Source organism: Zootoca vivipara, chromosome 1 (genome assembly GCF_965207765.1).
Source record: "Zootoca vivipara chromosome 1, rZooViv2.hap1.1, whole genome shotgun sequence".
In the NCBI taxonomy this organism is placed as follows: Eukaryota; Metazoa; Chordata; class Lepidosauria; order Squamata; family Lacertidae; genus Zootoca; species Zootoca vivipara.
Window position 1 is genome coordinate 114823843 of NC_142582.1, and position 51272 is coordinate 114875114.

General features: G+C 43.4%; 2 protein-coding genes across 10 annotated transcripts; both read left to right on the forward strand.

Annotated features, from left to right (window-relative positions):
• The first annotated feature begins 737 nt into the window (after positions 1-737).
• Positions 738-9482, forward strand: LOC118075216 (alpha-1-antitrypsin-like). Of its 2 annotated transcripts, none has more exons than XM_060272068.2 (5): positions 738-849; positions 4665-5318; positions 5696-5966; positions 6270-6417; positions 9208-9482. In XM_060272068.2, the coding sequence occupies exons 2-5, from the start codon at positions 4685-4687 to the stop codon at positions 9397-9399; spliced, it is 1245 nt and encodes a 414-aa protein (XP_060128051.2). In that variant the 5' UTR covers positions 738-849; positions 4665-4684; the 3' UTR covers positions 9400-9482. The 2 variants fall into 2 exon arrangements, with proteins under 2 accessions (XP_060128051.2, XP_060128052.2); XM_060272069.2 differs by having other exon boundaries at positions 738-766.
• A 12779-nt stretch (positions 9483-22261) lies between these two features.
• Positions 22262-51049, forward strand: LOC118078409 (alpha-1-antitrypsin-like). Of its 8 annotated transcripts, none has more exons than XM_088672954.1 (6): positions 27395-27486; positions 28978-29030; positions 30128-30781; positions 31164-31434; positions 48190-48337; positions 50715-51049. In XM_088672954.1, the coding sequence occupies exons 3-6, from the start codon at positions 30148-30150 to the stop codon at positions 50904-50906; spliced, it is 1245 nt and encodes a 414-aa protein (XP_088529080.1). In that variant the 5' UTR covers positions 27395-27486; positions 28978-29030; positions 30128-30147; the 3' UTR covers positions 50907-51049. The 8 variants fall into 8 exon arrangements, with proteins under 8 accessions (XP_060128079.2, XP_060128081.2, XP_088529090.1 ...); XM_088672951.1 differs by having other exon boundaries at positions 27413-27508; XM_060272096.2 differs by lacking the exons at positions 27395-27486; positions 28978-29030 and adding an exon at positions 22262-22285.
• Positions 51050-51272: the final 223 nt, after the last annotated feature.

Consider the following 51272-nt stretch of genomic DNA (forward strand, 5'->3'; position numbering starts at 1 on the left):
GCACCCTAGATTACTTTTCACCTGCCTCAAGCCTCTTTCATAAGAAAGTGAACAACCTGAGCAAGAAGCCCAGGCTGTTGTTACCCATCTCCACTGCCCTGTCATGTGCATTCACAGCTCCAACCGCTCCCTAGTGCCTTAAAAGTGGAAGTGCATGTAGAAGGAAGCTTTGCTGATTCCAATGTGCGGGGCATGTTTCAAGCAGCTGTGAAGAGATTAGGCTGGGTACCACTTGTGAAGAATGAACCCAAATCTGCCACCTGAGCAGCCTGGCTCATCCTGGCTTACAGCTCACCCTGCAAAATAGTGTTATACAACATTACAGTGGTGTAAATAGGGAACAAACCATATTTCTTAAAGCTGCAACAGCCTCTGCCATGTCTCCAATTCTCCAAAGGCGTACACATCCTGGGTGAGTGCCTGGAACCCCCCTTGGAATCTTGCTACTGCATGGAATCTATTTTGCAACAATAGATACAGAAGCAAAGATACTTCCAGGAGAGAGGGATGCAGGGGCCCAAATCCCCATATTCGGTACAGGATCCAGGAAACCCATTTGAACCCTCACTCTAGTGGAGAGTACTCTGTGGACTTGGGACTACAGGTGTCCAGCAATGATCAATATTTGTTCTTCTTGTTTAGTGTTTACTGTTCTTCTTGTTTAATGAAGGAGAACATACCATTTCTCAACAGTGCCCCAAACACAGATAAATAGTAGCTCACTGCAAGGAGCTTTCACTGCTTCTTCCAAGAGACACCTCTGAACGTAAGTATCAAACGTGCCTTTCCCGATGCTGCTATGACAGAGGTTGGCTTGGAGGGTGTTTGAAAAGGAGGGGAGCAGAGCAGGTATGAAAAAGGAGGTGATGGTGGAAAGGGGAGTGGGTTCAAAGGACGCTGCGGAATACAAGCAGCTTTAGAAATGAGGAGTTGAAAAGGGTGGTTAGAATTAGCACTGGGTGGGAAGATCGAAGGAGCTAAATGGGGGTCTGTGTGCAAGGGAGAGTTGCAAAAAAGGAGGGAGGTGAAGGCATGGGCATGGGAGTGGTGCTTAAAATGGGGGGGGGGGTACAAAGGGGCTGCAAAAATAGGAAGGATGGCTTTAGAATTGAGAGGAAGGGGAAAAGACAGCTTAATAGTTGCAATGTATTGGAGGAAGGAAGATCTAGGAGGTTGCCATGAGGGTGGTGTGTGTGCAAGTGGAAATGACAGTAAAGGAAAATTGAGGAGGGGGCATGAAAATGGGGGCAAAGGTGGAAATGGAGGTGCAAATGGGGAATAGAAGAGAGAAGCAGCTTCAGAAATGGGGTTAGAAAATTATGACATAGAATCATAGAACTGGAAGGGACCAACGGGTCATCCAGCCCAACCCCCTGCAATGCAGGAATCACAGCTGAACAAGCCCTGACAGATGGCCATCCAACCTCTGTTTAAAAAGCTCCAGTGAAGCATATTTCTCCTACTTCGAAGGGAGTCCATTCCTCTGTTGAACAGCTCTTATGGTCATAAAGCTATTCCTTACATTTAGTCAGAATATCCTTTTTTTGTCATTTGAATCCATTGGCTTTGGAGGAGTAGAAAACAAGCTTCCTCCACTTTCCATGTGGCAGCCCTTCATATATTTGAAGAGGGCCATCCTATTACCTCCCAGCCTTCTGTTCTCCAGACTAAATATATCCAACTCCCTCAACTCTTCATCATAAGTCTTGGTAGCAAATTAATGATCCAAAACAAGAGTGCAATGTACCATTTAAAACTATATGGTAACAGGCATTTTTAAAAGTGGGTTGTTGGCAGTAAATAAAACAAAGATAAAGTAAAAGCTGCAACAGTGAGCTTTTTCAGTAGCTTTTCTTCAGGAAGGGAGCCGGTTGATTAATCAACTATTTAAATGTAATTTACTAGAAACCCATTGTTCACTCCCCATCCCCAGTAGCTGGGAGGAACTACTCAGGAGAATATATATATTTAGAACCAGAATCAGTTCCAGCTGTGCCTTAGTGCCTTAGACATGTGAGTTCAGCAGCAGGGCAAGGAGACCAGGGCACCCCACTCTGCCCAATGTAATCCCTAACTCTTAATTGGATAACAAAAACAACAATGACAACAGCATAATGCATGTAAAAAGTCATTAGGGACATGGGGGGATTTCCAGTGTTTTGCACCCTCAGTTTTATGTATGATTATCTCCCTATGGGGCAGAAGTCATGGGCATGTCAGAGGTGCAATGAGCTCCTGCTCCCCTGGGATCAAGTTCATTCCTTTGAGGCCTAGTGGGCAGAATTAGAAAGTATATGAGAAGCCAAGACAGCGGTGGAAAAGGCCTTCGGGGAGGTGGTAGCTAGGTCCCGCTCCCACAACGACAAACCCATTGCTGTCAGGGAGAATGAAGTTCTCAAGGATGGAGAACATCACTTTGAGGAAGAGGAAGGCATTCCCTTAGAAGGGACCCATTCTTTGGGGGGGTGCTCATGTCAAGGTTACCTCTCCAGTGGGTTGGTGGGGGATTGTGGTAGTTAGGAATATATGTATGTGATGGGCATACAGATTTCAGGAGGAATTGCCTGCCTGGTGCGAGAATTGCAGGTGTTGCTTGTCGCCTAGATAGCCTGCTGCCTAGCTGGGATTAAGCACCAGTTCATTCATTTATACATGGATAGGATTGTGTTCTGAGTCCTTAAGCTGCCACAAAACTCTATACTGCATTTTACTCCAATGGACAGGTAAACAGCTGCTTGCTAGGTGAAAGAGGTTTGTGTTGCGTATTTAGCAGATTAATTGCACTGCAGAAAGCATGCTGGGGAGACCACACGTTCAGGAAACAATGAAGAAACACAGAAATATCTTTTGTTTGGCTTTAATTACAAAAACAAAAACTCATCCTACATTAAATTATATTACATCTACTAGCTGGCCCGGCCACATGTTGCTGTGGTTCATCCCTGTGATTCCCCCCACCCTGTCCCGATCCATGACGTATCCCACCTTTCCTCCCTCCACCCCCCTGGCTCATCCCTGTGTTTCGGTAGGACACCCTTCCCTCTGTTTTCCCCGGGGAGTTTTGCCCCCTCCACCCTATATCGCCATACATTGGCCCCTGTGTAAGCATTGTGAACATTTTTATATATTTAGATTTAAAAAATTCGAAATAAGAAAATGAGAAGCAGAAGTTATAATTGTTTAATTTTATTTTAGGGGTTGTCATTTATTTTGGTGAGTATTGTATGATTTGGGCGTTGTTGTGTGTTTCGGTCTGTGTGTGTGTGTGTGTGTGTGTGTGTGTGTGTGTTTTGTTATTTGGATTTTATAATTTTGGAGTAGAGAACTACTTTAATAATCCCAAGCAGCGGGGGGGGGGGGGATCAAATAGTGAAGACCTACAGCCCCGTAGCAACAGAAGGCGAGTTCCGAAGCACCCGAGCTGTTTGGTTCCATAAAAAACCCAGGAAGTGGCAAGGGGAAGGTAGGAGATTGTAAATGGGGGGGGGGGCTGGGTTTGGCCACTGCAAATATCCGAGGACTTAAACTGGGGAAAGAAAGTGCATGGTTGTTGTTTTTTTAAGACACAGAGGCTTGCAATCAGTCATAGTATAAAGCGTAGGTTAAAAGGGGAACGAGTGCCCTTATTTAAAATGGCCACCGGAGCCTTGCATTTGACACAATGCCCACTAAATTTTAAAGTAAAAACCCCTTGCTGTGCCCCCAAGTACGTTGCTGTGGGTTATCCCCCCCCCGGGCCTAGTGGGGGCCTGGGGGCCTGGCAGGGGCCTACATAAAACAAAGGCCGTGCTGCGGCCTGTGATCCATGCGCTTGCCCTCTCTTCCCCCCCCGGGCGTAGTGGGGGCCTGGCGGCCTGGCAGGGGCCTACATAAAACAAAGGCCGTGCTGTGCCCTGCAATCCGGGCACTCCCCCTCTCCCCCCCGGGCCTAGTGGGTGCCTAGCAGCCTGGCAGGGGCCTAGGGGTCTGGTAATGACCACCTTGGTGGTTTCAAGTTGCTTGGTTGATGATGTCATTATTTGGTTTGTGGGTGTGGTGTAGATTTCACAGGAAGGGAGGGGATGTACTGTGGGAGGAATTCCACTTGAGGGCACTGTTTTACTTGGTGGAAAAGCAGGTTTCTACCTGCACAGGTGTGAGATTTGAGGTATTTTTCTTCTGCAAACACTCGGGGAGTGGCATGGATCGTTGTGTCCAAATTTCAGGACGATTGGTCAAGCGGTTACAGAGAAAAGTGGAGCCCACACTTTCACCATTTTTACATTTATGTATATATATATAATATTTTATGACCCATATATATATATGACCCATTCACCAGGGTACTGAGAGAGGCACATGCTGCTCCTCATATACTATACCCAATTGCTGACACAGCTTAATTAACACAACAGCACCTGCTATACTGCTTCACAGCTGTAAAACTAGGTCATGATATTTACTCTGTCCTTTAAACAGATACACATCTTGTGAAACAATAATGAACCTTAATATTTAAAGAAACCATAATAAAGGCTTTAACAATGATTACTATGCTTCTAACATTCTTCCAAAAGAAAAGAAAGTTAGATTGTTAAAATCCTGCCAGAAAGGCATATAAGAGTCGAATGACTCAAAGGCAAGCCATTGCAATGATGAATTTTGAATGCGATTTGTCTTCACAGACTACTTCCAGAGGAACACAATGTCTCGCCTCTACCTGTGTTTGCTTCTTGCTGGGCTCTGTGCTTTTGCCCAATGTCACCATACCCCTGACCACAAAGAGAACCATGGCCATGGCCATTCTCCTCCTGCTGAAGGTGAAAGAGGTTTGCCCTCTTCGAAGATAGCCCCAGGAAATGCTGACTTCGCCTTTCGATTCTACCAGCAGGTTGCTTCGGAGACTGCTGAGAAGAACATTATCTTTTCCCCTCTGAGCATTTCCACTGCCTTGGCCATGGTGTCACTGGGAGCTAGAACAACCACGTTGAGTCAGCTTTTGTCAGGACTTGGCTTCTCAGATATTACCGAACAGGAAATACATGAGGGTTTCCATGATCTCTTCCGTATACTGAACCGCCCCAATCCTGAACTCCACCTGAGCATTGGGAACACCCTATTCACAGATGACCAAGTGAAACTCCTGAAGAAGTTCCTGGATGATGCCAAACATTTTTATGAGACGGACGTTCTTCCAACTAACTTCAAGAATCCTGCAGTAGCTGAAAGTCAAATCAATAGCTATATAGAAAACAAAACCAATGGGAAAGTAGTTGATACTGTCAAGGGTCTTAACCCAGATGCTCTAATGGTTATGGTGAACTATATTTACATGAGAGGTAAGTCAGATAGACTTGTTTTATACATGTTTTGCTTCTTAGATGTTCTCAGTTTAAGGTTTAAACTTTAAGCTGTGGTTCAGATTTGTTGGTGCCTTAGGCTGGAGTGTGCCCACTGTGTGAGAAGAATATTATCAGGCTTCTCATCATAGAGAAGTTCTTTTAATCAATCAAAAAATTGACCTCCACCATTATCGAAACAAATCAAATATATTGTGAGACCCCTTTTCCTGGAAATGAGATTATGTAATTGGTAACTAGATTAAGAACAGTAAGATGCCACTAAAACAGGCACTTTTTATTAAAAGCTCTGAGTATGACAATTAATATATTAAAGAATTAAATGACATGTATGCTGTTATTGTTCTTTCCATAAGCCAATTGGGAAAAACCTTTCAATTCTCTGAGTACAAGAGAAGGAGACTTCCATGTGGATGAACAAACAATGGTGAAAATCCCTATGATGAACAAAGACAGCTGGTTCGAGACTTACCATGATAATATCCTGTCCTGCGAGGTTGTGAAGCTCCCTTACAAGGGCAACGTTTCAGCATTATTTATTCTTCCTGACCAAGGAAAAATGAAGCAGCTGGAAAATGCTCTTAGCAAAGATGTTTTGTTCAAATGGATGAATTCAACAAAATCACAGTAAGTGCGCATGCCATTGTGGAAAGAGTGTAGTACATATTTGTAGGTGTAAATATATTGTTGTTAGTTTGAGGGGTAGTGATCGGCTGTATAGTGACCAAGTCCCTTGTAATTCCAGAACAGGATCAATTGAGCATAGGCATCGTTGAGACAGGAGTGCAAACGTGCTAGGAATGTGGGCTTGGGAGAGCACATCTTTGATTGGAATTCTGTCCTGCCATATGACACCCAAAATCCTCCCGGCACATCCCTCCCCCCCAAAAAAATCAATACCCCACTAGCCTCCGTTTCCTCTTTCAACAGGAGAATACATCTATCCCTTCCAAAGTTTACAATCTCTGGCAACTATGTTATGAAAGGAATGTTAAGAAGAATGAATATTATGGAGGTATTCACAGATCAAGCAGACCTCTCTGGAATAACTGGGAAGCCAGAGCTGACGATTTCCAAGGTAGGCTTCTCAAAATTCAACAGGTTGATCTATATTTTCTTTCATCCTCCGTTTTTCACCAGAGGTACACTGTTGTGTGAAGGTTCAAATGAACATAATTTGGGGTACTTGAACCACAATCCCATGTCTCATGGAGAGCAGGAACCAAAAATATTTGCTATTCCAGCTATGATGATTAAGAGGCACCAAAATCCCATCTCTCCCTCTGCTATAGCCTAGTGACATGAGTGGTGCTTGATGACAGTTGAGGGGGTGGAGCCCCATTGGAGCTGGTCTCCCAACAGAACTGATGGAGAGACCCTTAAGGTCCAGCTCTCCCTCTTCCCTTGGTCATGCTATCTGGGGCTGATGGGAGTTGGGCTCCATAAACATGAGGAGGGCCACAGCTTCCCCACCTCTGACACAGAATTTTCAAGAGCAGATGATTAGGTGCTAGTTGCTTTGCAAAGACTGCAGTTAGCATTGGAGAAGGAGGAGAAATCAGATATATTTGCAAGACAGTATCGTTTATCACATACCTGCTATAGTCTGACCAGCTCATACATTGTAGGTTGTTTTTTTTTATAAAAAAATACTCCTGATTAACCATATGCTGTGTGTATTACTGCAGCATAATTTTAAAGTATATTACTAAATATGTATTGTATCCAGTTATATAAACTTTTGTATTGATCTGTTTATGTGCTGGCTACTTTTGGAAACCTAGTGTTTATAATATTATAGGAGTAATAGGGTAATATTATATATGATGTATATATGAAAGAAGCATATGTATTTTTAGCATAATCAGCCAGGGACGGGGATCTTGCTTCTCATCAACATTAAGGGAGAGACTTCTGCTTGAGGCGCGACGGAAGATGGCTGAACATTCCATCGCTCTAACTTGTTAGAATATAGGGATGGTAAGCCCTAGATTCTTTCTTCTGCCACTGGCTTTGGTAAAGAAGACAGCAAACAATCGTAGCCTTTAACTACGTTTATTAGAGAGCGATGGAACAGTGTGTATGCCATCTCTCTCAGTTAGAAGTGAAAGTAAGAGAACAAAAACATCACATGACAGGAGATCAGGTTACATCCGTTCTCCTGTGTGGGAAAGTTACAGCAGCCATACATCAAAACAATCAGCCTGTCTCACATGCAGCTGGGCAGTGGACAGAATTAAATATGCTAACACAATGATCAAGGGCTAATTAGAGGCTGTTATGGGAGTAAGCAGCCTCCCAAAATCTTCCCAGAGCAGGGAAGATGCAGTCTCATCTGCAGATGCCCATTCAACCCGGTCCCAAATTCGGAAGGAAGGAGGGGCTGGGGGGCACTGGATGGAAAGCACCTGAGATAGCCAGCTCTCCTGGATGCCATCCCTGCAGGGTGTCAAGTTCCATTACTTAAGAGGAAAAATTGGATTTAAGTTTTGGACATGCTTCGGATGAGGAGGGAGGAATTAACCTGCTAAACAGCCCAGCCACTGAGGAAATAAAAGACAATTGAGGAAAGATTACATCAGTGTCAGAGTGGTATGGGAACGGAACAGAAAGGGGGGTGAGACTTTCTTTATTATTGTGCCTTACTATTTAGCTAACAAACCCCGCCTAGAAGAACCGTTTTTAACATTTATAGCAAGCAAGAATGGATAGCTTGGAATTTTTGGTAACCATTGATATAATATGGCTTTAAAAGCATAAACTGTGTGGAAATGAAAATACAGTATAATTAAGACCTTGATTTGTGGTTTGCTTGTAAGAGGATAAAAGGTTTCCCTATTATGCTGACATCAGACAGAAACAGATCTCATTATTTTGCTGGAATTTTGATACAAACGTTGGATGGATTCCCGAAACCTTTATCAACAGTGATGCAGTAGAAAATTGGAAATCCACCATGTTGGAACCCATTCGAGTTGCAGAAATTAAAATTGTTATAGGGGAGCGGTGACCCCTTAATATGCTTTAATATTTGTACTTCCAGTTTAATTTGGTAACTCCCCCTGGAAAAAGTATGAATGAGGCAACAGGTTTGGAAAAATTGTAAGTGGATGCTTAGATGTGAATTCATTGGAACTGTGTGAAGATGGCATCAGCCGGCAATAGCATCTGCTTGTTATGAGAAGACTTTTGGAAGGAATTGGCAGAATACCAGTGTGTGATGAGATACTGCGAACTAATTGAAGGGAACCAAGGACATAAAATCCACACAGAAATATATTATTGTTTGTTCTGACTTGCTTGTGGGAATAACTCAGAGGCTTTGCAAACTCAGAGGCTGTGAACGAAGGAAGGATAACAACAGAAAGAGAAATAAGAATCACCAGAAGATTTGAAATGCAGTAGGATTATGATGTTGATTAGAGCCCTCCAAAGTTTTGAAGCATGGAGAGTCCACCCAAAATTATAAATTTGGCAGAATACTTGGATTATTTGATTTGTATATGTATAATGTGGAATATTTGATGTGATTTGATTTGATTGTTAAAATGGAAAATTTAATTTAAATGATTTTTTAATAATAAAAAAGCACTAGGGGAGAGAGATAAGAACTAGGAAAAAATACTGTAATTATGTAGAAGATTGACATCAAGATTTTCAGAAAATTCCATCAGTTCCTTGAGGCTGACTGATAAAAAAATATGATGCTTATAACTGGTTAGAGGAACCAGATCAATAGGTAATCAGAGTGAGAAATGACCACATGATGTTGTTTCTTAAGACATTCAATAGATGCCTAGAGCTTTCTCATGATAAAACCCTGAGTCAGACACAATCTTGCACTAATTTTTGTTGTATTTCTTTGCAGGCTATTCACAAAGCTTATTTAAATGTCCACGAGAATGGCACTGAAGCTGCAGCTACTACTGCCATTGAAATGGTTCCTACCTCCCTTCCTCCTGAAATTAAATTCAACCGCCCCTTTCTGCTGCTGGCTGTTGAAGAGGAAACTGACACCATCATTTTCATGGCAAAAGCCATGAATCCTACTGAGGCATGATTGCTCAACTTGGTCAAATGCTCAGAATGAGCTGAGACATTCAGGAGAGGTTACAAATAATAAAAAAGGTTTCTTTGACACCATTTTCATTGCAATTCTATCATTGTAATTTTGTGGGGTATCTTAATTTGGTTCCCGACACGATCGTCTGTTTGATTGCGTTCTTCCCTGCTGCGTGTTGCTGTTATCCGATTTAAATTTCTGTTTGCCAACGTCGCAGAGCATTGTTGTTGTTGTTTAGTCGTTTAGTCGTGTCCGACTCTTCGTGACCCCATGGACCATAGCACGCCAGGCACTCCTGTCTTGCACTGCCTCCCGCAATTTGGTCAAACTCATGTTCGTAGCTTCGAGAACACTGTCCAACCATCTTGTCCTCTGTCGTCCCCTTCTCCTAGTGCCCTCAATCTTTCCCAACATCAGGGTCTTTTCCAAGGATTCTTCTCTTCTCATGAGGTGGCCAAAGTATTGGAGCCTCAGCTTCACGATCTGTCCTTCCAGGGAGCACTCAGGGCTGATTTCCTTAAGAATGGATAGGTTTGATCTTCTTGCAGTCCATGGGACTCTCAAGAGTCTCCTCCAGCACCATAATTCAAAAGCATCAATTCTTCGGCGATCAGCCTTCTTTATGGTCCAGCTCTCACTTCCATACATCACTACTGGGAAAACCATAGCTTTAACTATACGGACCTTTGTCGGCAAGGTGATGTCTCTGCTTTTTAAGATGCTGTCTAGGTTTGTCATTGCTTTTCTCCCAAGAAGCAGGCGTCTTTTAATTTCGTGACTGCTGTCACCATCTGCAGTGATCAAGGAGCCCAAGAAGGTAAAATCTCTCACTGCCTCCATTTCTTCCCCTTCTATTTGCCAGGAGGTGATGGGACCAGTGGCCATGATCTTGGTTTTTTTGATGTTGAGCTTCAGACCATATTTTGTGCTCTCCTCTTTCACCCTCATTAAAAGGTTCTTTAATTCCTCCTCGCTTTCTGCCATCAAGGTTGTGTCATCTGCATATCTGAGGTTGTTGATATTTCTTCCGGCAATCTTAATTCCGGCTTGGGATTCATCTAGTCCAGCCTTTCGCATGATGAATTCTGCATATAAGTTAAATAAGCAGGGAGACAATATACAACCTTGTCGCAGAGCATTACAGGGAATTATTTCTAGCCTCAAAGGTCCTCAAGCGCATGGGCTATTTTCCCGAGTTTTGTTCTGCACGTAATCATTTATCTGCCTTTTAGCCACTCTGGGAATGGTGAAGTTGGTGAACGACTGTTCAATGAACAAGGCATTTCCCACCTTCACCTGTGCTTTGTTATCCGGGCGGTGAAGGGCATGGATGAGGTGGTGGAATCCTTTGTGTATCTCATTCTCCCCAGTCACAGATAGGTTAAACGCGAGTCCTTTGTGAATCTGACTTTGAGTTTCCGACTTGGCACCCAGGGTCAGCAGTGCAAAAGCTGCAGAGATGCTGATGGGGGAGAAGAAAATGTTCCTCGAACCTGCGCCTGAAGCTATGTTCCTGTAGAATCTGAATGCAAAGTCAGAATTACTGGGCTAGCCTGGTCATCGTTGTGTCCTGGGTGGTGATGGCATTGGACTTCAAGACTAATCAGTAACAAGGAGAGGATGATGACCAGCTTCATTTGGGATTTGCAATTCTTCTGCTAATAATTCCCATACAAGATGTTAAAGGATCGATCCAAAAATGCATGCGTGCTCTGCAACAAAGGCGAATTCTGCCCTAGACCTTTACATTTATACAATAGAAATAATTCACCTTTCCTGTGAGTGGCGTAAGAAAGAATGTTGTTAGTTTCACTAAATCACATACAGTTTTGATAGAAAATTGTTTCCACATTTGTGTTTTTCAGTGTTTCAATGGGTTTGGTGTTTTTTTAAAAAATAAATTCATTATTTAAAAATAAACCTGGCACATTCTAACCATGGAATATTTCTTTGTGAAATATTTCACACTTTTGGGAATTTAACATAGTAATATTAATTTTGACAACTATGTATCTATACCTATATATGCCTGTATCTATGTATATAGTTATTTTCACATATCATTTTGAAATCAACTTTTGAATAGCAAAGACTATTTCATTTTCATTCTGATGCTTACCTGAGAATCCTGACAACCTTTAAACAACTTTGGTTTATCCCTGCTCTGTCACAAAATCAATGAAATTCTGCCATTAACTTGAATGGGAATAGAACTGTGTCAGTAGTTCCAGTTATTTATGCACCCAGCCACACACAGAACCAAAGAAATAATTCATATTCTTAGATGCTGGCCTGAACATGCAGGCATTTGTTTAAGAAGTCTGCAGTGGTGCCCTTTCCTTTTACATAGCAGAGGAAGATTCTGACATCTGCCATGTCCATGTGGTTTATGGTGCAGCAGTTGACTCTACTGGAGTCCATGGCTATGGCAGGGAGGGGAAGACCTTTCTCAGCTCATGGGTCACATTTCCTTATGGGCAACCTTACAGAGATCACATGCCAGCAGCGGATTGGACAAAAGTGGGTGGAGTAACTGACATGCCTCTGACATTTCTACAATAGGTTACATTCGGGCAAGAGGTTTCTCTATGTGCATGTCTGCATCTCTCCATCCTCCACCTAGGGAAGAAAGAGAAGCAAATGAGAATTCCTAGATGTCTAGAATTTATAACTTTAGGTCTAGAATTTATATCTTCAGATTGAAAGAAAAAGAGAGGCATTGTAATATATGTTAACTCAAAATTTGAAGTAAAAGAAATTTGTAAGGACAATGAAGGTAGAATTCTGGGTATACAACTGGGGAAAGGTAACAAAATAATTGTGATAACAGGAATTTATGCTCCAAGTGGAAATAAGACAGAGTTCTTCAAGGTTGTTGTTGTTGTTTAGTCGTTTAGTCGTGTCCGACTCTTCGTGACCCCATGGACCATAGCACGCCAGGCACTCCTGTCTTGCACTGCCTCCCGCAGTTTGGTCAAACTCATGTTCGTAGCTTCGAGAACACTGTCCAACCATCTTGTCCTCTGACGCCCCTTCTCCTAGTGCCCTCAATCTTTCCCAACATCAGGGTCTTTTCCAAGGATTCTTCTCTTCTCATGAGGTGGCCAAAGTATTGGAGCCTCAGCTTCACGATCTGTCCTTCCAGGGAGCACTCAGGGCTGATTTCCTTAAGAATGGATAGGTTTGATCTTCTTGCAGTCCATGGGACTCTCAAGAGTCTCCTCCAGCACCATAATTCAAAAGCATCAATTCTTCGGCGATCAGCCTTCTTTATGGTCCAGCTCTCACTTCCATACATCACTATCAAGGTAGTGGGTGATAAGCTATTAGAATTTATAAATGAGGAGATTATATGGCTAGTGTGAGAGCCAGTGTGGTGTAGTGGTTAAGAGCGGTAGACTCGTAATCTGGGGAACCGGGTTCGCGTCTCCGCTCCTCCACATGCAGCTGCTGGGTGACCTTGGGCTAGTCACACTTCTTTGAAGTCTCTCAGCCCCACCCACCTCACAGGGTGTCTGTTGTGGGGGAGGAGAGGAAAGTAGATTGTTAGCCGTTTTGAGACTCCTTCGGGTAGTGATAAAGAGGGATATCAAATCCAAACTCTTCTAGGAGACTTAAATGGAGTTACCTCATTGGAATTTGATCATACAGACTCAGGAGGTAGACCAAGAGGAAGACTCCCCCCCCCACTTTCTTTAGTATGGTGGAGAGTTTGAATCTGAAAGATGTGTGGCATTACAAGCACCCTATAGAGAATTTTTTTACCCATCATTCCCAAGCAAAAAAGACAGCGGGCAGGATTGATGGAATACGGATAACTAACAATCTACTGCCGAAGGTAAACCACCCCCACCCCCGATATTCTACCTAGATTGATAACTGATCACAACCTGGTTACAGTATAACTAAGAAATAGGAGAAGGGTAAACAAAAGATGGAGAATGGATGAAAAAATCCTAAAAGATTGTCAGGGGACCACCAGAGGTCAGCAGAGAGCTCAGCAAGAAGGCACAAGGGGTCTGTGATGCTGAGATCCCTGAGCGATGCCAGAGATGTCATGCAGCAGCGACAAGCAGGTACAGTGCCCTGCAAGGGAGGGTCTCTCTGACACTAGAGAGGCTGGGCAGCATCTGAGCAGCTTGAGAACAGAGGCGGAGCTGGTGCCTCCATCACCCCAACTGCACAGAGGTCTTAAAAAGGAAATTGAATAAAATGAAAAAGTACTAGCCAAACATCCTAAAAATGAGAAAGCAATGAAAAATGGTAAGCTATTACAAAATCAATTGTCAGCATTGGTTAATCAGGAGATAGAAAATAACTTCAGGTGGATGAAACAGAGGTATTTTGAGTCAGCAAATAAAACCAGGGAATTACTGGCATGGCAACTGAAGAAGAGGCAGAAAGATCTACTAATAGATAGAGTAATGGATGGAGGGAAGATCATAGATAAAATGGAAGAAATCACCAAGAGGTCTGTTAAATATTTCAAAAAATTATACAAAAAGGGCAATGAAAAGGAGGAGGAGATAGAAGAGTACTTACAAAGCAGATCTCTACCCAGAATATCGGATGAAACTCCCCGGTTACTATGATGGAACATGCTATTTCAAGGAGTAAACTTGGTAAAGCCCCAGGTACCGATGGTCTCCCCGCAATCCAGTATAAAAGACTTAAGGAGGTGCTTTTGACTCCTCTAAAACTACTTTTAAATAAGATAATGGAAGAAGGAAATTTATCAGATTCCAGGAGGGAAGCCCATATAATTCTAATGGCAAAAGAAGGTACAAAGCGAGAAATGATCCAAAATTATAGACCTATTTCATTGTTAAATTCAGATTATAAAATTCATGCTGACATTCATGCTGGAAAATAGACTAAAAAATGTGTTGAAGGAAATAATAAGTCAGGAACAGGCGGGGTTCCTCCCAGGGAGGAAAATGAGTACAAACATGAGAATAGTTACAGAATAGTGGTTGACTTAATAGAATATTTGGATATGCACCCAGGAAAGAAAGCTGCCTTCGTGTTTATCGATGCTGAAAAAGCGTTTGATAATGAATCATGGGAATTCTTGAAGAAAAATCTAGAGAAGAATGAGCTGGGGAAAAGGTTTACAAGAGGGATAACAACTATCTATGAATCTCAAAAGGCAAATTTGATAACTCCGAAATGTCAGAGACTTTTAGAATTGAAAGGAGAACAAGGCAAGTGCGCCCACTCTCCCCGCTCCTGTTTATTTTTACTTTAAGGACTCTCATTCAAGACATAAGATTAGAGGAGACTATTAAAGGTATTGCCTTGGGATATAAATCATATTTGCTGATGAATTTCTCCTGACGTTGGAGGACCCAATAGATAGTGTTAAGAAAACCTTAGATTTAATGGTGAGTTATGGGAAAGTCTCCGGTTTTAAACTAAATATGACAAAGACGAAATGATTACAAATGGTTAACAAGATTAGATATTTAGGTATACAAATTACAATGAAAAATTTAAATCTATTGAAGATAAGTATATTAAACTATAGAGCCAAATTAGAAATGATCTTGAAATTTGGCATAGTTTAAAACTATCTATTTTTGGGGGGAGGGGGAATAGCGGCAATCAAAATGAATATACAGTGGTGCCTCACTTAACGAATGCCCTGCTTAACGAAATTTCCGCTTAACGAAAGGTTTTTTCAAGCGGAGGTTGCATTGCTTAACGAATGGTTTTTCCCCCGGCCGCAACTCGCTAGATGTTTTTTGTCCCTTATTTTCTCCGGCACGGAGCGCAACTTTGGAGACCTCCGAAGTTGCGTTCCGTGTCGGGGGAGGCGGGCGAGAGCCAAAGCGCTGATACGGGGGCCGGAGCCGACGTGCGCCGATTTGGAGACGTTTTTGCTGGCTGCCTTCCCCAAGCCAAGGGGAAGGCAGCTGGAAAAACACCCCCGCACTGGCGCGCTTTGGCCCAGTCACCGGGAGCCGAAGCATGCTGATTTGGGGACGTTTTCGCTGGCTGCCTTCCCCTCCTGCCTCTGTTGGATTAAGGAGTGGATTCGGTATGAGAATACCAATATATTAGACCTTGAGGGGCATGACAAAAGAATGGATGGCAGGCTTACTTACTGTTCTGTATTTTAATATTTTGTTGGAAGCTGCCCAGAGTGGCTGGGGGAACCCGGCCAGATGAGCGGGGTATAAATAATAAATTATTATTATTATTATTATTATTATTATTATTATTATTGGAAGACAAGACAAAAGTGCATCAGGATTTTATTAACCATATTATCAGGAATCCATTTATTAAGGTCTGGAGGAAATATCATAGGCTTCTGGAACCCAAAACCCCATGGTGGGTGACCCCATTTGATACACTTTCAATCAAATAGAAAAATATGGGTAAAATTGGAGCAACATATAGACAATTGGTAATAGAGGAAGGAGGAGGACAGTTAAAACTTTAATTGTATGAAGAATTAAAAGTATACTGCACTAGCTGGCTTCAGTACTACCAATTGTAGCCTTATTTGCTGATAAGGGCCCAGGCAGGACAGAGACAGTCAATAATGACACCGGCGGTTGAATTCAGAGAAAGAATTTAATCCTTAAATTTAAGGGACTCTCGGTGATCCATGTTTCACGAACAGAGTAAAGAAACACCAATTTGCAAAGCTGCTTATACACTTCTTGGGCTCCTTTCCCCCTCTTCTGTAAATGTGCGCACGCAAGGGGGTCACAGGTTACAAATCCATATTAGGAAAATCTGTATCCTGTCCTTCTCATAAACACAAAGGGGGTCACAAGTACATATAAGGAATATCCATGTCCGGTCCTGTGCTTATACTGTGTTTATACACTCAGTAGCACTCAGCACTCAGCCTTGACCAACTAAGGTGCTGCTGGAAGGAATTTTTTAAATTTTGTTTCGACTACGTCAGACCAACACGGCTACCTACCTGTTTTCAGTTGGTTTGGTCTTCAACACCTCTGCCAGATGTATGTATGTGAGTGGTAGATCTTGTGGTGGAGGCGGGTTTTGTGGGTTGCTGTGCGTCAGTCTGTCAAATGGAGGGTAATAGGCCCCCTTCAGATCCCCCTGAGCCTCAGAGTCCCCCTGTTTTTCAGGATCTCGTGGCGGAGGCAGGGTTTGTGAGTGTGGCGCATTGTTGTGGCTAATCCCTGTGACTGCCCCCATGTGTCCCAATCCATGATCTATTCTGTTTGCCCCCCCGCTCTCCGTGACCGGCGTATCTCATGACGTTTTGAAGGATGGTATTTATTTTTTTCTTGTGGTTATTTGGTGGGGGATTTTTTTGGGGTAGTGGTGCTAAATTGTAAAGTAAAACCCCCCTTGCCGTGCCCCCAAGTGCGTTGCTGTGGGTTATCCCCCCCCCCAGGCCTAGTGACCTGGGCGCTCGCCCTCTTTACCCCCCCGGGCCTAGTGGTGGCCTAGCGGTCTGATAATGGCCGCCTTGGTGGTTTCAGTTGCCTGGTTGATGCTGTCATTTGGTTTGTGGGTGTGGCTTAGATTTCACAGGAAGGGAGGGGTGGAGGAGGGTATAACGCCACTTGAGGGCGCTGTTTGACTTGGTGGAAAACCAGGTTTCTACCTGCCCAGATGTGAGATGTCAGGGATTTTTGTCCCCAACAACGCTCAGGGAGTGGCCTGGATCGTTGTGTCAAAATTTCAGGACGATCGGTCAAGCGGTTAGGGAGAAAAGTGCAGCCGACACTTTCAAGATTTTTACATTTTTTTATATATAGATGGGGACAAGATCTGGGCTATGCAATTTGGTTTGAGAGGTGGGAAAAGTTATGGCGAAATTATAAAATTTTTACTATTATTAAAGAAAACATCATGAAGATGTGTTATAGGTGGTACATGACCCCGGTTCAATTGGCAAAAATTTATAAATAACCTTGAAATCTGTTCTGGAGATGTAAAAAGGCCCAAGGCTCGTTATACCACATTTGGTGGAATTGTGTGAAGTCCTTTTGGAACAATATTTACAATGAATTGGAAAAGAATCTTTAAAATAACCTTCCATAAAAGACCTGAGGTGTTTCTGGTCTCAGAAGACATTCCCAAGGATAAGGTTAGAGCTTTTTTGTATGCTACAGCGGCCACTAGAATACTGGTGGCCAAAAATTGGAAGAGTGAGAGGACTCCTTCAATCTTAGAGTGGCAAATTAAATTTTGCGAATATATTGAACTAGCCAAGATGACAGCATCAAACAGATTGCAATGAAAACAAAAATTAAGAAAGGAATGGAAATGTGTTGAAGAATTTTTTGTGCAAAATCATTCTATTAGAAATCCCTGGATAAGAATAGACTGAACCCATTAAGTTAAGAAGTTATGTTTTCCTCTTTTCTTTTTAATAGATGAATGACTATTGTAATGAATAAAAATGAACACAATGTTAGAGGTTTTTATTAAGTAATAAGTTGGATATAACGCATATGGGTGAAGGAAGTCACACGGGCTGTCACGTTAGAGCCCTGTGACACCTTCAATCTCTTTCCCCACCGGCACGCCCGCTCTCCCTCCGGAGTCCGCTTGGCTGCCCCACGCTACCTGGGGAAGGATCTAGCTATGCTCAGGGGCTCTAACGGGGTTACAAAACAGTTCCTTCAAATGGCAAAGCTGCCACCACCCGGGGTCTCCTTAAAGCCACCGGGATCAATAATGCACTCAGCCTGGTAGAGGGCAAAGCAGCCTAGGACTAGATTTAGCAGTGTAACCAGGAAGGACCAAAATCCACAAAGAAATCTCTTTTAACTATTTATTATAAAACAGTTAAACAAAGTAAAATGCAACAGTTCTCAAGAAAAGGGGAATACAAAGATAAAACAAGAAAAGCATAACTAAACATACAAATACAAACTTAAGGCAAAGTTGAAATGAAGACTGCATCTCTCCATCTCGGGCAAATCGCAGTCAAGAGCCATTGGCAAACCTCAGTCTCTCTTAGGCTCCTTGAAGAGGAACAGGACAGCAGTACCCTGCTGGGCCATTTTGCAAGACAAAAGGACACTAGAGCCCACTTCTTACAGACTTAAATCTTCAAAACCCTCGAGGTGTTCCACGTGGGCTTACAGGTCATTATCCAATCTACGTGGGTTTTGGCGTTTGAATAATCCAATCAAAAGTTCCACAACAGTTTGTCCTGTCAATCAATTAGAGGCTACAAAGATGCCTTGTGTTTACCCATTAATCAACCTGCAGGGCAATTAACACTCTCAGTTCCCAGCACACACCGGACGACCCTTCCTCCCTAATTCCTTATCACATCGGAATGTAAGATTTCACAGCTGCAGAGTTGGGGAAATTATACACGGGATCAAAGAACAGGATAGGAGTCAAAAATCCTCTTTCTCAGAGTTCAAGAGTTTAGATTCCCAGGCCATTCTCTCTCTCGATGGCCAGGATCCCATGAAGCTTTGCAACTCCCATGGTGCTCTGCACAAACCAAGGGTAGGAATACACATAGACTCATGACACGGGCATTTGGGTGTGAGGGGAGGTGGTTGGAGGGTTAGATGTGGGGAATTTAAAGGAATAATATATTCATGTTATGTACAGTGATACCTCGGTTTAAGTACACAATTGGTTCTGGAAGTCCGTACTTAACCTGAAGCGTACTTAACCTGAAGCGAACTTTCCCATTGAAAGTAATGGAAAGTGGATCAAGCCATTCCAGACGGGTCCGCAGAGTACTCAGCCTGAAGCGTACTTAACCCAAAGCGTACTTAAACTGACTGTACAATGATGAAGATGTATGGCAATTATGTAATGTGAATTAATTGAAAATAAATAATATAAAAAAATAAATGTAAGGGGGAGAGAGTATAGGGAACCTCCCCCTATCATCAGGAGCAGCTCCTCCCCAAGCAGCCATGGAAGCTCAGGGTCTGAAGGAGCGAGTCAGGAAGCAGAGAGGGAGAGCCAGGGCTCCGGCAGCAGGGAAGACCCCCTGCTCCACAGGCGGGAAGAGAGGGAGACGGAAAGGGGGGAGGGAAAAGACAGAGCGTAGACCCTTTCCCCCGGCAGCGGAATTAAGGAGGAGGAGAAAAGGGAGGAGATTCGCTGTCCCTAGGCTCTTATGTTGGTCCAAGGAGAGAAAAGGGGCAGTGCCAGATTCTGACATGGAATAGCGCGGACATGAAACCGACAGCTCATCACACTGTAAATAATGTGCACCAATAAAGACTCTGAAAGACAAGTTTGTGGAGAGTCATTACACAGGAGTAGCCATAATAACCTCTGGCAATGAATGAATGAATGAATGAATGAATAAATGAATAAATAAATAAATAAAAATAGATTTCCTAGATGCCAAGATCCAAGTTTGGGGCAAATGCTCTGTGGTGAGAAAACCCCAGCAGAGATTTAAAATCACAAAACATGCAGCAAAGTAAAGCATAGAAGCATAGGCTGTTATACCTTTAAACTATGCCATTCCAAGTTCCTTACAAAATTTCCCACTTCCCCCAGCATAGGAAAATAACATATGTTTGGTAAGTTACAAATTAGTTTCCATACAAACTCTTCAAAAGTCTATTCATGTGCTTTCCCATCCACTTGCACAGGTAGTAAAACTTAGCTTAGTTACAAATTGGCAAAATTTATAATAATAATAGTAATAGTAATTATTATTATTAATATTATTATTTATGCCCCGCCCATTTGGCCGGGCATAAATTATTAGTATAGGAATTCAAGAGTGGCTTATGAGAGCCGTGTGGAGCAACTAGCTCAAACCTCTTCACATGCTGAGCTACACAGATAGACTGGGGAGAACAATAGACTTGATTGTCCATTTCCTCTCAATATAAGGGAAGTGGACATAGGTAAGCCTGGCAAGACAGCTTAACCCTTTCAGGCATTAAGTAGACTTAAGCATATTGTGGTTATATGAAGCTGGTTATGGTGTGGTATGGAAGCTGTACTTCTCAGGATAGAGCAGGGCTGTGCAGAATTATTAAAACAGCAGAGAGCATTATTGGCTGCTCACTCTCCACCTTAGAACAAATCTACACCACCAGGTGCCATAGAAAAGCACTAGACATATCAAGAGATCCATCGCACCCTGGTCACCATTTCTTTGAGCTCCTGCCATCGGGGCGGAGATATAGAACAATGCAGGCAAGAACGAGCCGTCTCAGGAACAGTTTCTTCTCTAGAGTGATTTTGGCCTTAAATGGAAAGCCTGGACTTTGAAGTCATCTTGTTTTATTTGTCATTTGTATTATATTTACTGTTTTTGATTAGGTTTTGTAATTTTGGATTATGCGGAATGCTTTATCTGAGTGGATGTAGCAACCGAGTAATTTCGTTGTTCCCGCAAGGGGACAATGAAAATAAAGATATATTATCTTATCTTATTCCGCATTTATCACCTTTCAAGGACACATTCTAGAGAAGCAAATGCACTTGATGGTGTAGCACCAGTGAGAGGTCTGTCCTAGGGAGAGCCTGATAGGTAAAAAGGTAAAGGGAGAGAGACCTGAAGGGTGCCATTTGGCCTGGGGTCCCCTACCCTTGGACTATGTCTAAGCCTTGCTTCTTAGCACAAGGACATGGGTGGCACTGTGGTAACAGCCACTGAGCCTCTTGGGCTTGCCAATCAAAAGGTCGGTGGTTCGAATCTGTCCCAGCTCCTACCAACCTAGCAGTTCGAAAGCACACCAGTGCAAGTAGATAAATAGGTACTGCTGCGGCGGGAAGGTAATACTGCTTCTGTGCACTCTGGTTCCTGTCGCGGTGTTCCATTGCACCAGAAGCAGTTTAGTCATGCTGGCCACATGACTCAGAAAGCTGTCTGCAGGCAAATGCCAGCTCCCTCAGCTTGAAAGCAAGATGAGCACCGCAACCCCATAGTCATTTTTTACTGGACTTAACTACCCAGGGGTCCTTTACCTTTTACTTAAGCCTCACTTCTTAGCATGCTTATTCTGGTCACAGAAGGAGGAATGCAATTAAAAAAGCAAGAGTAGCAGGAGAAGAGAAAGGAGGAAACAAGGCACAGGGAGAGATCATGGAGCTGCCTAATGCCTGCTAGCAATGTCTTCTCTAGGAAGGTGTTGGAAGCTATCAGCTCTTGAGGATGATCCCACCTTCCTGCAATCAGGCAGCCTAATATGACCAAGAGGCTCAGTGGGCACCCTAGATTACTTTTCACCTGCCTCAAGCCTCTTTCATAAGAAAGCAAACAACCTGAGCAAGAAGCCCAGGCTGTTGATGACCATCTCTGCTGCCCTGTCATGTGCATTCACAGCTCCAACCGCTCCCTAGTGCCTTAAAAGTGGAAGTGCATGTAGAAGGAAGCTTTGCTGATTCCAATGTGCAGGGCATGAGGCTGGAGACCACTTGTGAAGAATGAACCCAAATCTGCCACCTGAGCAGCCTGGCTCATCCTGGCTTACAGCTCACCCTGCAAAATGCTGTTATACAAGATTACAGTGGTGTAAATAGGGAACAAACCATATTTCTTAAAGCTGCAACAGCCTCTGCCATGTCTCCAATTCTCCAAAGGAGTACACATCCTGGGTGAGTGCCTGGAACCCCCCTTGGAATCTTGCTACTGCATGGAATCTATTTTGCAACAATAGATACAGAAGCAAAGATACTTCCAGGAGAGAGGGATACAGGGCCCCCAATCCCTATATTCTGTACAGGATTCAGGAAAACCCATTTGAACCTTCACTCTAGGGGAGAGTACTCTGTGGACTTGGGACTACAGGTGTCCAGCAATGGTCAATATTTGTTCTTCTTGGGTTAGCCTGCTCTGTTTAGTGAAGGACAACATGACATTTCTCAACAGTGCCCCAACACAGATAAATAGTAGCTCACTGCAAGGAGCTTTCACTGCTTCTTCCAAGAGACATCTCTGAACGTAAGTATCAAACGTGCCTTTCCCGATGCTGCTATGACAGAGGTTGGCTTGGAGGGTACCACAGGGATGGTCTGTGTGCAAGTGGAGGTGTCTGAAAAGGAGGGGAGCAGAGCAGGTATGAAAAAGGAGGTGATGATGGAAAGGGGAGTGGGTTCAAAGGAGGCTGCGGAATAGAAGCAGATTTAGAAATGGGGAGTTGAAAAGGGTGGTTAGAATTAGCACTGGGTGGGAAGATCGAAGGAGCTAAATGTGGGTCTGTGTGCATGGGAGTGATGCTGAAAATTGGGGGGGGGGTGCAAAGGGGCTGCAAAATAGGAGGGGTGACTTTAGAACATCCAACCTCTGTTTAAAAATCTCCAGTGAAGCAGATTTCTCCTACTTCTAAGGGAGTCCATTCCACTGTTGAACAGCTCTTTTAAAAGTGGGTTGTTGGCAGTAAATAAAACAAAGATAAAGTAAAAGCTGCAGCAGTGAGCTTTTTCAGTAGCTTTTCTTCAGGAAGGGAGCCAGTTGATTATTCAACTATTTAATCGTCATTTACTAGCCACCCATTGTTCACTCCCCATCCCCAGGAGGCTAACGGAAGTTGAGCCACAAATCCTGATCTTGCCTACTACAGTAGCTGGGAGGAGCTACTCAGGAGAATATATATTTAGAACCGGAATCAGTTCCAGCTGATGAAGTGCCTTAGACATGTCAGTTCAGCAGCTGGGCAAGGAGACCAGGGCACCCCACTCTACACAATGCAATCCCTAACTCTTAATTGGAGAACAAAAACAACGACAACAGCATAATGCATGTAAGAAGTCATTAGGGATATGGGGGGGGGATTTCCAGTGTTTTGCACCCTTGGCCGTATGTATGATTATCTCCCTATGGGGCAGAAGTCATGGGCATGTCAGAGGTGCAATGAGTTCCTGGTCCCCTGGGATCAAGTTCATTCCTTTGAGGCCAATGTGACAGAATTAGAAAGTGTACGAGAAGCCAAGGAGAGCAGTGGAAAAGGCCTTCGGGGAGGTGGTAGCTAGGTCCCGCTCCCACAACGACAACCCCACTGCTGTCAGGGAGAATGAAGTTACAGGTAGGTAGCCGTGTTGGTCTGAGTCGAAGCAAAATAAAAAAAATCCTTCAGTAGCACCTTAAAGACCAACTAAGTTTATATTTTGGTATGAGCTTTCGTGTGCATGCACACTTCTTCAGATACACTAGAAACAGAAGTGTCAGACCCTATATATATACAGAGGGTGGTGGGGGTGGGTGGGAATGGGTGATGGGCTGATGGGAGTGGTAAACCTGTAGATGGCTGTTAATGGCTGCAGATGGCTGCAATTAGTCCTGGGCTGAGACGGCTGTTAATAGCTGCTGATGGCTGCAATTAGTCCTGGGCTGAGGTGCTAAAGAAAGCTTGATCATGCATAATGAGATAAGAATCCGATGTCTCTATTCATCCCAGGTGCTTCCATGGTTTTAAGCTTGGTAATGATTTCCAATTCAGCAACTTCTCTTTCCAGTCTGTTCCTGAAATTTCTCTGTAATAAAACAGCTGCTTTGAGATCTTGTATAGAATGTCCTGGGAGATTGAAGTGTTCTCCTACTGGTTTTTCAGTCTTATGGTTCCTGATGTCAGATTTATGTCCATTTATCCTTTGGCGTAGGGTTTGGCCTGTTTGTCCAATATAGAGAGCTGAAGGGCACCGTTGGCATTTGATGGCATACACAATGTTAGAAGATGAGCAATAAAATAGTCCTGAGATGGTATGTTGGATGTTGTTGGGGCCAGTAATGATGTTGTCCGGGTGTATGTGGCAGCAAAGTTGGCATCTGGGTTTATTGCAGGCTCTGGTACCAGTGTCCATGTTAAGTCTGGTGGTTGTATTATTGTGGGTGAGGAGTTGTTTAAGATTGGGTGGCTGTCTGTAGGCAATGAAAGGTCTTCCTCCCAGAGCTTGAGAAAGGGAGCTGTCATTGTCCAGGAGAGGCTGTAGATCTTTGATAATGCGTTGTACTGTTTTAACTTGGGAGCTGTATGTGATGACTAGTGGTGTTCTGTTATTTTCTTTTTTGGGTCTGTCTTGCAGCAGGTTCTCCATAGGTATCAGTCTGGCTCTGTTGATCTGTTGTTTAACTTCATCAGGTGGATATTTTAGTCCTAAAAAGGTTTGCTGTAGATCTCTTAGGTGAGATTCTCTGTCTGTAGAGTTGGAACAGATACGGTTGTAACGTAGGGAGAATGAAGTTCTCAAGGATGGAGAACTTTGAGGAAGAGGTAGGCATTCCCTTAGAAGGGACCCATTATTTTTTGGGGGGTGCTCACGTCAAGGTTACCTCTCCAGTGGGTTGGTGGGGGATTGTGGTAGTTAGGAATATATGTATGCGATGGGCATACAGATTGCAGGAGGAATTGCCTGCCTGGTGCGAGAATTGCAGATGTTGCTTGTCGCCAGGGCCGGTGCTAGGGTTTTTTTGCGCCCTAGGCGAGATCACCTTCTGACGCCCCCCACCCCCCAGCCAATGATATTTTGAACACAGGAAGAATGAAAAGCACAGAATTTGAAATTGTTAATTTATTTATTTTTAATTGTGAAAACAAGTCATAAAACAATTTCTGATTTATTTTCTCAAACAGAAGACAGTTTTAGCACAGAAATCACTTGTTAAATGTTAAATGTGATGCTGAAATTTAAGTCTATTTAATGTTTCAATTTCAAGCACATCAACGCTGATTTGCAAGACACCAAGCTGACACAACACTTACACTCTTAATCTCAGAGTTGTGGTTCCAAGCCCCATGTTGGTCAAAAGATTCCTGCATTGGAGGGGGTTGGACTAGATGACCCTGGTGGTTCCCTTCCAACTCTGTGAATGGTTCTGTTATTCTGTTGTATCTGAAGGGCTGTTCACAGGGAAGATGGGGCAAACTTGTTTTGTGAGAGATGCTTGTGGTGTGATTCCTGCACTGGAGGGGGTTGGTCTAGAGGACCCTTGGGGGTCCCTTCCAACCATCCAGTTCTGTGATACTATGATTAAAATACTCAGCAAAGGTGTGCAGAAGAGAGACAGATACATATTATTTCCATCTGAGAAGTTGGTATTGAGGGTTGTCTTCATGCATACAAAGAACAAGGAAAGGCAAATGTGAAGAATAGCCAACAGAAACAAAGCCACGGTGTGTGCATTTTTATAACAAAATAAATCTACATTAGAGTTGTTGTTTTAGTTGCAGGATACATTTCCCCCTTTTGTGGTATTGGGTGATCTATGTTGGCTAATGGGCATCTGGTTGGGTAGCCCTGCTCTTAACTACTAAGAGAGGCTGCCTCTTTCCGTGTTGGTTGATAAACACACACACACACACACACACAATATTTATTGAAAAGTTTTCCCACAGGGGACAACATTTCCAGCCTCACATTGTGAGAAATACTGACAGCAACTCAGCTGCAAAACAAAATGTACATAAAGTGGCCCCAACCGGAAAACAAAGGCCTCTTCTTGATGACTGGAAGAAAGGTGAGGGCAAGACATGTGTCCACCTGCTTCAAAGCCCTTTCTCTTTCTGAGTACTTTAAGTGTCTCAGGGCTGGCATGGGGCGGGGGAGGCATCCTAAGGCTGAGCTCTGTTCATCAGAGATGGGGTAGCCACCAGCCTCGGAACACTTCAAGGGGGCAGGGGCTGGGTACAGTTAGGTAACCTGGAGAAAACTAGGTATCTCCACCCCACAGCTCCCCTCTGCCCCTGTCAAAAGCAAGTGAAATCAAGCTGGTGTCTGTCTTTGGGTGATTGGAACCCTTGTGTTTGACGGATGGCTGGAAGGGGCGAGAGAGCCTTTCCCCTTGGGGATGTGAATGTTGCACCCCAGAAGAGCAGATCACACTAACGTGTGCTTTCTGTGTATGTGTGTGAGAGAGAGAGAGAGAAAAAAAAAAAGAGAGCCACGCTGCGCTGAAACATCTGCCACTGGCTTTGCAAGGCGCATCCACCCCTCTGCAAAGCACGTGCACACACACAACGCTCAGGAGCGGTGGCCACCAGCCACCCCATCACATGTGAGCAAAGGGGAGATTACGGTGGGGCTGGAGGAGCGATTCCTTGGCTCCCTCCTCCTGCAATCCTTCAGCGCTCGCAGCATGGATGAACACCGAGTGAAAGAGCAAGGATGGCTTCCCCCTAGCTTTGCCTTCTCCAGCATAGGCATAGGCAGGGGGGCAGGAGGGGCAGCTGCCCCCCCCCCCTAGAAGCAGGGCCGGCGAAGGGGTTGTTGAGAGCCTGCAGCACCTCATTGTTGCACCCGCGCAGGTCGCCGTTCAGCGACGACTCCAGGCTCTCAGTCGACGAGGCAGGGGCGGAGCAAGCAGGGGGCAGGGGGGGTGTAGCTATGGGCCGCAGCCCCGCCCCTCGCCTCTGCACGGCAGCCTCGGAAAAAATACAAAAGAAAGCTACAGGCGAGCTCGCCGGCCGAGCGATATTTTGGGTGCCGCGCGGGTGCCTGCTGGAGTGGGGGGGCACTCGGGGCCGCACCCCCCGCGATCGGTGCCTCAAAAGCCGAGCCAGAAATCTCACTCGCCGGGCCGGTGCGCCTGTGGCTTCCTTTTGTATTTTTCTCTCTGAGGCTGCCAGGCTGGGTCCCTGGGAGGAGGTGAGGGGTGGCCTAGGCAAGCGAGGCGCCACGTTAGTGGCTAGCTGGCGTGACGCCCATAGCTGCCAAGTTATCCCTTTTTTAAAGGGATTTTCCCTTATGCTGAATAGGCTTCCTCGCGAGAAAAGGGAAAACTTGGCAGCTATGGTGACGCCCCTCCCTCCTAACTGGCCCGGGCCCGCGGATCAGCCCAGCAGCCTTGGAACAGTAGCATACCAGTAGTGATATGGGGGCGGGGGGGGGGAGTGCAGCAGGCTGGATGGGGCGGGGTGACCACCACCTCCGATGGCCGCCGCCACAACCGGCATCCTGGAGGCTGGAGCCCCGATGTTGCAGCCACCATTACCTTCCCTAAGTTCCCTTTACTTTTCACAGACGGAGCTCCTCATACTCTTCACACGCCACTCAAGAGTAGGGGGCGGGGCCGCACGGAGCTTGCTGGTCCTCTTCCTCGCCCTCCCCATTTCCTCTGTCTCCCACACGTGCTGGGAGAGCGCCTGCAGTTTCGAGAAGTCTAGCTGGTGGCGGGGGAGGCTTTGCTTTTGTCCCAGCAGCGCTATTCTGGTCTGAGGAAAATACTTTTGCTGTACTGTATTTTATTATTCTGAAGGAGTGGGGGGGGGCTGGAGAGGCAAAAGGCAAGGAATGTGGGGGTGTTTTCTGATGGGGGAGAGGAGGCATTGTTTTTGCCCAGCGCTATTCTTGTTTGAGGAAGCTTACTTACACCTTACTCTTTTGTGTTGAATTTGCAACAAAATCTGCTGGCCGAATGGCTCTCTAGATAATGATTAAACTCTGCTGGCTAAATTGCTCTTTACATTGTTCCCCCTAATTGCCTTCCTATGTTGTTTTACTGCTCCTTTAAGGAGTCAGCATTGATAACTCCCCCCCCCTCTTATTGTGTGGGTGTGTGAAATCGGGAGAATCCCCGCCCTCTGGGAAAAGTTTGCAGCTCAAAACTTCCCCCTCCAAAGCAGATTTCGTTAAGAGTTCCTCCTGCTTGGCGCCATGTTTGGGGATCCCTGCTTCTCCCGCCTTTTTCTTTTCCAACCGTTAGTACAAGCCTCTCTGTTGTTATTTATTTAAACGTATTTTTAATTAAAGATTGCTGGATGCTCAAGTTCCTAGTCCCTGGGGTTTGCTTGTCTCATGAGTCTCATGGTGGGAAAGGAAGTATGTAGGATAGTCCCAAAACATTTGCAGGTGCAAATAATATTGATGCATGCATGTCCAATGAAAAGGACATTCAGAAGCACCTAATGTTCCCTGGACATTCAGGGCAATGAATGGTGCTTTTGTTTGACACATACAAATCTGGTTGCTCCCAAAGAATTGTCTTTCTGTCTCTGCACCACAACACTGCTTTGGAGCGTCTTCTTTCTTATTCTTATTCTTTCTTATAATACATCTAACGTGAGATATATTATTTTTTGGGGTGGGGCGGTATTGTTTAAGAGGTTCCAGAGCTTATGTCTTTCCTCACCTGGGCTCCGTAGCCCCACCCACGTTCCCACTTTGTGACCCCTCCCCTCCTGTGCCTTGCCCCCGCCCCTTGCCCCCCCCTAGTTTTGATCCTGGCTACGCCCCTCTTCTCCAGCCTCCTCCTCCTCCACCACCAGCTCCTTTCCCTCCTCCTCCTCCTCCTTCTCCATCCCAGAGGAGATGGTGATTCGGAGTCAGGAATACAGAGCAAGGGGAGGGAGGAATACAGCCAGCTGGGGTGGGAGGGAGCCGGCAAGGAAGGCGCTGCTCACGCTCGCTCTCTGGAGCCGGCCAGCCAGCCAGCCAGCCAGCCAAGCCCAGCACTGGGATGAGGGATGACCCTGGCGCTGTAGAGCGAACAGGGTCCTAGCGCCCACCTGTCCTCTCCCTGGATTGCCACCCTGGTTCACTGCTGCGCCACGGAGCCCAAGGGTAAAGACGCCCCTGGGTTGAAATCACCTCATAAATGTGATATGGAAAAACCGCGCAAAGCTAAGCTGAGCCCTGCGAAGCAAGCGCGGATAGGGCGCAAAGAAACCTGTCGGTCAGTCACCCACTCTCTTGTTTTCACAGCTTTCCCTGCTGTCCTGTCGGCTTCAAGCATCCCTCCAGCTTGCGCTTCGAAGGTGAAATTTTCAGTGCACCACCAGCCCCGCTTCGCTCCACAGCATACCCGGCCCGCTTCTTCCCGCTCGGCCACCTGAGCGGGAAGGAAGGGGCGGTGCCCAGAGGCACAGTCAGCCTCCAGGAAGACACGCAGAGCAGCAGCGGCCTCAGAGGAGGATCGCCTCCCACGTCCTCCTCCCCACAGTGCACCTGGTAGCCAGACGCCCTGCTGCCCCACAGCCCGGGCCTAGGGACGGCCGCCAGCATCCATCTTTGCAGGCAGGAGGGAGGGAAGGAGGAAGGAAGGAAGGAGGCAGCAGCCAGCCTTTCCAGCCTGAGGACTCCCTGCGACCCCAGTGGCAGCTTCGGGAACTGCAGGGCTCTTTCCGAGCTCTGTTCAGCTCGGCTCTCCCGGACGATTACAAGTCAGCCTGGACTCCAACCAGGTGCACTTCGGGGCGGCGGGGGGCAGGCTGGCCAGCGCCCCCTCCATCTTGGCGCCCTAGGCGACTGCCTAGTTTGCCTAAATGGACGCTCCGGCCCTGCTTGTCGCCAAGATAGCCTGCTGCCTAGTTGGGAGTAAGCACCCGTTGATTCAATTATACGTGGATAGGATTGTGCTCTAAGTCCTTAAGCTTTAATTACAAAAAATAAAAACTACTCTTACATTAAATTACATTACATCTATAAGTATGACCCATCTATCGATCCATTCACCAGGGTACATGCTGCTCTTTATATACTATACCCAATTGCTGACACAGCTTAATTAACACAACAGCACCTGCTATACTGCTTCACAGCTGTAAAACTAGGTCATGATATTTACTCTGTCCTTTAAAGAGAAACACAAAGAGATACAATGAACCTAAATATTTAAAGAAACCACTCAACAGTTTGGTATACTGCTTTCCACAAAGAAACACAAACTTGCGTACAAAAAAAATCTTGCTTTATTTTAATAAAGGCTTTAACAATGATCACTATGCTTCTAACATTCTGCCAAAAGAAAAGAAAGTGAGATTGTTAAAATCCTGCCAGAAAGGCATATAAGAGTCGAATGACTCAAAGGCAAGCCATTGCAATGATGAATTTTGAATGTGATTTGTCTTCACAGACTACTTCCAGAGGAACACAATGTCTCGCCTCTACCTGTGTTTGCTTCTTGCTGGGCTCTGTGCTTTTGCCCAATGTCACCATACCCCTGACCACAAAGAGAACCATGGCCATGGCCATTCTCCTCCTGCTGAAGGTGAAAGAGGTCTGCCCTCTTTGAAGATAGCCCCCGGAAATGCTGACTTCGCCTTTCGATTCTACCACCATGTTGCTTCGGAGACCGCTGAGAAGAACATTATCTTTTCCCCTCTGAGCATTTCCACTGCCTTGGCCATGGTGTCACTGGGAGCTAGAACAACCACGTTGAGCCAGCTTTTGTCAGGACTTGGCTTCTCAGATATTACTGAACAGGAAATACATGAGGGTTTCCATGATCTCTTCCGTATACTGAACCGCCCCAATGCTGAACTCCACCTGAACATTGGGAACGCCCTATTCACAGATGACCAAGTGAAACTCCTGAAGAAGTTCTTGGATGATGCCAAACATTTTTATGAGACGGACGTTCTTCCAACTAACTTCAAGAATCCTGCAGTAGCTGAAAGTCAAATCAATAGCTATATAGAAAACAAAACCAATGGGAAAATCGTTGATGCTGTCAAGGGTCTTAACCCAGATGCTCTAATGGTTATGGTGAACTATATTTACATGAGAGGTAAGTCAGAGGGACTTGTTTTATACATGTTTTGCATCTTGGATGTTCTCAGTTTAAGGTTTAAACTTTAAGCTGTGGTTCAGATTTGTTGGTGCTTTAGTCTGGAGTCATCATCTGCCCACTGTGTGAGACGAATCTTATCAGACTTCTCATCACAGAGAAGTTCCTTTAATCAATCAAAAAATTGACCTCCACCATTATCGAAACAAATCAAATATACTGTGAGTACCCTTTTCCTGGAAATGAGATGAAGTAATTGGGAACTAGATTGAGAACTGTAAGATGCCACTAAAACAGGAACTTTTATTAAAAGCTCTGAGTATGACAATTAATATATTGAAGAATTAAATGACATGTATGTTGTTATTGTTCTTTCCATAAGCCAATTGGGAAAAACCTTTCAATTCTCTGAGTACAAGAGAAGGAGACTTCCATGTGGATGAGCAAACCACGGTGAAAGTCCCTATGATGAACAAAGACAGCTGGTTTGAGTTTCACCATGATAAGATCCTATCCTGCAAGGTTGTGAAGCTCCCTTACAAGGGCGATGTTTCAGCATTATTTATTCTTCCTGACCAAGGAAAAATGAAGCAGTTGGAAAATGCTCTTAGCAAAGATGTTTTGTTAAAATGGATGAATTCAATGAAATCACGGTAAGTGTGCGTGCCATAGTGTAAAGAGTGTAGTACATGTTTGTAGGTGTAAATATATTGTTGTGAGTTTGAGGGGTAGTGATAAGCTGTATAGTGACCAAGTCCCTTGTAATTCCAGAACAGGATCAATTGAGCATAGACGTCGCTGAGACAGGAGTGCAAACATGCTAGGAATGTGGGCTTGGGAGAGCACATCTTTGATTGGAATTCTGTCCTGCCATGTTGTTGTTGTTGTTTCGTAATTTAGTCGTGTCCGACTCTTCGTGACCCCATGGACCATAGCACGCCAGGCACTCCTGTCTTGCACTGCCTCCCACAGTTTGGTCAAACTCATGTTCGTAGCTTCGAGAACACTGTCTAACCATATCGTCCTCTGTTGTCCCCTTCTCCTTGTGCCCTCCATCTTGCCCAGCATCAGGGTCTTTTCCAGGGAGTCTTCTCTTCTCATGAGGTGGCCAAAGTATTGGAGCCTCAGCTTCACGATCTGTCCTTCCAGTGAGCACTCAGGGCTGATTTCCTTCAGAATTGATTGGTTTGTTGTTTTTTTTTTAATTTTTTTGTAATCTTTATTGAGTTTAAAAACAATATAAAACAAAACAATCCTCTAAAATATAAACAAAATCAATACATACATAGATAATCATACAATTTCAAACAAAACTTACTCCATCTTCTCAAATATATCATCAACTTGTCTTATATATCTTCCATTCTGTCTTCACATCTTCTTTTGTAATTCGACTTCCCCTTCTCTTCTATCCTGACTATAAAATTATTTATCTTCCTACTGCTTCCATTAACTTTCCTCCTTGGAATACTACAAAATATTGGTTTCAAACCCAAGTTCTTTTAAATATACTCCAAATTTTTCCCAATTGTCAATAAATTTTTTTATTGGAACCGCCCCTAATCGAATTCGTCAATCTAGCCAAATCAATATAACCGATTAATTTCTCCTGCCAATCTCTAATGGTGGGTACTTCCTTACTTTTCCATAATTTTGCAATTAAAATTCTTGCCGCCGCTACTGAATATAAAAATATATTTTCGTCTTTTTTTGCCACTTCCTCTTCAACCATTCCTAATAGGAAAGATTCTGGAGTCTTCTTTATGTTGTATTTAAATATTATCTTTAACTCTTCTAACACTCCATTCCAGAAAGGTTTAATTTTTGGGCACTGCCACCAAATATGTAGGAATGTACCTACTTCTCTTTCACACCTCCAACAATGATTGTCTTTATCTTTATACATTTTATAAATTTTGACCAGCGTCAGATACCACTTATAGAACATTTTTATTAAATTTTCTCTAATTGTTTCTGACGCCGTGAATTTCCATGTTGCACTCCAGAGTTTTTCCCACTTACCCATTTCTATTACTTTCCCTAGGTCCATTGCCCACTTCGTCATTGTCTCCTTCACGACTTCATCCTTCACTTCCCATTCTAGAATGGTGTTATACACTTTGGATATGATTTTCCGTTCACTTTGTAATAGACTTTTTTCAAGTAGGGATGGTTTGGACATAAACCCTCCTTTTTTCATATCTTCTTGAAACCTACTATTTAATTGATAATATTGGAGCCACCCTGCCAATTGTTGCTTAACATCTTCATATTTTTTTAATTTAAACACCCCTTCTTTTTCCTCTATTAAGTCCTTATACTTTATCCATTTCCCATCATTATTTACTTTTTTCACTGTTATTATTTCAATAGGTGACAACCATTTTGGTGTCTTCGGTTCCATCAGGGGTTTATGTCTTTCCCATACCTTCAATAGAGATTTTTTTAATAACATGCGTGTTAAACCCTTTATGTATTTTTACCTTTTCATCCTGCAAATAGGCATGCCAACCCCATTTGTTTTGAAATCCTTCTAGGTCTAATAGTTTGTGGTTTTCCAAGGTAATCCATTCCTTTATCCAAAGAAAGCTTGCGGCATCATGATAGATATTTAGGTTAGGGAGCCCCAATCCTCCTCTCTCTTTTATGTCGGTTAATAATTTAAATTTTACTCTGGCTGGTTTATTGTTCCATATAAATTTGGATAGATCTTTATTCCATTGTTTAAAAATTCCACTTCCTGTTCCTAAGATTGGGAGCATTTGAAATATGAACAACATTCTCGGTAGAACATTCATTTTAATGGTTGCTATTTTGCCCAGAAGTGATAGATTTAATCTTTTCCATATTTCTAGATCTTTTTTAACCTCGTTCCAAATTTTAACATAGTTATCCTTCACCAAATTATTAGTATTGTTAGAAACCCAAATTCCTAAATATTTAGCCTTTTTAACCACCTTCAATCCTACTCTCTCTTGTAGCCTTTCAATCTCCTCTTTCCTTAAATTTCTAACCAACATATTCGTTTTATCTTTATTTATACTAAACCCCGCTAGCTCCCCAAATTCTCTAATTTTCTCTAATGCTTGGGGTACGCTTTCCTCTGGGTCTTCCAATGTAAGTATGATATCATCAGCGAACGCTTTTAATTTATGGGTGTCTCTTCCCCTTGTTATTCCTTTAATCTTCTCATCCTCTCTTATATTTTTTAGCAGAAACTCTAAGCATAGGATAAATAATAATGGGGAAAGAGGGCAGCCTTGCCTTGTTCCTCTTTGTATCTGGATTTCCTCTGTTAGTTCTCCATTTATAATCAATTTGGCTCTTTGTTTATTATAAATTGCTCCTATACCTTTTACAATTTTTTCTCCAAAACCCAATTTTTCTATACATTTTTTCATAAATATCCATAGAACTTTATCAAATGCTTTTTCTGCATCCAATAATAAAAGGGCCGCTTTCTTATTTATTTTCACACTTAGATACTCCAAAATATCTATAATATTCCTCATATTGTTATACATTAATCTCTTTGGTAGAAACCCCGTTTGGTCTTTATTAATTAATTTTCCTAATGTAATTTTCATTCTGTTTGCCAATATGTCTGCGAATAATTTGTTGTTGTTGTTTAGTCGTTTAGTCGTGTCCGACTCTTCGTGACCCCATGGACCATAGCACGCCAGGCACTCCTGTCTTGCACTGCCTCCCGCAGTTTGGTCAAACTCATGTTCGTAGCTTCGAGAACACTGTCCAACCATCTTGTCCTCTGTCGTCCCCTTCTCCTAGTGCCCTCAATCTTTCCCAACATCAGGGTCTTTTCCAAGGATTCTTCTCTTCTCATGAGGTGGCCAAAGTATTGGAGCCTCAGCTTCACGATCTGTCCTTCCAGGGAGCACTCAGGGCTGATTTCCTTAAGAATGGATAGGTTTGATCTTCTAGCAGTCCATGGGACTCTCAAGAGTCTCCTCCAGCACCATAATTCAAAAGCATCAATTCTTCGACGATCAGCCTTCTTTATGGTCCAGCTCTCACTTCCATACATCACTACTGGGAAAACCATAGCTTTAACTATACGGACCTTTGTCGGCAAAGTGATGTCTCTGCTTTTTAAGATGCTGTCTAGGTTTGTCATTGCTTTTCTCCCAAGAAGCAGGCGTCTTTTAATTTCGTGACTGCTGTCACCATCTGCAGTGATCAAGGAGCCCAAGAAAGTAAAATCTCTCACTGCCTCCATTTCTTCCCCTTCTATTTGCCAGGAGGTGATGGGACCAGTGGCCATGATCTTGGTTTTTTTGATGTTGAGCTTCAGACCATATTTTGCGCTCTCCTCTTTCACCCTCATTAAAAGGTTCTTTAATTCCTCCTCGCTTTCTGCCATCAAGGTTGTGTCATCTGCATATCTGAGGTTGTTGATATTTCTTCCGGCAATCTTAATTCCGGCTTGGGATTCATCTAGTCCAGCCTTTCGCATGATGAATTCTGCATATAAGTTAAATAAGCAGGGAGACAATATACAACCTTGTCGTACTCCTTTCCCAATTTTGAACCAATCAGTTGTTCCATATCCAGTTCTAACTGTAGCTTCTTGTCCCACATAGAGATTTCTCAGGAGACAGATGAGGTGATCAGGCACTCCCATTTCTTTAAGAACTTGCCATAGTTTGCTGTGGTCGACACAGTCAAAGGCTTTTGCATAGTCAATGAAGCAGAAGTAGACGTTTTTCTGGAACTCTCTAGCTTTCTCCATAATCCAGCGCATGTTTGCTATTTGGTCTCTGGTTCCTCTGCCCTTTCGAAATCCAGCTTGCACTTCTGGGAGTTCTCGGTCCACATACTGCCTAAGCCTGCCTTGTAGAATTTTAAGCATAACCTTGCTAGCGTGTGAAATGAGCGCAATTGTGCGGTAGTTAGAGCATTCTTTGGCACTGCCCTTCTTTGGAATTGGGATGTAGACTGATCTTTTCCAATCCTCTGGCCATTGCTGAGTTTTCCAAACTTGCTGGCATATTGGGTGTAGCACCTTAACAGCATCATCTTTTAAAATTTTAAATAGTTCAGCTGGAATATCATCACTTCCACTGGCCTTGTTATTAGCAATGCTTTCTAAGGCCCATTTGACTTCACTCTCCAAGATGTCTGGCTCAAGGTCGGCAACCACACTACCTGGGGTGTATGAGACCTCCATATCTTTCTGGTATAATTCCTCTGTGTATTCTTGCCACCTCTTCTTGATGTCTTCTGCTTCTGTTAGGTCCTTACCACTTTTGTCCTTGATTATGGTAATCTTTGTACGAAATGTTCCTTTCATATCACCAATTTTCTTGAACAGATCTCTGGTTTTCCCCATTCTATTGTTTTCCTCTATTTCTTTGCATTGCTCATTTAAGAAGACCCTCTTGTCTCTCCTTGCTGTTTTTTGGAAATCTGCATTCAGTTTCCTGTATCTTTCCCTATCTCCCTTGCATTTTGCTTGCCTCCTCTCCTCCGCTATTTGTAAGGCCTCGTTGGACAGCCATTTTGCTTTCTTGCATTTCCTTTTCCTTGGGATGGTTTTCATTGCTGCCTCCTGTATAATGTTACGAGCCTCCATCCATAGTTCTTCAGGCACTCTGTCCACCAAATCTAAATCCTTAAACCTGTTCCTCACTTCCACTGTGTATTCATAAGGGATTTGATTCAGATTGTATCTTACTGGCCCAGTGGTTTTTCCTACTTTCTTCAGTTTAAGCTGGAATTTTGCTATAAGAAGCTGATGATCTGAGTTACAATCAGCTCCAGGTCTTGTTTTTGCTGACTGTATAGAGCTTCTCCATCTTTGGCTGCAGAGAATATAATCAATCTGATTTCGATGCTGCCCATTTGGTGATATCCATGTGTAGAGTCGTCTCTTGTGTTGTTGGAAGAGAGTGTTTGTGATGACCAGCTTGTTCTCTTGACAGAACTCTATTAGCCTTTGCCCTGCTTCATTTTGAACTCCAAGGCCAAACTTGCCAGTTGTTCCTTTTATCTCTTGATTCCCTACTTTAGCATTCCAATCCCCTGTAATGAGAAGAACATCCTTCTTTGGTGTCATTTCTAGAAGTTGTTGTAGGTCTTCATAGAATTGGTCAATTTCACTTTCTTCAGCACCAGTAGTTGGTGCATAAACTTGGATTACTGTGATGTTAAAAGGTCTGCCTTGGATTCGTATCGAGATCATTCTGTCATTTTTGAGATTGCATCCCATTACAGCTTTTGCCACTCTTTTGTTGACTATGAGGGCCACTCCATTTCTGCTACAGGATTCTTGCCCACAGTAGTAGATATGATAGTCACCCGAACTGAATTCGCCCATTCCCTTCCATTTTAGTTCACTGATGCCCAGGATGTCGATATTTATTCTTGTCATCTCATTTTTGACCACATCCAGCTTACCTCTATTCATGGTTCTTACATTCCAGGTTCCTATGCAATATTTTTCTTTACAGCATCGGACTTTCCTTTCGCTTCCAGGCATATCCGCAACTGAGCGTCCTTTCGGCTTTGGCCCAGCCGCTTCATCAGCTCTGAATCTACTTGTACTTATCCTCCGCTCTTCCTCAGTAGCATGTTGGACGCCTTCCGACCTGAGGGGCTCATCTTCCAGCGTCATAACTTTTATATGCCTGTTGTCTTTGTCCATGGAGTTTTCTTGGCAGGGATACTGGAGTGGCTTCTCTGAGTTTTCTTGGCAGGGATACTGGAGTGGCTTCTCATAAATATCCATAGAACTTTATCAAATGCTTTTTCTGCATCCAATAATAAAAGGGCCGCTTTCTTATTTATTTTCACACTTAGATACTCCAAAATATCTATAATATTCCTCATATTGTTATACATTAATCTCTTTGGTAGAAACCCCGTTTGGTCTTTATTAATTAATTTTCCTAATGTAATTTTCATTCTGTTTGCCAATATGTCTGCGAATAATTTGTTGTTGTTGTTTAGTCGTTTAGTCGTGTCCGACTCTTCGTGACCCCATGGACCATAGCACGCCAGGCACTCCTGTCTTGCACTGCCTCCCGCAGTTTGGTCAAACTCATGTTCGTAGCTTCGAGAACACTGTCCAACCATCTTGTCCTCTGTCGTCCCCTTCTCCTAGTGCCCTCAATCTTTCCCAACATCAGGGTCTTTTCCAAGGATTCTTCTCTTCTCATGAGGTGGCCAAAGTATTGGAGCCTCAGCTTCACGATCTGTCCTTCCAGGGAGCACTCAGGGCTGATTTCCTTAAGAATGGATAGGTTTGATCTTCTAGCAGTCCATGGGACTCTCAAGAGTCTCCTCCAGCACCATAATTCAAAAGCATCAATTCTTCGACGATCAGCCTTCTTTATGGTCCAGCTCTCACTTCCATACATCACTACTGGGAAAACCATAGCTTTAACTATACGGACCTTTGTCGGCAAAGTGATGTCTCTGCTTTTTAAGATGCTGTCTAGGTTTGTCATTGCTTTTCTCCCAAGAAGCAGGCGTCTTTTAATTTCGTGACTGCTGTCACCATCTGCAGTGATCAAGGAGCCCAAGAAAGTAAAATCCCTCACTGCCTCCATATCTTCCCCTTCTATTTGCCAGGAGGTGATGGGACCAGTGGCCATGATCTTGGTTTTTTTGATGTTGAGCTTCAGACCATATTTTGCGCTCTCCTCTTTCACCCTCATTAAAAGGTTCTTTAATTCCTCCTCGCTTTCTGCCATCAAGGTTGTGTCATCTGCATATCTGAGGTTGTTGATATTTCTTCCGGCAATCTTAATTCCGGCTTGGGATTCATCTAGTCCAGCCTTTCGCATGATGAATTCTGCATATAAGTTAAATAAGCAGGGAGACAATATACAACCTTGTCGTACTCCTTTCCCAATTTTGAACCAATCAGTTGTTCCATATCCAGTTCTAACTGTAGCTTCTTGTCCCACATAGAGATTTCTCAGGAGACAGATGAGGTGATCAGGCACTCCCATTTCTTTAAGAACTTGCCATAGTTTGCTGTGGTCGACACAGTCAAAGGCTTTTGCATAGTCAATGAAGCAGAAGTAGACGTTTTTCTGGAACTCTCTAGCTTTCTCCATAATCCAGCGCATGTTTGCTATTTGGTCTCTGGTTCCTCTGCCCTTTCGAAATCCAGCTTGCACTTCTGGGAGTTCTCGGTCCACATACTGCCTAAGCCTGCCTTGTAGAATTTTAAGCATAACCTTGCTAGCGTGTGAAATGAGCGCAATTGTGCGGTAGTTAGAGCATTCTTTGGCACTGCCCTTCTTTGGAATTGGGATGTAGACTGATCTTTTCCAATCCTCTGGCCATTGCTGAGTTTTCCAAACTTGCTGGCATATTGGGTGTAGCACCTTAACAGCATCATCTTTTAAAATTTTAAATAGTTCAGCTGGAATATCATCACTTCCACTGGCCTTGTTATTAGCAATGCTTTCTAAGGCCCATTTGACTTCACTCTCCAAGATGTCTGGCTCAAGGTCGGCAACCACACTACCTGGGGTGTATGAGACCTCCATATCTTTCTGGTATAATTCCTCTGTGTATTCTTGCCACCTCTTCTTGATGTCTTCTGCTTCTGTTAGGTCCTTACCACTTTTGTCCTTGATTATGGTAATCTTTGTACGAAATGTTCCTTTCATATCACCAATTTTCTTGAACAGATCTCTGGTTTTCCCCATTCTATTGTTTTCCTCTATTTCTTTGCATTGCTCATTTAAGAAGACCCTCTTGTCTCTCCTTGCTGTTTTTTGGAAATCTGCATTCAGTTTCCTGTATCTTTCCCTATCTCCCTTGCATTTTGCTTGCCTCCTCTCCTCCGCTATTTGTAAGGCCTCGTTGGACAGCCATTTTGCTTTCTTGCATTTCCTTTTCCTTGGGATGGTTTTCATTGCTGCCTCCTGTATAATGTTACGAGCCTCCATCCATAGTTCTTCAGGCACTCTGTCCACCAAATCTAAATCCTTAAACCTGTTCCTCACTTCCACTGTGTATTCATAAGGGATTTGATTCAGATTGTATCTTACTGGCCCAGTGGTTTTTCCTACTTTCTTCAGTTTAAGCTGGAATTTTGCTATAAGAAGCTGATGATCTGAGTTACAATCAGCTCCAGGTCTTGTTTTTGCTGACTGTATAGAGCTTCTCCATCTTTGGCTGCAGAGAATATAATCAATCTGATTTCGATGCTGCCCATTTGGTGATATCCATGTGTAGAGTCGTCTCTTGTGTTGTTGGAAGAGAGTGTTTGTGATGACCAGCTTGTTCTCTTGACAGAACTCTATTAGCCTTTGCCCTGCTTCATTTTGAACTCCAAGGCCAAACTTGCCAGTTGTTCCTTTTATCTCTTGATTCCCTACTTTAGCATTCCAATCCCCTGTAATGAGAAGAACATCCTTCTTTGGTGTCATTTCTAGAAGTTGTTGTAGGTCTTCATAGAATTGGTCAATTTCACTTTCTTCAGCACCAGTAGTTGGTGCATAAACTTGGATTACTGTGATGTTAAAAGGTCTGCCTTGGATTCGTATCGAGATCATTCTGTCATTTTTGAGATTGCATCCCATTACAGCTTTTGCCACTCTTTTGTTGACTATGAGGGCCACTCCATTTCTGCTACAGGATTCTTGCCCACAGTAGTAGATATGATAGTCACCCGAACTGAATTCGCCCATTCCCTTCCATTTTAGTTCACTGATGCCCAGGATGTCGATATTTATTCTTGTCATCTCATTTTTGACCACATCCAGCTTACCTCTATTCATGGTTCTTACATTCCAGGTTCCTATGCAATATTTTTCTTTACAGCATCGGACTTTCCTTTCGCTTCCAGGCATATCCGCAACTGAGCGTCCTTTCGGCTTTGGCCCAGCCGCTTCATCAGCTCTGAATCTACTTGTACTTATCCTCCGCTCTTCCTCAGTAGCATGTTGGACGCCTTCCGACCTGAGGGGCTCATCTTCCAGCGTCATAACTTTTATATGCCTGTTGTCTTTGTCCATGGAGTTTTCTTGGCAGGGATACTGGAGTGGCTTCTCTGAGTTTTCTTGGCAGGGATACTGGAGTGGCTTCTCATAAATATCCATAGAACTTTATCAAATGCTTTTTCTGCATCCAATAATAAAAGGGCCGCTTTCTTATTTATTTTCACACTTAGATACTCCAAAATATCTATAATATTCCTCATATTGTTATACATTAATCTCTTTGGTAGAAACCCCGTTTGGTCTTTATTAATTAATTTTCCTAATGTAATTTTCATTCTGTTTGCCAATATGTCTGCGAATAATTTGTTGTTGTTGTTTAGTCGTTTAGTCGTGTCCGACTCTTCGTGACCCCATGGACCATAGCACGCCAGGCACTCCTGTCTTGCACTGCCTCCCGCAGTTTGGTCAAACTCATGTTCGTAGCTTCGAGAACACTGTCCAACCATCTTGTCCTCTGTCGTCCCCTTCTCCTAGTGCCCTCAATCTTTCCCAACATCAGGGTCTTTTCCAAGGATTCTTCTCTTCTCATGAGGTGGCCAAAGTATTGGAGCCTCAGCTTCACGATCTGTCCTTCCAGGGAGCACTCAGGGCTGATTTCCTTAAGAATGGATAGGTTTGATCTTCTAGCAGTCCATGGGACTCTCAAGAGTCTCCTCCAGCACCATAATTCAAAAGCATCAATTCTTCGACGATCAGCCTTCTTTATGGTCCAGCTCTCACTTCCATACATCACTACTGGGAAAACCATAGCTTTAACTATACGGACCTTTGTCGGCAAAGTGATGTCTCTGCTTTTTAAGATGCTGTCTAGGTTTGTCATTGCTTTTCTCCCAAGAAGCAGGCGTCTTTTAATTTCGTGACTGCTGTCACCATCTGCAGTGATCAAGGAGCCCAAGAAAGTAAAATCTCTCACTGCCTCCATTTCTTCCCCTTCTATTTGCCAGGAGGTGATGGGACCAGTGGCCATGATCTTGGTTTTTTTGATGTTGAGCTTCAGACCATATTTTGCGCTCTCCTCTTTCACCCTCATTAAAAGGTTCTTTAATTCCTCCTCGCTTTCTGCCATCAAGGTTGTGTCATCTGCATATCTGAGGTTGTTGATATTTCTTCCGGCAATCTTAATTCCGGCTTGGGATTCATCTAGTCCAGCCTTTCGCATGATGAATTCTGCATATAAGTTAAATAAGCAGGGAGACAATATACAACCTTGTCGTACTCCTTTCCCAATTTTGAACCAATCAGTTGTTCCATATCCAGTTCTAACTGTAGCTTCTTGTCCCACATAGAGATTTCTCAGGAGACAGATGAGGTGATCAGGCACTCCCATTTCTTTAAGAACTTGCCATAGTTTGCTGTGGTCGACACAGTCAAAGGCTTTTGCATAGTCAATGAAGCAGAAGTAGACGTTTTTCTGGAACTCTCTAGCTTTCTCCATAATCCAGCGCATGTTTGCTATTTGGTCTCTGGTTCCTCTGCCCTTTCGAAATCCAGCTTGCACTTCTGGGAGTTCTCGGTCCACATACTGCCTAAGCCTGCCTTGTAGAATTTTAAGCATAACCTTGCTAGCGTGTGAAATGAGCGCAATTGTGCGGTAGTTAGAGCATTCTTTGGCACTGCCCTTCTTTGGAATTGGGATGTAGACTGATCTTTTCCAATCCTCTGGCCATTGCTGAGTTTTCCAAACTTGCTGGCATATTGGGTGTAGCACCTTAACAGCATCATCTTTTAAAATTTTAAATAGTTCAGCTGGAATATCATCACTTCCACTGGCCTTGTTATTAGCAATGCTTTCTAAGGCCCATTTGACTTCACTCTCCAAGATGTCTGGCTCAAGGTCGGCAACCACACTACCTGGGGTGTATGAGACCTCCATATCTTTCTGGTATAATTCCTCTGTGTATTCTTGCCACCTCTTCTTGATGTCTTCTGCTTCTGTTAGGTCCTTACCACTTTTGTCCTTGATTATGGTAATCTTTGTACGAAATGTTCCTTTCATATCACCAATTTTCTTGAACAGATCTCTGGTTTTCCCCATTCTACACTGTGTTTATATTTGTTTCTTGATTTAAATTTATTTCCAAATACTCTTTTATTACATTCTCCGCCTTTTTAACCACATTTTCATCTTCCAGTAATAACTCATTCATTTTCCATCGTTTGATTGTCTTCTCTATTCCTGCTAATTCCATCAACACCGGGTTGTGATCAGATAGGGTTTTGGGTAAAATGTCAATTTTTTTACATCTTAATAATATATCCTTGGTTGACCAAATCATGTCAATTCTGCTTTCCGAGTTTTGTGGGTGAGAAAAGAAAGTGAATTGTTTTTGTGTTGGGTGTAAGCATCTCCATATATCTGTTAGGTCTAATTTATCTACTAATTGGAAGAAGGCTTTTGGGAGTTTCCCTTCTTTTTTTCTTTTTCCTTCATTTGATTTATCATAATCTGGAGTTACAATTCCATTTAAATCCCCCATTATAATATGTTTTTGATCACTATATTCCATTAGGATATTCTCTAATTTTTGATAAAAAACAGCCTTGTTTTCATTTGGTGCGTATATTCCTGTTATAAATATATTTTCCATTTTTTTTCTTCGTATTTTAACAATATTAATTCTGCCATCATTATCTTTATAAATTTGCACTGGGTTCAATTTGGGATTTATATACATTACCACTCCTTTCTTCTTTGTTGTACCTGAGGAGATAAATTCCTCCCCTAATTTTTTATTGACCAGTAATTTACGATGCTTTTTTGCAATGTGCGTTTCTTGCAAACATATGACATCTAGTTTCCTTTTAGCCAATAAATGTTCTACCCTATTCCTTTTCACTTTGCTGTTTAGCCCATTCACATTCCAAGTAATAATTTTTAGATCCATCCTTCAATCTTGGTTTATATAGTCAAATACCTTTATTTATTCCTGTTTCCTGTTTTCTTTAGCTTAAGATGAATTTTGTTTCTTCCACCAGAGGGAGTGGCAATAAAAAAAGTAAAAGTAAAAATAGAGATAATAGAGAGAGAAATAAAAAGAGATAAAAGAAAGAGGAATAGAAGAGCAAATAGTAGTAAAAAGGGGAAAAAATTGAATTAAAGAAATAAAGAAATGTATTCTATATTTTGTCTCTGAAAGGCACTTTGTTTAAAACTCCTTGTACCACATCCATTAAGCAAAGAGTATCACCGAACTTTTCTATTTCGGTTCATTCCTTCTCACTGTCCGATCTGTCTTTGTCTCCTTTCTTTTCAACCGCCTCCCCCCCCCCCCTAGAAATTTTTCATATTTTCTCCAAAACTTATCTACTTCATATCCGGAGGATAGTTTTCTCCAGACTTGCTTGTACCTAAAGGAAATCCCTTCCGGGAATTCCCACTTGTAGAATATCTTGTTCCTCTGTAATGCATCAGCCAGCATCTTGTATTTAGATCTTTTCTTCAGCAGCCTTGGTGGCACCTCTCTCATTATCACAATTTCCTTGCCCTCTATTATCAATTTCTGCTGCTTTTTATGTTGCAGAATTGATTGGTTTGATCTTTTTGCAGTCCATGGGACTCTCAAGAGTCTCCTCCAGCACCATAATTCAAAAGCATCAATTCTTTGGCGATCAGCCTTTCTTTAGGTAGCCGTGTTGGTCTGACGCAGTCTAAATAAAAATAAATAATCCTTCCAGTAGCACCTTAGAGACCAACTAAGTTTGTAATAGGTATGAGCTTTCATGTGCATGGTATCTGAAGAAGTGTGCATGCACATGAAAGCTCATACCTATGAGAAACTTAGTTGGTCTCTGTTAAGTTGTGGGTAAGCATAGCAGACGACACAGCAATCTCTCCAAAGTAGCTCTTTATTTGGAAGCTTGAACAGAACTGAACTGCATTGCTGAGCTGGCCTGCTTTTATAGAGGCTGGCTCAAACAATGTACCAAACATAATTCAAAGTTCCCTCCTAAAGTTCCCTCCTAAAACAACTGTCAAGGACCTGAGGACCTGAGGGAAAACTATATACACTAATACATAACACCCCTCCCCACCGAGAAAAGGCATTAGTTCCATTCGTAATGGTTTCAGTTAGGTACAAGAGCATAACAGTTTCAAGGTACATAGCTTCTATTTACAATGCAATGTTTCTTTTTTTAAATAAATATTGGAATTTTCACAAAAATGGCAATATATGAAGAAAAAAGAAGAAAAACAAACATATAACAAAGGGAATAACAAAAACAAATACATTAACACTTCTCATATCCTTTCACATAGTAAAATGGGTCGTTCAGTTGTCCTGGAATTGAGGTTAGTCCTGGTCGTGACAGCTCTCTCTCGTGTTTCTGGAGAAACTCTTTCTTTTGGTCCACTGACTTGATTTTATATTTCTTCTGTCGAAATTGAAAATTTAGGCCTTCCGGAAATTCCTACTTAAAGTTGATTCCTTTCCTTTTCAGGATAGCTGCCAAATCGGAATATTGAGATCTCAGGTCCAGAAAGAATTTAGGCAAATCTTTAAAAAGGATGATCTGTGTTTCCTGAACCTTCAAAGTTTTCTTGTAATGTAGACTCAAAATTCTATCTCTTTGTTCTTTGGTTTGGAATGTTAGCATGCAATCACTGACAAAATTTTTGTCTTTCTTTGATCTTGCACCAAACCTAAATGCTTTTAAAATTTGTGATTCCAATTCTTCCTTTGGAAGGTTCCAAGCTTTTACAAATTCTTCAATTATTATGGCTTTCAGATCGTCCTTTTCTATAAGAGGGAATGCTCTGATCCTGAGATTTGTCTCTCTCTGTCTCATCTGTAGAAAGGCAAGCGCAACCTGCGTCTGGTAGGCTTGCTTCTCCAGGTCAGGGACCCTTCCTTCTTCCAGTTGTACCACTCTTTGCTCAACTCCAGTCACTTGTAATTTGACCTGTGAAATATCTTTGGAGATAGCTCCTAATTCTTCCCTGAGCTGTCTCACTTCTTGTGTGGTGCACTGCTGTTCTTCCTGTTGCGTTCCAATCCTTCCCTCAGTGCTGGTAGTGTTGCTAATGCATTTAAAACTTGTTCCTCAAACGTGGAGGAAAAGGATGATTTTTTCTTCCCTTTTCCAGCAGGGGGCTCTGGTCCTGACATATTTCCAGTTCAATAACAGAGCAAAAGGTTGTCTCACAGTCTGTAGTCCAGATGTCCTTTTATCAGGGGAAGCAATTATAAACAGACAGCCTTTCAATTGTTGAGCCAGGCTCCCAAGGTCACTGTTATCTGAAGTTTCCCAGCCTGAGCCAGCTAGTAACACAGTCACAATGAGCCAGTCTAAGCAATAAGATTGAAACAGTTTTTACGAGGTAATAATGTAGCATAAATTTCCTTGCTTTTTGGGGTTAGAAAGTTGCAAATTTCCCTTAAAAAGTCCTTCATTCCTTTGACAGGAAGGCTGCAGGCAGATCAAAGCCTGTCAAAGGGTGAACAGAAGTTCATGAGCTGATTGTCCTCTGACGTCACAAAGGGTGTCTGGCTAGAGCGAACGGAGCCCCGCTCCCAGGCTTACCGAAGCGATCTTTCTAAACTTTTAAAGCTTAAATCTGCAGGGTTATTTTAGAGACCCTGCTCTCTTTTATATTGCAGCAAGAAGTCCAAGAAATAAAGGTTACAAAGTCTCTTTTTAAACAGTTCACTGCGGAGGCTTGTCTTTGCTTTCCGCTCTACCGCAGGGGGGGGGGGAGAACCCGACCTCCGTTTTAAAAGTTCTCCCAATGGCCAAATTGCTTGTAAATTGTTCCAAATTTCAGGCTTTACTCACTGTGGCCAGATCCAGGTATTCAGATGATTATTTTTAGAAGAAAGTTGAATGCTGTTCCACCGTCAGAAGTCAGAGCTGCTCCACTGAAGGGAAGCGCTGTGCCTGCTGTGTCCGTGCCTTCCACCTTCCCCGCTCTCACGCCCTTATTGGGGCTCTTCGGGGGGGGGAAAGGAGGTCTAAAAAGGACAGCTGCCGGGTCGCCAAGGCTTCAGGTCGCTCTACCTGACGTTTTGGGGGGCTGCGTGCTCTGCAGATCCCCCCAGGACCCTTCAAGGATCGGGAGAAAATCTCTCCCGCTGCCGCCGGCGCTCGCGTTCAACCCGGAAGTCTACAATGCAATGTTTCAAAAGCAGTTACTGACATAGTCCCGTAAGTAGGATGGCTGCTTGGTGACCCTGGTGGAATGCCGAGGGCCAGTACCAGTGTCCAGGGGGTTGGCCGATTCCTGCTGAGACTGTGGCTGTCAGGAGTATGGGCAGGAGTCAGGCTCTGGGGCCTGTAGTGCTTTGCAGGACTGGGGCATGCCTCAACTTGTGCTGGAGAAGCAAGGCGTGGCCACACAGGTGAAGTCCTCAGCTTGTGCTGGAGAGGCAAGGAGTAATCACCCAGGTGTGGCCACTTGAGATCTCACTGCACCTGGTGGCAGGAGCTGGGAGGGATAACAGCCCAGCATTTCCCTTCAGTTCTTTGCCACAGCAACGCGTTCTCTACCTTGCTATGTCTGGCCTCTTGCTTCCTGCCTCCTGACTCTCGGACCTTCGCCTTTGGGACGCCTGCCTCCTGACCTTTGCCTGCCTCCTGACCTTCGCTATCCCTGCCTGGTTGCATCTGGCCTCCTGTTCCTTGGACCCTTGCCTTGTTGCTGCCGTGCTTCTTGGACCCCTGCCTCGCCTTCGCCTTGCTCCTGCCCCGTGGACCTTTGCCTTGCTTCTCGTTCCTGGATCCTTCGCCTTGCTCCTTGCTCCTTGGACCCTTGCTTCGCCTTCGCCTTGCTCTTGCCCCGTGGACCTTCGCCTTGCTTCTTGTTCCTGGACCCTCGCTTTGCCTTCACCCTGCTTTGTGCCCTGTGGACCTTCGCCTCTGCCTTCGACCCTGCTTCTTCACCACCATCTTGCCTCTGGTCCTAACGCCCGCCGACCGGACCGTGACAGTGGCGCCACCGATGTTTCCTGTCTCTGTGACTGCCGAAGGAACCACCATGTGTGGACTCGGCGGATGGTCACGCACAGCAGTGGCTCTAGACTCTGGGGGGGGGGCCTGCTGAGCCTCTGACGTGGCTTGGCTAGGATCCATGTCTGCAACTTGTGAGGGAGGTTTGAGCCTCGCCTTCTGTTAGAGCATGCTCTGGAGCTGGGGGTGCAGTTGGGGGCACTGTGGTAGTGTCCAAATTCCCAACCCTGCGCCTCAGCTGGTCAAGGTGTCGGCGCCATAAGCGTGCGTCTTCAAGTGCCACCTGGTATGAGCGGGCTCCAGTGACCTTGGGTGGCCCTGCATGGCATAGCTCATAAGCTCATAGCTTCTCTGAGTTATTCAAGCCCCCTCGCCATGACAAGACATTGATCCATGAAGTAGATATGACACCCAAAATCCCCCCGGCACATTTCCCCCCCCCAAAAGCAATACCTCACTAGCCTCTGGTTCCTCTTTCAACAGGAGAATAGATCTATCCCTTCCAAAGTTTACAATCTCTGGCAACTATGTTATCAAAGGGATGTTAAGAAGAATGAATATTACGGATGTATTCACAGATCAAGCAGACCTTTCTGGGATTACTGGGAAGCCTGAGCTGAAGATTTCCAAGGTAGGCTTTTCAAAATTCAGTGGGTTGATCTATATTTTCCTGCATCATCCGTTTTTCACCAGAGGTACACTGTTGTCTGAAGGTTCAAATGAACATAATTAGGGGTACTTGAACCACCACAATCCCATCTCTCATGGAGAGCAGGAGCCAAAAATATTTGCTATTCCAGCTATGATGATTAAGAGGCACCAAAATCCCATCTCTCCCTCTGCTATAGCCTAATTGGCATGAGTGGTGCTTGATGACAGTTGGGGGGGTGGCCCAATGGAGCTGGTCTCCCAACAGAACTGATGGAGAGACCCTTAAGGCCCAGCTCTCCCTCTTCCCTTGGTCATGCTATCTGGGGCTGATGGGAGTTGGGATCCAAAAATATAAGGAGGGACAGAATTTTCAAGAGCAGATGATTAGGTGCTAGTTGCTTTGCAAAGACTGCAGTTAGCATTGGAGAAGGAGGAGAAATTGGATATATTTGAAAGATTTGTGCAGACAGTATCGTTTATCACATACCTGCTTTGGTCTGATCTGCTCGTGCATTGTGCTTGTTTTTTGTTTTTGTTTTTATTAAAAAAACTTGATTAACCATATGCTATGTGTATTACTGCAGCATAATTTGGAAGTATATTACTAAATATGAATTGTATCCAGTTATATAAACTTTTGTATTGATCTGTTTATGTGCTGGCTACTTTTGGAAACCTAGTGTTTATAATATTATAGGAGTAATAGGGTAATATTATATATGATGTATATATGAAAGAAGTGTATGTATTTTTAGCATAATCAGCCAGGGACGGGGATCTTGCTTCTCATCAACATTAAGGGAGAGACTTCTGCTTGAGGCGCGACGGAAGATGGCTGAACATTCCATCGCTCCAACTATCAAGGGCTAATTAGAGGCTGTTATGAGAGTAAGCAGCCTCCCAAAATCTTCCCAGAGAAGGGAAGATGCAGTCTCATCCGCAGGTGCCCATTCAAACCGGTCCAAAATTCGGAAGGAAGGAGGGGCTGGGGGTTAGCTCTCCTGGACGCCATCCCCACAGTCAAGTTCCATAACTTGAGAGGAAAATTTGAATTTAAGTTTTGGACAAGCTTCAGACGAGGAGGGAGGAATTAACTTGCCAAACAGCCCAGCCACTGAGGAAATAAAAGACAGTCGAGGAAAGATTACATCAGAGTCAGAGTCAGAGTGGTATGTGAACAGAACGGAAAGGGGAGGGTGAGACTTTCTTTATTATTGTGCCTCACTATTTACCTAACAAACCGGTATCCGTTGATATAATATGGCTTTAAAAGCATAAGCTGTGTGGAAACGAAAATACAATATAATTAAGACCTTGATTTGTGGTTTGCTTGGAAGAGGATAAAAGGTTTCCCTATTTTGCTGACACCAGACAGAAACAAATCTCATTATTTTGCTGGACTTTTGATAAAAACATTGGATGGATTCCCAGAACTTTTATCAAAAGTGACGCAGTAGAAAATTGGAAATCCACCATGTTGGAATCCAATCGAGTTGCAGAAATTAAAAGATTTATAGGGGGCGGTGAACCCTTAATATGCATTAATATTTGTACTTTGTATATTTGTAATTTGTTGAGCTCCCCCTGGAAAAACTATGAATGAGGCAGACGCTTAGATGTGAATTCATTGGAATTGTGTGAAGATGGCATCAGCCGGCAGTAGTGTCTGCTTGTTATGAGAAGACTTTTGGAAGGAATTGGCAGAATACCAGCGTGTGATGAGATACTGCGAACTAATTGAAGGGAATGAAGGACATAAAATCCACACAGAAACATATTATTGTTTGTTCTAACTCATTTGTGGGAATAACTCAGAGGCTTTGCAAACTCAGAGGCTGTGAACGAAGGAAGGATAGCAACAGAAAGAGAAATAAGAATCACCAGAAGATTTGAAATGCAGTAGGATTCTGATGTTGATTAGAGCTCTCCAAAGTTTTGAAGCATGGGGAGTCCGCCCAAAATTATAAATTTGGCAGAATATTTGGAGTATTTGATTTGTGTATATATAATGTGGAATATTTGATGTGATTTGATAAGATTGTAAAAATGGAAAATTTAATAAAATGATTTAAAAAAAAACACTAGGGGAGAGAGACAAGAACTAGGAAAAAAATACCATAATTATGGAAAAGATTGACATCAAGATTTTCAGAAAATTCCATCAGTTCCTTGATGCTGAATGATACAAAAAAATGATGCTTAGAACTGGTAGAGGAACCAGATCAATAAGTAATCAGAGTGAGAAATGACCACGTGATGTTGTTTCTTAAGACATTCAATGGATGCCTAGATTTTCTCATGATAAAACCCTGAGTCAGACACAATCTTGCACTAATTTTTGTTGTATTTCTTTGCAGGCTATTCACAAAGCTTATTTAAATGTCCACGAGAATGGCACTGAAGCTGCAGCTACTACTGCCATTGAAATGGTTCCTACCTCCCTTCCTCCTGTACTTAGATTCAACCGCCCCTTTCTGCTGCTGGCTGTTGAAGAGGAAACTGACACCATCATATTCATGGTAAAAGTCCAGAATCCTTCTGAGGCATGATTGCTCAACTTGTGTTGCAGCACAGAAAACATGGGGTTTCCAAAATGAAACATGATTGATAAGATGATTTTAGGTATCAGAGTGATTACTATCACATGTTCCCAAACCGAACAAATAAAACACTGATTGAGTTGTCTGCAAAATCACTTGGCGTTTTTCTTTCTTTTTTCACAATCTTAAAAAATATGCTGTTTATTTTAAGTGTGCTCTCTAGCGTTTTCCATGATAATTTGGGGGCTGTAGATGCCTGTGCCATTTGAAAGATCAGGTTAACATTATTTTACTATTATCTCTCATGCAGGTGTAGTATCCACAGGTAGCCAACAGTTGCAGGGAGAAGGTCAGGTAGGTCAAATGCTCAGAATG

Bases quoted from the DNA above. Each gene is read 5' to 3' on its own strand.
- LOC118078409 (XM_060272098.2), top strand. From the start codon at position 22,319: ATGACAGAGGTTGGCTTGGAGGGTACCACAGGGATGGTCTGTGTGCAA. The intron at 22,401-30,127 runs GTATGAAAAAGG...TTGTCTTCACAG, and splicing joins AAAGGAGGGGAGCAGAGCAG to ACTACTTCCAGAGGAACACA. The intron at 48,338-50,714 runs GTAGGCTTTTCA...ATTTCTTTGCAG, and splicing joins CTGAGCTGAAGATTTCCAAG to GCTATTCACAAAGCTTATTT.
- LOC118075216 (XM_060272068.2), top strand. From the start codon at position 4,685: ATGTCTCGCCTCTACCTGTGTTTGCTTCTTGCTGGGCTCTGTGCTTTT. The intron at 5,319-5,695 runs GTAAGTCAGATA...TCTTTCCATAAG, and splicing joins GAACTATATTTACATGAGAG to CCAATTGGGAAAAACCTTTC. The intron at 6,418-9,207 runs GTAGGCTTCTCA...ATTTCTTTGCAG, and splicing joins CAGAGCTGACGATTTCCAAG to GCTATTCACAAAGCTTATTT.